Source organism: Solanum dulcamara, chromosome 12, assembly GCF_947179165.1.
Source record: "Solanum dulcamara chromosome 12, daSolDulc1.2, whole genome shotgun sequence".
Classification (NCBI taxonomy): Eukaryota; Viridiplantae; Streptophyta; class Magnoliopsida; order Solanales; family Solanaceae; genus Solanum; species Solanum dulcamara.
Window position 1 is genome coordinate 57161339 of NC_077248.1, and position 72089 is coordinate 57233427.

The 72089-nt window shown below is 35.6% G+C and overlaps 1 protein-coding gene across 1 annotated transcript; it reads right to left on the reverse strand.

The window, feature by feature from the left end:
* Positions 1 to 1166: 1166 nt before the first annotated feature.
* LOC129876079 (probable protein S-acyltransferase 14) lies at positions 1167 to 24131 on the reverse strand. The gene is made up of 7 exons (XM_055951384.1): positions 23631 to 24131; positions 22979 to 23198; positions 22801 to 22892; positions 11214 to 11337; positions 11031 to 11116; positions 10758 to 10823; positions 1167 to 1686 (listed from the first exon to the last, which is right to left on the reverse strand). The coding sequence occupies exons 1-7, from the start codon at positions 23844 to 23846 to the stop codon at positions 1564 to 1566; spliced, it is 927 nt and encodes a 308-aa protein (XP_055807359.1). The 5' UTR covers positions 23847 to 24131; the 3' UTR covers positions 1167 to 1563.
* Between the last annotated feature and the right edge of the window lie 47958 nt (positions 24132 to 72089).

The window sequence follows — 72089 nt, forward strand, 5'->3', positions numbered from 1 at the left end:
TATTCAATTATGAATTATACGAATCTTAGTGTCATGCCAAATCATGGATTAGCTTGAGGTCGCTTGTGGCTCTAAGCATTGTATTTCGACTAGTCGTGACATTATTTGAGATAAACTAAATAAACCCCACCAGAATGTAACAGAGCTAGTAACTATGAGCAATCCTGATGGCAAAGTAACTGTAAACATTAAAATTATATTGGATTTAAATCCGTAAATTAATTTGGATTATATTAAATTCAAGAAAATAGTTCAAATGATGTGGCAATCCAAGTCAAATAAATGAACCGCTAAAAGCACACCATGTGTCAAAGCTATGTGACAATCTAAGTCAAATTAAATGAGCCAATAAAATCACACCGCGTGTCAAAGTTATATGGCAATCCAAGTCAAATTAAATGAGCCATTATAATCATGCCATGTGCCAAAATTATGTGGCAATCCAAGTCAAATTAAATAAGCCACTAAAATCATGTCACGTGTCGAAGTTATGTGGCAATCTAAGTCAAATTAAATGAGTCACTAAAATAATGTCACATGTATATGTGACATGTTCTGACCAATCAAAGTAAAGCTCTTCACCAAAGAAATCTGATTGGTCAGTTCAAACCAACAAAACAAATCACACCTTCATACCACTCCCGACAACTATAAATAGGGGTTCTCATTATTCGATTTTCAAGAACAAGAAGCAAGAAGAGAACTTGTGTAGATCAAAGGCCACAAATTTTCTACAAAGCTACAAAGTTCAAATAATCAAATTCAAACTCAAGTTCAAGATCAAGAACGAAGGAAAATATCAAAAAGTTCAAGATCAAGTTACTTGTTCATATTTATTATTCGTCATAACCATACAAGTGTTCGTGACGAATAATTCAAATACAAATTTGAGGACGAAGATTCAAGATCAAACTATTCAAGCCCTTGACTGTAAATCAAATTCAAGTTCAACATATTCCATATTATTTGAAGAATCAGAGGATTATCATAGAGATTGTAACACGCACTACATTTTGAAATCAAATATTACACTTTGTTACTCCAATTTTCCGGTCTTGATTATTTATTTTTCTCGGCTCGAAAATTTGTTGTTTAGAGTAACCATTTCAAGGAAGCTAATAACAATTAAAACTCTTTTATCATACGGATGAAAAACTCATCACAGATTTGATCTAAACTTTCTTTATCAGGAAATCAATGTTTTCGGGTGGAGAATCTACAGAGATCTAATCGGCATTTCTGATCAAGTAATCAACTACAAGAACACTGTCGTTAGACGTGAAAAATCAGCATCTTTTTTATGTTACAGAATCTTAATTTCACATAGATACCTAAAAATCATGAAATGGGCATATCAACGCATTACTGAATGCCAGCCATTGCTCCAATCCACAAGTTCGCCTGCTCAGACTCTTCATATTCTTGTGTTGTTTCTCTGCATAATGCAAGTAAGATGCAAAGGTCCAGTCCAATGTAGTTAAAGCCGGTTAATCAGTTGAAATCCTGAGCCACTCTATATTTTGTTACAAAGGACGAAACTTAGGTTTGGTGTGCACATCATTATTATTCTTGGGCATCAAGGTCAGGCTTCGACGGGTATTCAAGACCATGAAGAGCAGGTATCCGTCTTAAATCTTCTTCAGAGTAAGCAGGAATGAACCAATACCGCTTGTCCATACCAAATACCTGATTCAGATAATACAACCTTAGAATAGTAAATTGAAAGGGATATAACATTTTTTATGAAAATAAAACAGATCTAACACAACTTGTAACATGACATAGGCAAGACAAACAAAGGTAATTAGCTTTCATATTCAAAACTAGTTTTTGCAGGTCCAATCCAAATGGTGCCCTGATAAGTTTTCTCAAGACAAGTAAACTTGAGAAAGTACTCCAAGTTTACTGGGTAGTCAGTCCAGTCCGACACTGGGTCTTATACAGCAGCACATTAACCACTAAAATTTAACTGAAAATTGACACTCATATGACAACTTTCTCAAGTTTATTCATTTAAATAAGCAAAATAGCAAAAGGTAACACCAAAGCTGTATTCCTTTTAAGATAAAAACTTCCACTTAATGGTAGATCAGGCACAAGGATTTCAGGACTGTCTTTTCCTTGTATTTCTGTGTGAAGTTTGATTTGATATTCTATTCCTTGATTAGGTTCTTTATAAACCTTGTATCAGTAAAGAACCAAAGATAGCATACAAGTATGCTGGCTTGGAGAATTTTTTGATGTTGCTGGTAGACATGGTGAGACCCTTTATGGATTCTGAGAATTAAGTTACAACACTCTGGGAACAAGGGCATTGAAGATGAAGTAACGTAGAAATTGGTGTTAAACAGCATGGTAAGGGTTTTGGGAACACCAGGGAGAGTAGACACTAGAGGAGCATCGGAGAATAGAAATGGTCTGCAAATATCACAGATGTGTATAGATCTAACCAGCACATCCAACTTCTTAGTAGGTTCAGTGTAATTATGAAGGATTCTACAATGTCATTGTTTCGACAGAAGTTTATTGAAGTAAATTGTACACAGAGAAAAATGAAGGACTGCATTAAGTTGTAAATGGGTGGGTATGAACTGAGGGGCCACGGCCAAGAAGACACCTAGGTGGTCTGTTGGAAGTGAAACTAAAGAGTAGAGAATCAGTGAGGTAGTAGCTGAATATCTTCAGTGTATGGTGTAGGACTTTATTTGTGTATTTATCATGTGAAGGTAATACCCAAGGTTTTGAAAACCTCATTGGTTACTATGGAAACCCCTGTTATCAGATTAAGAGCCTTGTTAAATAGAAAGATCGTTGAATACTCCGCTCTATTAGTTGCAATATCCCCTCAAAGCTGAATGAGCATTAAGAAAAAAAATAACATGTTAGTAAAATCGAAGCACCAAGATCATGTGATTTGCTAACTTTACTTTGAGTAAGACAAAACATATCACCTCAATATAATGCCTACTCAAAATGTTTCACATAATGATGAAAAATACCTACTTGAACAGTCAAAATGCTAAAACTAAGCGCCTGTTTGAATTTGCTTTTCAGTTTTGACTTATAAGACAAAAGTCATAAGTTAGAAATTCTAACTTAGAACTAAGTGCTTATAAGCACTTTTTTAACTTACCCAAACACAACAAAACTGCTCAAAAGCTATTTTAGCTTAAAAGTACTTAAAATAAGCCAATCCAAACAGGCTCTAAGTATGAAAATATGGACTAAAAATTGTTTTCCGCATTCTCCAAAAAAAACTGAACAAGAAAAAGGGTTATTACCTACCCCCTTCGCGAGGAAATGACCAAAAACATCCCTCAATTATACCCAAGCCTTAAGCTGCATCCTTGCCCTATCACAATAAACAAAAGGCATCCTAAACTACCCCAAAACTTACACGTTACGTCCCTCCGTTAGTTTTATGTTAAGAAATAATGGGTTCAACCAGAAGCCCATGACTATCCCATAAATCCAACATTTTTGTCACCTTCCCTAAGATATGCCACTTGGAACATGGAAGCTGGAGCTAACGTCTAAAAAGATTCAGCACATGCCTTAACCCTAATATCAAATCAATACATTGTTATTCAAGTTGTAGAAACAAAACACTAACACAATAATATTATTGCCAAAAATGATAAAGATATCTATATCTTTGTTATTTTCAACATGTGAATAATTGGTTTATTAGTAAACTTTTAAATTGTTTTATGAATTACAAGAGAGCAACTGTTGATAATATATAAAGGTCTTCAAGTTATAAAGGTAAAAGATGAATTATATATCTCATTTATACACGAGGTTAACTATTAATTATAAAAATCATTACAAGGTAGGGGTAAAGATACGTACACAACATCCTTCTCATACTCACTTGTGGAATTATACTAGATATATTGTTATTGTTGTAAACGACAAACTATTTTATCTCATTAACACAATATTATATTTACTTGATTCAAACATTAAAATTGAAATAATATAAATGAGAAAAGCTATATAAAAATCTTTCTATTTTAAGGAGAAGAAACTATTTTTCATGTTATTCTGCACATCTCTTAAATTAATCTCACCAAATATGTAATCATTGTAGCTATATTAGCGCTGCTGGAAAGACAGGTATGGGTGGAGTAGTGAGAAATGATCAAGGAGACTTTCTGATGGCCTTTTCTTGCTAACTATTTCAGTAATAATCATGCTGAAATATAAGGTGCTATAATTTTGGGAGTAGATGGTATTAGTAAGTATACCACAAATTACAGTAGAAAATAAAATAAACAAAATATTAATAAATAAATATTCATGCTAAGACGCGGATGTCTCGCGCTCTTTAAGGAGATTCAAGGCTACTGTGATATAATCCTCACCGATCCAATAGTACATCTCTTGATTTATCCTCTTTAGGATACAACAACCCTAGGATACAACAACCCAACAACTTTGGATAACTCAAACAACTCCGAATTAGTCGAAGAGTCAAAAGCTCCACCAAAAGAACAACTTCCTTCAACATAAAATTACTCTCTTTTATAGTCGTTTGGCCACGAAAACCAAAAACTATTTCACTTTATTTGGAATTTTGGAGTTGGAGTTGGAGTTGGCCATAAAATTTGGAAATTGTTTTAGAATTTGGATGTACTTTTTTGTAAATATGATTTTTTGGGGGGATAATTACAGTATAGGGTCGTTCGGCCAAAGTAATTACCAAAAACATAGTCATTCGGTGTATATTTGATATATATTGTGCATCATAATGTATATTCAGTGTATAACTCATGTATAATTAATCTATAATGTATAGTCAGTGTATACTTTCTATGACTTTAGGCAAGCTATAATGTATAGTCACTATATATTTCTTATGATTTGGGCTATTTTTCATGTAATAAAATATGGCTATATTTGTTGTAAACTAATTAGTTCATGATATATATTTGAAATTGTCCCTTTTTTATGACCGTGGTGTCGGGGCCAACTTTCGCGCACCTCAACTAATTCCACAAGGTACCTACCACCTCTTACCGGCAACAAGTACCAGAAAACTCTATCCACCATGACTAGGACAGATGAGAAGAATCACCTAGTTATTTTTGTTTCCCCTGAGCATTGAACCTGAGACCTCAAGGTTCTCAATCACTTCATTGACTAGGCCACACCCTTGGACGATTTTTTGTAAAAATGATATATACCCTCAATTTCTAAAAAATAGCAAAATAACCCAACTTAACTTTTACAACTTCACTATAATACAAAAAGCAAACAACATTACTATTGAACATTGAAAGCAACCACATGGAGCCATGTTTCCATCTCCCATAACGTCGTCAATAAACCACAAAGATTCATTAATGCATAAATTAAATAGCACTAGTAAGTAGTTATCCTTTCGTAAAATCCTCCCACATTACTATAATACAAAAAGTAAACAACATTACTATTGGCATTTTTTAAATTTGATAGGTGGGTAAAATAAATGGGGTAGTTTTTGTAAAAATTAAAAAGTTGGGGTAATATTTAAAACTAAAGAAATAGTATTTTCCAAAATTCCAAATACAACTTCAAGTTGTATTTGGTATTATTATGGTCAAACAAGGATTCCAGAATAAAGAGAATAAATATTCCGGAATAAAGTAAATAATATCCATGGACAAACAGTTTGGCCATGAATATTATTCACTTTTTTCCGAAATATTATTTCACTTTATTTGAAAAATAGTATTTGGCCATAAAAATTCCAAATACAACTTGAAGTTGTATTTGAAGTTTGGAAAACAGCCAAAACCTTGTTTTCACTTTTTTCATTCTTTAATTTATTTTGTTTTCAAGAAAATCCTACATTTTTTATTTTCATAAAATAACCCCATTTAAATTATATTCCATGTTCAAATAATATTTTATATTTTAAAAAAAAATACGTTTAAATTCTAAATATTAACTGCAAAAATTGTGGTCAAACATACTTTGGAAATTTCAAATTAAGTGAATTTTCATAGAATATTTTTCTCTCTTTCACTACGCTAACCTCAAAATATAAACACAATATAATACTTCTCATCTATTTCTCATCTTTTTCATATATTAAAACACAAAGAAGAAACATCATTTATACCGGTGTAGGATTTCTTCCACAAGTAAATGTCAAGAAAGTGGATAGTAATTAGTAGGATATAATGTGGTAATTAGTAGAATATAATGTGGAGAACATGTCATAGTGGTTACATGAGTTACAAAGAATAATTACACCACTTTTCCCACTTTATGCCCACTAATTATCATGCACTTCAATATTTTTATTTTAATATTAAAATGTACATATACACTAATATTCCCCCACTCATTTTAACATTCAAATAAAAATATTAACATGCATGATAATCAATGGGTATAAAGTGGAGAAAGTGGTGTCATTATTCTTTGCAACTCATGTAACCACTATGACATGTTCTCCACATTATATCTTACTAATTACCCCCCCCCCCCCTACACCTCATATAACTATCCATTTTCCATAAACACCAATAGATGGTTTATCTAGAATGGCTTTTTCTAGAAATCACGTTGAACTTGACTCTCTAGTGATAATTAATATGCTGATCAAAAAGGAGTCTTGAAACTTGAAACTCAAGCACATTGTGTGAAAACTACCTCAAACACTTTAAGAGGAGTTAAGGTTCTTTTCACTCACTGCTATAGAAGCTAATTAGGTTAATAATTTTTTTCATGGGAAAACTACACAAATTGGACCCACTAGGAAAAGTATTTACACAAATAAGACCCAACCCAATATATTTACCCTTATTGAACCCTTGGCCCAAAAATATTACCCGAGGCCCCCCTTAGTTTGCACGGACCAATCCTTTTGTTCTTTCTTTTTGTCTTTCCATTTATTGTCTTTGTACTTCAATTTATTACTTTTTTGTCCTATCATTTATTGTCTTTGTACTTCAATTTATTACTTTATCCTATTATTTATTGTCTTTATACTTCAATTTATTATTTTTATCTTTTCATTGATTACTTTTGTCCCTTTTTCATTTATTATTTGGTTCCTTTTATTTCATGCATTTTTTTTCTTTTTATGTTATTTTGTCTTTCTTTTATTTGAATATAAATATAATTATAATGGTTGATCATTTTTTGACTAAAACAATAAATAAAATAAATAATTAGCTTACAAGAAAAACAATTATAAGGAATAATAAATTTACCAATTTATTTAATAAAATCTAAAATAATAGAGATACAATTTTTTATTTTTGATTAGATTATTTTCTTTTATTACATTTCTTTTTAAAGATAGAAAAATATAAAAAAGCTATTATCTTATTATATTTAGACTGACAAAAATAAAAATAAAATAATAAACAAATCTAATAAATAACTAAGAATGACTGAGGAGTGTCTCATTAGCTAACTACTTTTAGATTAATAAAAATAAAAAAAACAATATTAATTTCACTAATTTATTTACAAAATTACTCATTCTTTAATGATACCATGTCAGTATATGATATATTGTGATGGTATCATTGAGAAATGAGTTGATTGTACATGAATGCTTGTAAGAAACCTGAATGATACCATAGTATATAAATATGTTGTTATGGTGTCATTAAGGAAAGAGTAATTTTATAAAGCAATGAAAGAAGGAAACCTTAGTGCTACCGCAACAGTATATTCATATATTGTGATGGTATATGAAATGGTCCTTAATAATACCATGTCAATATATGATATGTTACGAGGGTATCATTGAGCTATTATATGAGTTCCTCCCTAGACGAACTGCTTATTAGTCAATAATATCATGCTATTATATATATATATATATGATGTGTTGATATCATTAAGGAATGAGTTGGTTGTACATGAATGAATGTAGGAAACCTTAATGATATTATAATAGTATATACATGAATGAAGGAAGGAAATCTTATTACTACCATAACAGCAAATTCACATACTGTGATGGTATCATACATGATACGAGGAATGTTATTAATGATATGAAGTGATACCATGTCAATATATGATGGTATCATAAAGGTGTTGCTGAAGGATTGAAGTACACATCAATGATGACAATATATAGATACACTTTGGTGGTATCATTACAGACTGAATGAAATTCCAATAATACCATGTTAGTATATAGATATACTGTGATGATATCATGGAGATCTCACTAAAGTATTGAAGCATACATCAATAATACCATGAAAGTATAGATATATTGTGATAGTATCATTAAAGACTGAAGCAAGTGAAAAAAACAGAAATAAAAAATGAAAAGAAATTAAATGAAATGAGGAAAAATAAAAACAAAACATAGAATGACCAAAAGTATGAAATTAAATTGTGGTGAAAAAATAAAGAAAATTGTGATTTAAGAAAAAAATGAATTAAAAAGGAAGAAAAATAATCAAAAAAAAGAGAAGGAGAAAAAGAAAAGGAACGTAAAATAAAGAAATTAAAAAACAGAGAATAAAATAAAAAAACATAATGTTGAGAAAAAAGGAAAAATAAAAAGAAGAAAAGGAGTATATAAAATAAAAGTTTGAGTATGAATTAGATTATGGTGTAAAAAGAAAATAAAGAATAAAAGAATTTGGAAAAAATAAATGAACAAAAATGCATAAAAATAAAAAAAGAAACGAGAAAAAAAAAGTAGAGAAAAAATAAATGAATAAAGAAATAAATGAGAAAAGAGAAGCAAAAAAGTATATAAAATAAATATTGGATATAAATCAGATTATGGTGTAAAAAAATAAAGAATAAAATAATTTGAAAAAAATTAAATGAACAAAGAAACATAAGAAGAAGAAAAGTAGACAAATTAAAAACAAAATAATTAAAAAGGAGTCAAATAACTAAAGCCACAAAGAAAGGGATAGCTATTTGTAAATAGTTCCCCTTTTTGGGGTACAAGGGTTCTTTTCCCTTTTTTCGCCAAGATGGCTCTTACAAGTGGCAATAGGGGCTTGTATCTTTCTCAGCAGGATCTTCTAAAGAAAGCAAATGGTGTGCTTCAACTTGATAAATGGAAATTACCCACCTTTAAGAGGAGATTTGAAAAATATATAAAAAATTATTAGTTAATATATTTCTGTGCATGTACGGCAAGAAATTCTGTATAGGCTATTTCCTTCCTTCAATCTAACTATTGTAGACTTAAGAGGCAAGGTTTCATGTCTCCCTCTTAGTCGTGGTAAGTTCTTTGCCTATTAATATAAAACATGATGGGGTCAAGCCAAATTCCCACACCTTAAGCTCACAACCTAATGGTGATGACTTATAAAAAAACAAAAAATAATGTTGTCTTTTTCTTTTCTCAGATCATTTTATTAACGTCTAGTAAAACATGCAAAAATGCTTTTACATGACACTTCAAAAGAAAAGGAGAATATAAATCCTATATATATTATATACACAGCACATAGAGTATTTATCTTCCACTTCTTCTCGTCTATATTTTTCCAAATGATAAGAATGAAAGAAACGTCAATAACTAGCTATCTTATGTTTCCGCTACTTGCTGAAGAAGCTAGGCAGAGGAGACAATAATGGTAGATTTGTAGGGATAAGTCACGTGCAAACGCACATTTTCTGTTTGAAAGCTGTTATTTTTTTTTGACAGAAAACTAAGAGAGCTATGCAACTTCTAGGATAGTTCAAGGATGTTATTTACTCATTATTACATTATAAGAATGTAGTTTAAGTTCGGGTTATAGTTAAAGATTTTTTGGTCAATTACGCCCCCCTTCACCCTATTCTACTAGCTCAGTTACTGTTCAAGGTTTATTATTCAAGCAACCAAAAAAATTGATTACGACCTATTTCATTTCTTTTACGATTTCCATGATATTTCATACAAAAATGGTTTTATTAGTGTTGATTCCTGTAGTTCTAAAGATAAAAGATATACTTAAAAATAAGTACACTAATAATCAATGTTAAACCAAATCAAGTTAACTCAAGTAAACCGGATAAATTCATTAAAAAGTGAAAAAGATACAACAGTAAGGAGGTAAAGAGGTAGCAAACACATCATTCTGTTAGAACATATGCTCCTACCAACCATTTCTCATTTTATTTATTTCGTAAAATAACTGCAAACACTGTAACAAGAAAAGTCACATCTAATATGAAGGTTTAATGTATGCTTCTTATATCATAAAGAGGATTAAAGCATATATATCAAGACTTAAAAAAGGGTAATCTAGAAAGTAAAGATAAAGCAACAGAAACCGCAATTATTTGTTTCTATCCCTATTCTACTACTATATTTCAATCATGAAACTACATTTATCAATTTATCATTGCTATGAGATGTCGGTCATTTTTTATAAATGTGCCTAATATCAAGGTCCTATGTACATGGCACATTGTGTCCACACTGGTTTGTAACTTCTCCGCCCTCTGTAAATGACGCTTTAGGTTATTCAATATTTTTTTATTTACCATGGGAATTTAAATTAGCTTCCACGTTATCTCAGAATAAACATTGAGCGCCAGTTGCAACAGGAAGTTCTCTTTCTTATCTAACTTAAGTTTTTTGTTGTTTCACATTCAAACCATAACTTCCAAATCATCTCCATGAATCTGTCAATCTGGTACTTAATTAGAAGATTCATACCTAAAAATTTAGATTAGAGCGCAGCATTACTTAGAGAAGCATCTATCTTTTCTATCATGCTGAGAGCAACCTACCATCAGAAATAAATAATAAACAAGGCAATCTTGTGCAGTCATCTAACCTGTTCAAAGTTCCTCTTCCGACCAAGATCATAACGCCATTTAGGACTGGTCTTCTTCTCATATGCCTGAAAGTAAGACAAGCCTTTACATGTGCGCAGAAAAGAAAGATACTTTTCCAAACCCAAGACCAAGAGAGCAATGTTCTATAAACTGGTTTTGCCTCAAGACTAAAGAGCTGTTTGCACAGTATCAATGATGTTTCAGATTATTAGGCGTTTCAACAAAAGGAACACACTTTATATTCAACTTAAGGAATAAGAAAAATGGAGTACCTCAATGGTCGTGGTATTACCAGACACCAATGATATGTGCATAATCAGAAATCCCAAAACACTCAAAGCAAAAGCAAGGTTCAAGACTGTGATGCACAAGAAATGTAGAAAAATTAAGAAAACCAGTGTCTCCATAAAGAAATCACAGGTAGCAAGTTCACAAAGACAATCCCCGAACCATACCAAAAGCAAGGAAAGTAGTCGCAAGAGTGCCCGGAGTCCCAGGTATCTCTCCATCACTGAAGAATGCAATAAATTGTGGCAGTAATGATAGAGTGACAACAGTGGTCTCAAGGAACGTATAGAACTGCAGTAAGAGAAAGTTCTAATTAGTATAGGAAAAGGAGGTCATTAAAATACTGCAATGTGAAGAAAGTGCCAGGACAATTCTTGGTAAGTATCCTTACATGCATGACGATGCACACAAACATCAATTGACAGGCACCAACAAGGAGGAAGAATGTGGAAAAGGAAAAATTCTCAATATGAACTATCACTTGCAATACTCTAAGGAAACTGCATTGCACTCTCACAGAAATAGCCAGATGAATTTTGGAAAATGATAAGGTTATAGAAAACAATATTAGAATAAGTTACTCACAAACAATTATCACTATGGTCGTTCAGATACTGTATGCAGAGATAGTGCTAACATCCCAGTTGATGTTTATTATTGGTACTTGTATGACTAGCAAAGAAACTCCTACTATGAATGTACACAGTGGCGGAGCCAGAGTACTAGCTACAGTTCGGTATAACCTGTAGCTTTGACTCAAACCCTGTGTTTTGAGTTAAAAATTCATTTAGTATGTATAAATAATTTATTCAGAACTAGCAAACAAATAAAATGTGGTCTAGAACGCATAAACTAAAAATATTGGCTCTGCCTCTGATTGTACATACGATATAATGATGGTTGCTAAGGTTCCATGTGTGGATATGATTTCTAAAGCAACACAACTAAGTGTGACAGTCACCCCCAAAAGAAATCAAAAGAACTGGAAAAAAAATAATACAATAAGACAATAAGAGCAAAGATTGTGATATATATGAACATCAATATCACTCCACTTGACATATAAGCAATAACATAGGAGACTTATTTTTTTGAAGTTAATAACATAGGAGACTTTCAAGACGACAACAACAACAACAACAACATACCCCGTGAAGAGACTTGAAGTCAAAAAACATAAATATAATGCTGTACTCTCTCCATTTAAATTTATGTGTTTACATTCCTCTTTAGTATGTTATAAAAAGAATGTTATCTTTTCTACATTTACCAAGTTTTTCATTCCAACATTTTCATTTTATCCTTAACGACACTCCCTCATAACAATGACATGAGATGTTAAGGGCACTAGATACAAAGGGTACTATATTGGCATGTCATATACACCTTCACTCGTCTAAAACCACAAGATTCAAAAGTCTTGTTAACATTCTTAAACTTCATAACCAATTAAAACTATGACACATAAAATATGGAGGAGGAAATATTATTTAGATAGGACATAGGTTGCTTATGTATCCTTTGAAGAATATAAGAGAGCTAAGAGGGAAGCTAATAAGGCCATAACTTGTGGGGAAGCCCAGATGACTTGTACCAGAAGCTAGGGACACGAGAAGAGGAGAAAGAAACGTACAAATTAGCACGCACGAGAGAAGTAGAAGAACTTAAACGGTTAAACTAGGTGAAATGTACTAAAAACGATTCTCAACAAGTTTTGACGAGAGATAATGAGATCAAGAAGAGGAGAAGAGGCTATGATCAATTGTTCAACTCGAATAACGAGGATAAGCTTAAAAATCTCAATATATTTGTGCACGATAAAAACTTTAGCTACACTCTAAGAATTAACGAGTCTAAAGTAGAAATTGCCATGAAAAATATGAGGATTAAAAAAGCCTATGGTTACAATGGTATCCTCATAGAGGCTTGTAAGTATCTTGGAGAAGTTGGAGTAGTATGGCTTACCAAACTATTTAATGTCATAACTAAAAAGTGGTATAACACTTGATGAGTAGAGGAAGAGTACCCTAATTCCAATACATAAGAACAAAGAAGATTTCAAAATTTTGTGAAGTATTGTGGCATTAAACTTATCAACAATAAGATGAAACTGCTGAAAAGAGTGATAGAGCATAGATCTAGGGACACTACAAGTGTAACAGAAAACCAGGTTGTATTTAGTCCAAATAGATCTATAACGGATGCTATTTTGTTGTTAGGGGGGTTGATTAGAAAAAAATCGCGAGAAGAAAGATGTACGCATGATGTTCATTGCCTTACAGAAAGCATATGATTTAGTACTAACAAAAGTCATTTGATGGGTGTTGGGGAAGAAGGGAACTTATATTAAATATATAAATCCCATAACGAATATTTATAAAGAAGTCATCACTAGTGTGAGAGCAGTAGTAGGAGATAGAAAGGAGATTTCAATTTTCACAACCATGACTTAACATAGAGATCAGTGTTTTGAGAAGCGAGAAGCGAGAAGCGGAAAAAAGCGACGGGGGCTCGCTTCACAAAAGCGAGAAGCGTGAAGCGAAGCGCATGCTTTTTTCAGAAAAGGCGTTATTTAGTATAAAAATATAAAATATAAAATATGCATAGATAAATAATCAAGAACTCAAAAGAATTAGATTAAAAAGTAACTAGATAGTCAATAATCCTCATAAGTAACAACATATAAAGCAAATGCATAACCAAATCACAAAGAGAGCAAAATCCTATTCTTCAACAAGATCCTCAAAACTCTTGAAGTGTCATTATATGTCATATCACAAAAAACACATTTGATTTTTGTGTTACTTCCCATGGCAATTCCATATGCCCAAGCTGGATCCTTTTTTTGTGCCATTAAGAAAATACAACTTACTACAAAGAAAAAATAGAATAATAATTCAGTCACACAAGTCAAATTGTCAAAACAATAACAGAGCAGCTGCAGCAAAATTAAAAGAGCAACTGCAACAAAATTTTAAAAAAATAATAAAGCAGCCACTTTGGAAAAAAAACAGAGCATATGCTTTATCTTAAAAAAAAAAGGCCAAACTGCTGAATAAAAGTTGAAAAAAATAATTCTTCGCAGACAGCAGTTGCGCAGAAATAGAAAAAGAAGAAGAGAAAAAGAGAAGAAGAAGAGAAGAGAAGAAGATCGCAGCAGTTGAGAGAAGACCGCAGCACTGCTGAATGGAAATAAAAATAGAAATAGAAAGAGAAGAAGAGAAGAAGAGAAGAACAGAAGAAGAGAAGAAGAAAAACTAACCTGGTTGACGTTGAAATGTCGAAGTTGGACTGTCGAATTGAAGAAGAAGTCACACTGAAAGAGCAGCTTGGAACAATTAATGTAAGTTATACAGTTTTTTTAAAAAAAAAAGCGCCGTTTTTTTCTCGCTTCTAGATTAAGTGTGCTTCTCGCTTCTCCCATGAAGCGCTTGCTTTTTCGAAATCGCTTCGCTTCACGATGTTGAAGCGCTAGTGTCTCGCCTCGCTTCGCTTCACGCTTAAAGCGAGTGCTTCAGCGGTTTTTCACAACACTGATAGAGATCGACATTAAGCATGTACTTATTTACATTAGTTATAGATGAACTAACACAATACATTGTAATTTCCCATTATGTATGTTGATTGCTTATGATAGTGTGCGAATTGATGAAACCAACAATGTGTCATCAAAAGCTTGAATGGTGGAGAAGCACTCTAGAGAGTAGGATAGATAAATACCACCCTAAACTAGTCCTTGATTTCCAAAACGACACTTAAAGTTTGTGGGGTTCCTACTTCCTAGTACATGTCCCCTATCAGAAAGACTTCTAAGTGGTGTTATTACCCCCCTTTCTCGGGCAACCCAATAGCCCAATTTTAAGAAAGGAAGTGTTGTCACGAACAGTCCTTGCATGGCATGTGCAAATTTCATTAAAAAATTGTTTTTCCTTCTTAGTTATATTTTCCTTATATTTTGTCCTCGGTCGGGGCCGGGGCCGAGGGGAAGGAGTTGTACGTGGGTTAAGGGGTCTCCTAGGCTGAGAGTAGGGTCTAACATAGGATCACAGACGGAGAAATCCATTGAGCTAGTGAAGATTCTCAAGAAAAGGAAGATTGTCATAGCTTGTATCCAGGAAACCAAATGTGTAGGTACCAAGGTTTGAGAGGTGGACAGATTTAAGTTGTGGTACTCAGGTGGCTCAAGAGTTAGGAATGGAGTAGTTAGGGAGCAAGTGGTGGAGGTTAGGAGGGTTAACAATAGGATGATGACAAATAAGTTGGTCGTTGAAGGGCTCACTTTGAACTTCATTAGTGCTTTCGCACCTCAGGTGGGCTTGAACGAGGAGGTGAAGAAACACTTTTGGGAGGATTTGGACGAGGTGGTAAGGGGTATACCACACACCAAGATGGTATTCACTGGCGGAGATTTCAATGGCCACGTCGGGGCAACTTCTAATGGTTTTAACAATGTGCATGGAGGCTTTGATTTTGAGGATAGATACGGAGGTGGAGCGTCTCTTATGGACCTTGTTAAAGCTTTTGAGTTGGTGATAGGTAACTCATGCTTTCCAAAGGAGGAGGATCACTTGGTTACCTTTCATAGTGCGGTGGCCAAAACTCAAATAGAATACATAATTTTTAGGATGGGTGATCGAGGCATTTGCAAGGTTATCTCGAGTGAGATCTTACTACCCAACACAAGCTTTTGGTGATGGACTTGGAGATTAAGAGACAGAGAAAGAAAAAGACTTTACATGGACGGTTGAGGATTAAATACGGTGGCTTGACCCCCACCCTATCCAGGGAGATAGGGAGAAATTGATGACGATGGAGGCTTGGAGGAGTAGTGGGGATACGGACGACATGTGAAATAGGAAAGCTAGTTGGATTAGGGAAGAAAGTAGAGAGGTGCTAGGGGTTTTGATGGGTAACTTTGGTATTCCTCGAGGAGATTGGTGGTGGAACGGAGAAGTCCAAGAAAAAGTGGAAACAAAGAAGGTTTCTTATGCAAAGTGGGTGGAGTGCAAGGACGAGGAGGAGAAATAAAAGAATAAGGAAAAGTATAAGGCAATAAATAAGAAGGCTAAGTTAGCAGTTATGGTGGCAAAAACAAATGTTTTCAAACGTATGTATGTAGAACTAGGGGACAAAGACGAAGATAAGAAGTTGTACAGGCTCGAAGGCAAGGGAGAGAAAAGCCCGAGACCTAGATCAAGTGACGTACATTAAGGATGAGGAAGGCAAGATGTTAGTGGAAGAATCACTCATTAGACGAAGATGGCAAGCATACTTCCATAGACCCTTGAAAGAAGATAGAGGCAAACACATTATGTTAGGCTATTTGGAGCACTCTAAGAGATATTGAGATTTTGGGTATTGTAGGTGTGTTAAGGCTGAAGAGGTTAAGCATGCAATTAGTCGGATGAGCAGGAAAAGAGCAACTGAACCAGATGAGATTTTGGTGGAGTTTTGGAAGAGCATTGACCGGACAGATATGGAGTGGTTAACTAGGTTGTTTAATGTCATTTTAAGACCGCAAAAGTGCCCAAAAAATAGAGGTGGAGTACGATGGTTTCGTTCTACAAGAATAAGGATAATATTCAAAATTGTAACAATCACAGGGGTATCACGTTGCTAAGCCACACGATGAAAGTCTGGAAAAGGATGGTGAAGATGAGTATGAGGAGGGGTGTGTCCATTTTTGAGAACCAGTTCGAATTCATGTCGGGGTGTTCTACTACTAAAGACATCCATCCTGTGAGGAGACTAACAGAAAAATATAGGGAAAGGAAGAGGAACTTGCATATGGTGTTTATTGACCTTGAAAAGACCTACGACAATGTCCTGAGGGAAGTCCTCTGGAGGTGCCTAGAGGATAGAAGTATATTGGTGGCTTACATTAGGGCAATAAAGGATATTTATGATGGAGCCAAAACTCGGATTAGAATGGTGGGAAGAGACTTGGAGCACTTCCTATGGAGATAGGCTACACCAAGGAACAACACTTAGCCAGTTCTTGTTTGCCTTTGTGATGGATGAATTGACTTGGTCTATACAAGATGAAATGACATGATGTATGTTGCAGATGACATAGTACTAGTTGATGAGACATGCAACAAAGTTAATGCTAGATTGGAGTTGTGGAGACAAACTGTAAAATCTAAAGGGTTTAGATTAAGCAAGACTAGAAGAAAATATTTGGAATGAAAATTCAATGATGCAAGTCATGAGACAGACGTGGAAGTGAAGCTTGACAGTTGACATAGATTATCTCCAAGGAGCTAGTTTCAAGTATCTTCGGGCTATAATTCAAGGAAGTGGGGACATCGACAAAGATGTCACCAGTGTTTTGAGAAGCGAGAAGCGAAAAAAAGCGACGGGGGCTCGCTTCACAAAAGCGAGAAGCGTGAAGCGAAGCGCATGCTTTTTTCAGAAAAAGCGTTATTTAGTATAAAAATATAAAATATAAAATATGCATAGATAAATAATCAAGAACTCAAAAGAATTAGATTAAAAAGTAACTAGATAGTCAATAATCCTCATAAGTAACAACATATAAAGCAAATGCATAACCAAATCACAAAGAGAGCAAAATCCTATTCTTCAACAAGATCCTCAAACTCTTGAAGTGCCATCAACAAGGGTTCTACTTTTACTTGGTCCTCATCTTCTTCCTCATCGGAGGACTCATCAACAAGAGTTCTACTTCTATTTGAACATGAACTTGAACAGAGCATATGCTTTATCTTAAAAAAAAAGGCCAAACTGCTGAATAAAAGTTGAAAAAAATAATTCTTCGCAAACAGCAGTTGCGCAGAAATAGAAAAAGAAGAAGAGAAGAAGAAAAGAAGAGAAGAAGATCGCAGCAGTTGAGAGCAGTGCTGCGCTGAATGAAAATAAAAATAGAAATAGAAAGAGAAGAAGAGAAGAATAGAAGAACAGAAGAAGAGAAGAAGAAAAACTAACTTGGTTGACGTTGAAATGTTGAAGTTGGACTGTCGAATTGAAGAAGTCACACTGAAAGAGCAGCTTGGAGAAGTCACAGAAGTTATACAGTTTTTTTAAAAAAAAAAAAACTAGCGCCGCTTTTTTCCAAAAAAGCTCGCTTTTAGATGAAGCGCGCTTCTCGCTTCCCCCGTGAAGCGCTCGCTTTTTCGAAATCGCTTCGCTTCACGATGTTGAAGCGCTAGTACCTCGCCTCGCTTCGCTTCACGCTTAAAGCGAGCGCTTCAGCGCTTTTTCACAACACTAGATGTCACACATTGTATTGGTGCAGCGTGGTTGAAGTGGAGGCTTGCCTGAAGTGGAGGCTTGCCTGAAGTGGAGGCTTGCCTCCGAAGTTTTGTGTGACGAAAAGGTACAATATAAGCTTAAAAGCAAGTTCTACAAAGTGGTGGTTAGACCAACTCTGTTGTATGGAACAAAGTGTTGGCCAATCAAGGGCTCAAATATTCAGAAGGTTCACGTTGTGGAAATGAAGATGTTGAGATGGATGTGTGGGCATACTAGAAGCAATAAGATTAGGAATGTGGATATCCGAGCAAAGATGGGGGTGGCCTCAGTGGTGGACAATATGAGGAAAACGAGGCTAAGATGGCTTGAACATGTGGAAAGGAGATGTGCAGATCCTCCAATTAGGAGGTGCGAGAGGTTGCATATAGTAGGTGTGGGAAAAGGCAGAGGTAGGCTGAAAAAGTACTGGGGAGAGGTTATTAGACATGATATGACATAGCTCCAGCTTACTAAGGACATGACCTTAGATAAGAGGGTGTGAAGGTGAGGGATTAAGGTAAAAGATTAATACGTAATGGAGTGTTCTCTTGCTTCCCAAAGGGTTTAAGCTTAGTGATGTCTGTGCAGTAGTAGCTTTATTCTTGTAATGTCATGCTTTTGCTTTCTACTACCATCTATTTTTATAATGTTTCGATTATTGCATTATTTTGTTGTTATTACTGTTTCCGTAATAATTGCTATAATTTTTGTTGTCATTTTTCCTTTTCATACTTAATTTGATTGTTATACGTGAGTCAAGGGTCTTATGGAAATAGCTATGTTGCTCGAACTCGGGTGCGGGTGTCAGATACGGGTATGGATCTAGAGGTCGAACTCAGCATGATCTAAATTTTAAGATTCGTGGGTAGGAATCCGGGTACGTACCCATGAATCTTATAACAGTGATTTGACAAATTTGAATGTACTAAGCATTCCAATTCTTGGCAACTCTTATGATAATTTTTTAATTTAAAAGTTCAATTGGGTATATGCAGGTCATTAGTGGGTTTTTTTAAAAAAAATAAGGGACAAAATTTAGATGAAATAATATTGTAAATAATGTGCACGTGACTATCCACCTCTTCATTATACCAGTGTTTCAAAACAACAAACTCTCGAAAGAATAAAAAGAAACTGAGTCATCTTCCCTAATTTCTTTAAACTCTCTTATTCCCAGCAACCATGAAAATCGAAATAGGAAAAATTATGGACCTATTCAAGCCCTTCACACCTGTTGCATACCCGCAAGGCAAGTCAACCACTCTGCTAAGCAAACAATGTTGAAGACATCTGAAACAGAGATAGAGAAACTAGTTAAATTTTCTACATAATATTGAAGGCATGCCATCCCATGTCTTCAAATCTCTACTTTTTGTTATCTTGCGAAATCATAATCTCAAAATTTTTCTTTAATGTGGTCATGAATTTCGGTCAAAGTGTCCGATCTCTATTGACCGGATCTGACACGAATTCCACACCCAAACCCTTGTCGGTGTCGTGTCAACACGGGTACAGCTGCAAAAGTGTCGGGTCCGAGCAACATAGAGAAATAGTCTCTCTACCTCTAGGAGGTAGTGGTAAGATTTGCATACACTCTACCCTTCGATCGACCATTGGGCCTATTCTATCCTTACCGAATTCATTCTACTGAAGCGTAACGTAAAAAGCTCCTTCTCATCTTGCATTTCTCTGGTTTGGAAGTTCCATGACTTAATCTGTGGATTTCGATAACAATTTGTTATGAGTTGGCTGGACAAAGATAGATAGAAGGTCGGATAGATTTGAGTTCAAGTGGCACAGCACCTTCGATCAACCATAGGGCCTCCACAGATCCCACTTGTATGATTTCACTAGGTAAGTTAATGTTGTTGATGTTGTTGATTTCTCTTTCTTCCATCTTCAACAACCTCTCTATCCCACCTCTGTCATCTCTACCCAACACCACTCTCCATTTGTACATCACCTAAAATAATCAACTACAAAAACATCATTGATTCCATAAAAGTTCCCTCCAAGTTCATTATTCAATGGAGTGAAAATGAACTGCCACCTTTCCACCATATGGACACCTCTCTTTAGCAATTAAGGACAAAACACGAGCATGAACCATGATCCCTAACAACCCTGTCACCACTCTTCTGATCAAGGGAAAACAAATTTTCTTTTTTTGTTTGTTTTCAGCAACCACATAGCCCATACTATGTTCAATTTTGATTGATCCTGAACCTTCCCCCTTTAATTTTTATTTTATATTTTGCATCAAAAAAATTGAAGGGAGGGGGGATTATGAAATTGTGTTTCTGAAGGGAGAAAGAAGCTTGCGGGTGGCAATAACAGAAGATGGCTGGTGGGAAAAAAAAGGAAAGAAGCATTGATGTGGTGAAATATTTCAACGAGTCAGACATCAGTAGTAGATTTTAGTGGAAGAAAAGAAAAGAGGGGAGAAATTGATCTAGATTCAATTCAAAAGAACAGAGAAGACAGAAAATGGCAAAAGATGAGAAAAAAGCAGAAAAGAAAAGAGCTGAGTGAAAGCCATTTGGAAGAAAAGAGAAGATAAATAAAAAGAAAACAAGCATTCCTTCAGTTTCATTTTATATGTGTGTAATGAGGCAAAAAGATTAAGAAAATAAGAGAAACTTTTGAATTTGTGATTTCAAACTAAAAGTATGTGTAATATACCAAAATGTCATTTGAATCCTATACTCTTAAACATAAGATATGGGATATTGGAATTAAAGAGTTACTAAATATAGAAAATGATATTCTTTTTCAAACAAGCTGGAAAAAAAGTGAGACACAAAATTAAAATAGAGGAAGTAATAAAATACATTTAAAAGATGTTGCAAAATAAAAAATATTCAATCTTGTTTTCTTTTCTCACACTTTGTAAGAGGACTATCAGTCTATGTTAGGTGGTCGAGAAAGGGGATAATAATACCACTTAGGTGTTGTAGCCTGACCCTGGGAAAGAGACTCCTAAATGCCGCCGACAATAAACATGTCGTATCGGGTGATAGGAACCGCTGTGGTAAGCTGAACAGGCTGACATTCGGCAAAAAATGTCGAGCAAAGCTACTGGCTTGAAGTTCAGGGGTACTAGCCTACTAGGACCCCTGCATGCTTTTAAGTGTCTTTTTGGAAATCAGGGACTAGTTTAGGGAGGTTTATGTATTGTCCCTTTAGAATAAGTATAAGTATCCAAAGATGAGTGTTGCATAGATGCATAATGGATGTGTTATCATAGAAAATTAGACAAGATTAAAAGTGACCACATTCACAGATGGTGCAAGACACACATTAAGGATAAGAAGAGAAACGGTCTCTTGAAACAGTTCTTTCATGTCTTGCGTCTACCTCCACCTCCTAATAGGTATGAAAACATGGTGAGTGAAGATATTTAAGGGACAAGGTAGACATAAAATAACATAAAAAGAAGTTATCACCAAAGAACTATAATTTATTGAAATCCATGAAATATGTAACGAAAAATATGGTTCAATCGGAGAAAAAAAACCTATATAGGCTATACTAATTAGTCAGGATAAAGCTTGCATTTGGACATGTGCTATGAAACCTTGATTTCAAATCAACATTTGGACATGCGATACGAAGTCATGATTCCAATTCTATATTTGGACGTGCGATATGAAGTCATGATTTCAAATCAGCGTTTGGACATGTGATTTGGGATCATGATTTCAGATCCCAAATTCTCAAGAAAACATGATTTGGGATTCCAAATCATGATGTCAAAAAAATTATATGTAAAACTTAGACTCATGCGTTTATAGTTTGTAAAAAAAGGAAAGACCCGTCATTTTATCACTGATCTCTTGGGCTAGCTGCCAGAGATTTATAAGCAAGTAGAATATTTTGTATTATCTAGTTCACTTATAACATTAAATAGTATGTAAATGTATTCATTTCCTCTGCATTGACATAGTCCTTACTACTATCAGAGTGAAACAAGGGATCTTAGAAGAGAGGCTAGAGTATATTAATAACAAGCAAACCTTGTATATGTATCTCCAAGCATTTTGGAGATAAATACCAATTAGAAGGTCTGACACGACCAAGAAAGCACTTGATCATATCATGATCCGATGTGTAAGCCTACTCGAGTCTTGACTATTTATTTGTAAGAATGAAATTCTTTGTTTTATAATGGGTAGTTGCAACTCCGTAAATGTAGATAACGTCTAGAACATGTTATTTTATTTTTATTTTATATAATGTTGAACTGCGATGAGCATAAATGAAGCAACATCAATAGTGAGGATTTACGAAGCGATCCTAACTTGCTTGGAAATGCTGTTGTTTTTTATAGCCTGCTGATGTTTTTTGTTATTGGATAGAAATCAACAACCAAGGCAGGCAGTTATTAAACCAGAAAAGTCAAGAAAATAATGATTTTCATCCACACTAATCTTCATCTCCTAATATGTTCAGAATCTAGTAGCCAATACTACTCAAAATTCAAGAATCATGATAACATACCAGGAAGAGAAGGAAATACTTGTAGTTTAATGCTCCAACGCAGTTGACAACCCACACACAATGATGGTCCATCTTTAGTACACACCTTCCACCTAAAAGAGGGAAGCAGACACAACTCAATCTCAAATGAAAAACTTTAACCAAAAATCATCATTTAGGTGAAAAAACAAGAACTCACAAACAGAACAGTGATGGCATCGAGGAGGTTTTAACTGGTTGCACTTTCTACAAAAACGTATTCTGGGATTCCCTGAGTCAGCTGGTGAAGCCCCGAATTCTGATGTGGTTAATAGATCAGCTTCCCCTCTTTCTTCATCCAACTCTGGCCTCCAATTTGGAGGCACACTACCAGGATCAGTAAAAACAACAGAAAAGTAACACCACAGAAGCATCACCAACTGCAACCATCACAAATATGTACTTTTAGCTACTTAGTATAACTTCTTATCCATCCAGAGTCCCACTCAGCTCTGAAACAGAACTCGAACTTAATATTGAAGACAGATTTTAAGTCAGTCAAACTTTTCTTTCTACATTCTCCGGTGATCTATCTACTTAATATTGAAGACATTTTTATTTTTTTGAGAATTGGTAACACTAACATTGAAGACATTATCAGTTGGCACAAAAGTTTAATACTTCCAGTAGAATAAGACAATAACCACCAACTTTGAAAAAATTTACTTTCGATTTGGAATACCCTATGATTACGTTTGAACCGCCCATAAAAACACAAGAAGAAATTAACAAAAAATGGAAATACGTCCAACACTCATGAATCATCAAATTTTATTGACAAAATACCAGAATTTGGGAGAAAATTAAATTACCAGACAATGGAATAATACAAGTACAGCAAGAGCGATGAGGGCATCAAGGAGACCACCACTAGTGGCAAGGGAGGGACCATAGTTGGTTAAAACGACGGCGTAATAGGTAACTCCAACAACACCCAGAACCAAAAGGATCATGATTGAACCAAGCCCTCGCAAGGCAGTACAGAATCTGAACACGTTCCATGCCATTACAGCTCCCGATCTATGCATAATATCTATTTAACAAAAATACACCCAAAATTGGATTTCTCTATAACAAATATGGTGTGAATTTTCTTGAGAAATTGTTTAGGGTTTACGGATTCAAGTATGTAAAGTGGAATCCATGGGAGGAGGATAGAGTGAAATACTGAGGAAGAAGTAAAATAGGAGGGATAATATTGAGATTATTGAAACCGAGTTAAGATGACTTGCAGTGGTCAAGCTGGGAAAATTTCAACACCTAATGCTACTATTTTTTAATTTTTGGGGGTTTTCCTTCATAATCTCTATTTAGCTCAATTAAATCTGTGTTAGTATCGAAAAATTTCATATTAAAAATAAAAAAATTCTAATAAAGACAATGTCATACTTATACTTGTGGGACTCTTATCACAATCTTGATGGTCTAAAGGTATTACTAATTTAACATAGCAGTCTATTGTGGCAATTTTATTGTATCAAAAGAAAGTACATTTTCCAATTTTCATTGGTCATCAATGATAACAAAAATCATCTAGAAGGTCAAGTTATATTGGCTCTAGTAAATGCAAATAACCTACACTATTAAATATTTAATTTTTAGTCAAACTACAAGAAAAGAATGATGCAATGATTTTTAGTTTATTTTTTGATCTCCTATATTTGGTATTTGTAGTGAAGTATAATTAATTAAAAATTCGTGTTGCATAGGACCTCCTTCGTGGAAAAATGCTCCTTATCAATGTGTATTTTTTCTCCGAAGCTAATGGAAGTTAATTTGTGCTAGTGATGGAGCCACAAGTTTCAATAAGAAGATTTGAAATATAGGGTGTGTTTGGTATGAAGGAAAATCTTTTTCTAAAAAATATTTTTTTGAAAAACAAGTTGGTTTCTAACTTATTTTCTCATGTGAAAAATTTTTTCTATTGTTTGATTGTTGAACGAAAAATATTTTTCAAAAAATATATTTTATTATTGGCTAGAGAGTTAGAAATTATTTTTCAGAAAAATAGTTTTTAACATGAAAATAAACTCAATTGATCTATTCGAGACCTGATCCTGACACTCGAATCTAAATCCGGCCTCGACGACCGATTGGAGATTCAACCCCGATGATTAATCTGGAATCTGACCCCAATCTCCAACCCAAGAGCTAACCCCGACTCCTGATATGAGAATCGGCATTCGAACTAGAATTCAACCTTCGATCCTAACATTCAAATCAGAATTTGATTTTTTTTTAAAAACAATCTTTTAATTTTTTGTTTTGTGGGGGAGGGGGTGTGATAGAGTGGTCCGGACAAGAATGGAGTAAAAAAATAAAATTTTCAAAATTTGAAGTATTTTTTTAAAAAAGGGGTGAGGTGGGGGAGGGGGGATGATAAAGGGTCAAGATAGGAATGGGATAACAAAAAAAAAACTTTAAAATTTAAAATATTTTTCAAAAATAAACTTTTAAATTTTTTTGTAGGGAGGGGGAGCTGGTAGGGGGATTTAGATAAGAATGGGGTAAAAAAAGAATTTTTTAAAATTCAAAATATATTTCAAAAAAAACTTTTAAATTTTTTATCATGGGGGAGGGGGTGGGGAGGCTGGTATGGGGGTCGGGTAAGGATGGAAGAAAAAAATAAAATTTTGAAATATTTTTCAAAAATAAATTTTTAATTTTTTTATTTTGTGTGTGTGGAAGGGGGGTCGTGGTGGTAGGGGTGGTGAGGGGTAGGGTGTGGGGGAATTGAATTTTTTAAAATTTATAGTATTTTTCAAAAAAAAAATTTAAAATTTTAATTTTTTCGAGGGCGAATGGGCTAGGGGCTGATTTGGGATAGAGGTGTCAGGGTAAAGGGTAAAATAATTTGAAATTTAAAAAAAAAAGTTTTAATTTTTTTGGATGGATAGGGTCAGGGTGCGGGTGGGGTAAGAAAAAAATTAAAATTTTAGGCTGAAGGAGAGTTTTGAAAAATGTTTTCCTTAATTTTTAAAGAGAAGTCATTTAAGTCAACTTAACATGAGAAAATAGGAAAATATTTTCCTTCATACCAAACACACCCATAAAGAATTAAATGTAAGAAGGAAAAATAAGGTAAAAGGGACCTCTGAGAGTGAAATGAAGGATAGGGGATTTGTATTTTATTTTTATAAATATTTAATTAGATGTTAATTATGAAGAGATGGGGTTGAATTAGAATATTTAAAAATTTAGGGTAAAAATTAAAAGATCAAAAACTTTTAATAAAATCCTAATTTTCATTCATTTACTCCACTTTTTTAAACTTATGTTCTCTATTTCCCTTTTCTCTTCTCTTTTCTTTACTCGATTTTTTAAAACTTTTGTTCTTCATTTCCCTCCTCTCTTCTTCATTTTTTTAAACGCTCTTGTTTCTTTTTCTTTCATCTTCTTCCTCCTTAACTTCTTTACTTTTTTTCTTCTCCGTTTTTTCCTTTCTTTTTAAACCTTTTGTGTTTTCATTTTCTTCTTCTTCGAATGTTGTCATTCTCATTTTTTTCTTCACTCCAATTTGATTGTGAAAATTATATTAAAAATTGATGAAAAGAGAAGAGAACAGAAGAGAGGATATGTTGTAAATGTTTATATAAACATGAGTTGTTCAAGCAACCAAGAAGATATTTAAACAACCAAAAGTTGTTTAGTTCAAACAACCAGAAGATATTTAAACAACCCTAAATTATTTAGTTCAAACAACAGAAGTTGTTTAAACAACCAAAAATTATTTAAACAATCAAAAGTTGTTTAGTTCAAACAATCAGAACATATTTAAACAACCCTTGTGCTTTTTACAACCCTCTTATATGTTGGACCTATTTGTAAATAGCAAAACTTTGGGGTGTATAAATTTTTTTAAAAAAAAAATTAGCATAACCCATTAATACCTAATTATACTAGAGTCCCTTTTACTCAATTTTTAAAACTTGTGTCCTATATCCTCAAATAGATAACTTAAAAGTCTCTTTTAATTAAAATCCCCATGTAAGAAGAAGTAAAGGAAATCCAACATAAATTATATTATATCATCCTCGCCCTTAATTTTGAGTATTTGAATTGCGCTGCTTGATTTATGGCTTATCATATGATTCATTTGGCCATATGAGATAAACTCATTATTTAAAATTATGTTATAAAATCATATGAGATAAAGTTAAAATTTTGTTTCGACATGCAATTTAAATTTTTAAGTTATATTTTTTGCTCACAAATATAAAAAAATTCATAAATTGTGAAAACTATCAAAAATAGACTCAATTCTTTATACAATCTTACCAAATAAATAGAAGTTCATAACAAAAATATAATACACCATCACAAAGCTATACTAAAAAAATACAATATTTATTTATCAAACTTTTAAGTGTCAAAAACACACCAAAACTATCCCCTTTTTGAGTTTCACACTTAAACTATCACTTATTAGTTTGAAAAAACACATCTTAATAGTGTGTGTAATACACTCTCTGTATTTTTTTAAAACAAATATTGTCACATGACATTCCACATTAATAAAATATTCTACCTTTAACAAAAATTAAATAAACTATTAATATTAGTAAAGCCAAACACTAAAATATTTCTATCCCCCCCCCCCCAAAAAAAAAAATCTTTTAAAAAAAGAAATTATTTTTTAAAAAATAAAATTGAAAATATTTTTGTCACCACTCCACCACCTCGCCCTCCCCCCCCCCCCCCCCGACAATCCCCCGTCCTTTTATTTTTTTTACATTTCTTTTATAAAATATTTTTAAAAATTCATACTTCACCTCCTCCCCCACTCCTTCCCAAAAAAGTTTTTCTATTTTTATTTTTTTTTACATAAATAAATTATACCCACCCCATCTAACCTTTCTCTCTTAATTTTTTTTTCTCATTTTGTGTTAGATATGTACATATATTTTGAAGATTTTTTTTTCTACTTGCGTACCGAAGGAGGTAGACGGGTATAAGCATTGGTTTTCTGGTAAATTGAAGTATAGGAATGGGGTAGGCATTTTAATAGACAGTGATTTAAGGGATCAGGTGGTGGAGGTTAGGAGAGTCAATGATAGGATGATGTCGATTAAAATGGTCGTTGAACGGATCACATTGAACGTTATTAGTGCCTATGCGCCGCAAGCGGGCTTACGCGAGGAGGATAAGAGGCGCTTTTGGGAGGATTTGGACGAGTTAGTGGTAGGCATACCACCTACTGAGAAGCTTTTCGTGGGAGGGGATTTCAATGGACACATCGGGTCTATTTCAGGAGGGTATGATGATGTACATGGGGGCTTTGGCTTCGGGGACAGAAATGGAGAAGGAATCTCACTTCTGGATTACGCAAGAGCTTTCGGGTTAGTGATAGCCAACTCGAGTTTTCCAAAGAAGGAGGACCACTTGGTAACCTTCCGTAGCTCAGTGGCTAAAACTCAGATAAATTTTCTACTCCTTAGGAAGGATGATAAAGGTTTGTGCAAAGATTGTAAGGTCATCCCGATCGATAACTTTACAACCCGACATAAGCTCTTAGTGATGGATTTAGGGATTAAGACGACGAGGATGAGGAGGGCCGGAGAAGAACGACCTAGGATCAGATGGGGGAGTTTGACAATCGTTAGGGCCTTAGAGATGGGAGAGAAATTGTAGGATATGGGAGCCTGGGATAGTAGTAGGGATGCGAACGGTATGTGGGATAGGACAACTAGTTGTATTAGGGTTGTAGCAAGGGAAGTGTTAGGAGTCTCAACAGGCAGTCGTAGACGGCATCGAGGGGACTGGTGGTGGAATAAAGAAGTGCAAGGGAAAGTGGAAGCAAAGAAGCTGGCGTATGCTAAGTTGATGGAGAGCAAGGATGAGGTGGAGAAGTGGACGAATGGGGAACTGTATAAGATAGCGAGGAAGGAGGCGAAGTTGGCGGTTGCAACGACAAAAACGATAGTTTTTGAACGCCTTTATGCTAAACTAGAAGAGAAAGGCGGGGACAGGAAGTTATTCAGGCTAGCCAAGGCCCGGGAGAGAAGGGCACGCGATGTGGATCAAGTGAAGTGCATTAAAGACGAGCACGGAAAAGTACTGACAGAGGAGACCCTTATCAAACAAAGATGGCAGTCTTACTTCCATAAACTTTTGAATGACAGTGGGGACATAGAAATTGTGTTGGGAGATTTGGAACATACAGGAAGGAGTCACGATATTGGGGGTTGTAGCAGTATTACGGTCGATGAGGTTAAAAATGTTGTTCATAGGATGCGCTGGAGAAGAGCGACCGGACCTGACGAGATCCCTGGAGAATTTTGGAAGAGTGCGGGCTTGGTATGTTTGGAATGGCTCACTAGGTTATTTAATGTCATCTTTACGACTGCAATGATGCCGGTAGAATGGAGGTCGAGCATCATGATCCCTCTATACAAAAATAAGGGGGATAGCCAGAGTTGCGATAACTACAAAGGTATCAAGCTTCTAAGCCATACTATGAAAGTGTGGGAAAGAGTGGTGGAGATGAGGGTGAGGAGAGGCGTGTCTATTTCAGAGAACCAGTTTGGATTTATGTTGGGACGCTCAACTACGGAAGTCATCCATCTTATGAGGAGACTAATGGAGAAATATAGGGAGAGGAAGAGAGACTTGCATATGGTATTCATCGACTTAGAAAAGGCTTATGATAAAGTCCCTCGAGAGATACTATGGAGATGTTTGGAGGCTAAAGGTGTACCAGTAGCGTACATAAGGTTGATCAAGGACATGTACGAGGGTGCCAAAACCAGGGTAAGGACAGTAGGAGGGAACTCAGAACACTTCCCGGTGGTGATGGGGTTGCATCAAGGATCAACCTTGAGTCCGTTTCTATTTGCCTTGGTGATGGATGTATTGACGCGACAAATTCAAGGTGAGGTGCCATGGTGTATGCTTTTTGCGGATGACATAGTCCTCATCGATGAGACTCGTAGCGGAGTTAATGCTATGTTGGAAGATTGGAGACGCACCTTGGAGTCTAAAGGGTTTAAGTTGAGTAGGACCAAGACAGAGTACCTAGAGTGCCAGTTCAGTGAGACACCTCTGGAGGTTGGCGCGGAAGTTAGGCTCGGGGACCAAGCCATCCAAAAGAAAAGTAGTTTTAAGTACCTTGGTTCTATAATGCAAGGAAACGGGGAGATCGACGAGGATGTTACACATCGTATTGGGACAAGATGGAGGAAATGGAGGCTCGCCTCCGATGTGTTGTGTGACAAGAAGGTGCCACCACTACTTAAGGGCAAGTTCTACAAAGTGGTGGTTAGACCAGTTATGTTATACGGGGCGGAGTGTTGGCCAGTTAAGGTCTCCCACATGCAAAAGATGAAAGTTGCCGAGATGAGAATGTTGAGATGGATGTGTGGGCATACTAGGAGCGACAGGATTAGAAATGAGGCTATTCGAGACAAGGTAGAAGTGGCCTCGGTGGAAGACAAGATGCGGGAGACGCGACTAAGATGGTTTGGGCATGTGAAGAGGAGAGTCCCAGATGCACCAGTGCGGAGATGTGAGAGGTTGGCCATGGATGGTTTCAGAAGAGGTAGGGTTAGGCCGAAGAAATACTTGGGAGAGGTGATCAGACAGGACATGACGCATTTACGACTTACCGAGGACATGACCTTAGATAGGAGGGTGTGGAGGACACACATTAGGGTAGAAGGCTAGCACATAGTGGCATTTCTCCCCCTTAGCCGTAGGCGTATTAATGCACTATGATTCCTTGTACTTTGATTTATGGTATTTATGTTACTATCTAATAATACCTATTGCTTTTTGTGCTTTGATTATTTCGTTATCTATTTATCTACTTTTAATACTCTTGTCTGACCTTTTTTATGCTTCTAATGAGCCGAGGGTCTTCCGGAAACAGCCGTCCTACATTGGTAGGAGTCAGGTCTGCGTACACTTTACCCTCCCCAGACCCTACGATGTGGAATTGCACTGGGTTATTGTTGTTGTTGTTGTTGTACCGAATGTAACAACAATAAAAGTTTTACTGAAAGTAAAAAATATTTTCCTAAAATCATATGTATATATCTAACATAAAACGAGAAAACAAATTTAGAAGTGGAGGGTTAAGTGGGGCGGGGTAGAATGTTTTTTCAAAAAATTAAAATAATTGGGGGATAGGGAGATGAAGTAAGATTTTTTTTAAAAAAAAATTATAAAAGAAATTAAAAAAATAAAAATAAAACAAAAGAATTTGGGGGTGTGGCGTAGTGAGAGAAAGTGGCGTAGTGGGAGAAAAATATTTTATATTTTCTATTTCATTTTATAAATTTTTTTTGAAGAGGGGATTGGGGATAGTAATATTTTAATCTTTAATTTTAACTAATTCTAATAATTTATTTAATTTTTATTTTTGTCCATGTGGAATGCGATGTCACAAATTTTTTTAAATGAAAGAGAGAATGTAGTACCACACCACAATAAAAGTGAAATAAAAGAGAAATGTGTGTTTCTCAGACTAATAAGTGATAGTTTAAGTATGAAACTCACACTTTTAATAGTTTAGATATGAAACTCAAAAAAGAGGAATAGTTTAGGTGTGTTTTGGACACTTATCTCTAAAAAAAGATAAAATTAAACAGTATACTACTCTTTAATAATATCCTCTCACATAGTATGAACAATCTCCTCATGTTGAGCATGCATCTCTCGATATAAATGATTTAAAGGTTGGTAAAAATATGAATATCAACTATAAATTTGGTTGATGAGAGTAATGATTATAGCAGATATAAATAATTCAAAATTTGGTAAAAGCAATAATATCAATTGTCAATGTTGTTAACATATGAAATAAACTAGTGAACTTATCCGCATTTCACGCGATTATTCGCAAAACTAATAAATTTATGAGATTAATCTTGTAGAAATTTAGTTTAATTCTAAATATTATAGAATTTATATTTTTTGTGATTTTGGTATTATCAAAAACAAATAAAAGTAAATTCTCGCAAATAATAGACCAAGAAGCTACGCTGTAAAGCCCAATTTTTCAAAAACCCAAAAGTCTAATCAAACCATCACGTATATATTTTTAAAAATTTAATGAAAAGAAGTAAAAATAAAAAGAATAACTACGACAGCATAACAATACAAAAACTAAATAAAAATCTTTTAAAAATATTTACTCACTAACAATATATTCTTGAAAGTATAGGCAAACAACCTTGTAATCAACTTATAGTGTCGTGTGGCCATCAAATTAAGGTACTTTATGTGACATTAAATTTTGTCTACATAAAGAGAAAATTCATAGAGCTAACAAAGCCGATACTTAGACAAATAAAAGGGAAAACTAAAAAAGAATTGAAGGAAAAAATCTAAACAAATAAATTTTCTGTGCAAAATGTTGAGCACTTTTTACTTTCTTTGATTCAGACTAATTAAGTAATTAATCCATCTATAATTAATGCTTGCATAATATTCTCTCTGTTCTCTTTTACTTGTCAAAAATTTTCTAATTTTATTTTTCTTTTTACTTGTCAAATTTGACAAATTAAAAAAGTATAATTTTTTTTACCTATTATACGCTCAATTTATTGAGAGAGTTAATATCTTTGGTATCAAAATATTTTAAAATTTGGATTATGGCTGTAGTGATTAATAAGAGTAAAATGATAAACACACTATATCAATAATTAATTTCTTAATAGGTATGTCAAGTCAAAAATTGACAAGTAAAAGAGAATAGAGGGAGTAAGAGATTAAAAATTACAACTTAATGTTTCATTCACTATTATTGGTAGTTGGTAAATTTAATTATTGGACATGAAATCAACATATTTAAAAATTAAAATTAAAAGCACAAAATAAGATAAAGAGAAATACATAATGTAGCTTAGTGTCCGTTTGGATTAACTTATTTTTAAGTATTTTTTTGACTTTTAAACATTTTCTTAGTTCGAAAAAGGGCCTAAAATACCCCTTAATTATGCGAATTGGTACAAAAATACCCTTCGTCTACCTATCGGGTCTTAAATACCCCCGACGTCAATCTTTGGGGTCTGTTTTACCCTTATCTTTAACAGTAAAAAATATTTAAAATGGAAAAGGGTCAAAAATACCCCTGAACTATAGGAAAAGGTTTAAAAATACCCTTCATCCACCTTTTGGACTAAAAATAACCTTCTATTCATCTTTTAATCTAAAAATACATTTACATTCACCTTTTTTAGTTCACTATAACCCTTGAAACTAACAACCCCCTCTTTAATTTTTATTTTTTAAAAAATATTTATAATGTGTCATTTTTCTTATTTGATGAAATAAAAATTCCACCTCCACTAAAAAAAATTATAATTTATCTAAGCCAAAAACAACATACCTCTTCAACACCCCAATTTTTTTTTTAAAAATCTAATCGTTTTTTGTTGCCGTAGCTTTTTCTTCTTATTTTTTTTTAAAGTTTGTTTTTGGATCATAAAGAAGGATATTGTTTTGATTTGGATAAATTATGGAGAAAAATATATTAAAAAATAACTTTTTTATTTGCTGTAGTTTTTTCTTTTAATTTAGTTTTTTCATGGTCATCAAGCATGTATATTGTTTTGGTTTGAATAAATTATGAGAAAAAATTAAAAAACTTTTTTTAAAAAATCTTCAGTTATATGTATTATTACAAGGTAGTTTTACAATAACTATCTAAAAACTATCTTGTAAAAACTAAAAGCAAATTATTTATTTATTTTTAACCATCTTGTAATAACTAATTTAGTTTAAAATAATTTTTAACTAGCTTGTAATAACTAGAAAATAATTTAGTTATACGTATAACTAAAATCTTTTAGTTATTTTATTTATACGTATTGTAAAAATATCAGTATTATTAAACAGAAAAGAAAAATCAAGCCAATAACTAAATAGTCTTTTTTTCTGATTAATCGGATAAAAAAATTATAGTCTTATTTATCAATGTAGCTTTTTTTAAAAAAAGAAAAAAATTAGAATGCGGGGGTGGGGTGAGGGGTGGGGAGGGTGGGTTCTTGAAGAGGTATATTGTTTTTGGCTTAGATAAATTATAATTTTTTTTAGTGGAGGTGAAATTTTTATTTCATCCAATAAAAAATGAGACATTATAAATATTTTTAAAAAATAAAAAATAAAGAGAGAGTTGTTAGTTTCAAGGGTTATAGTGAGCCAAAAAGGTGAATCAAAATATATTTTTAGATTAAAAGATGAATAGAAGTATACTTTTAGACCAAAAAGTGGATGAAGGGTATTTTAAATTTTTTTTCTATAGTTCAGGGGTATTTTTGGCCCTTTTCCATTTTAAATATTTTTGACTGTTAGAGATAAGGGTAAAACAGACCCCAAAAGTTGACGTCGGAAGCATTTTAGGCCCGATAGATAGACGAAAGATATTTTTGTACCAATTCACATAGTTAAGGGGTATTTTAGGTCCTTTGCCGTTTTTAGTTTTGGAGGTGTTTGAAAAGGTTAAAAAGTGCTTTTAGAATTCACTTTCAGGACGAAAAATTAAAAAATAAGTCAAAAGTAGGATATCCTCTGCTTATGACTTTTAAATTTTGACTTATAAGTTACTTGGTATAAACCCATCCAAACATGTCCTAAATGAGTCATTTGAAAACTTTTAAAACTCAGCAAAACATGTGAGCAATGTTGATTTTAGGCGAGTTTTGCTAGGATCCGCTTAAAATAGGAATGGCAAGCAGTGTGGTGCTGTTGTAGTGTAAATCTATTTCAATCCGAAAAGAATTCAACCCCCACGTCACACCTCACATTATCATATTTGATCATTTTCATCTCGCTCGCTTAACATCTTCAATTACTAACTTCATAAATGCCATTTGTGACCATTTTAAACATGCTCGTCCATATGTAAATTAGTTTTTGCAATTGTTCGACATAATATGTATGTTTGTTTCAAATATACAATTAAAATAATTGATTTTGCTTTTGGTGACCCAAATAACATTATATTGAATTTCGTAAAAATGTGCATATTTGAACTAAAATTCATTGTTAAAGAATATATATTTCAAAGAACAACGTTCATCGGCTACAATGAGTAACTCATATTAACTTGCAGGAAATAAGAGTTTTATCTTGTAATGCTTATTCCAATTCCTAATTTCTTTTTGTTTCATGATCATATATATTTCTAAATTTGGTTTTCTTCATTATATAAAAAAAACGGTAGATCTGTTTGTTTTCATTTCACGAAGTTCAGAGTAACTGATTCAAATAAGAAATTTTTGAACTTACATTAAATCCCGCCCAAGACTCAAAACCAACATCACATCATGAATAAAAAAGACAGGACTTGACAAAAGGATAAAAAATTCATCAAATTGGAAAGACTGATGTGCCGGCATTTGACGACACATTTGATGCTTTAAACCATGAACAAATGCAAGTTTTTAAGTAAAAATAATTTTATTAAATAGTTTTTCTATTGTGTTAGACCGGAAATCAGTCAAGGAGAGAAAGAAAGCAAAATAAAACTGAGTGTGGCCAAAGGAGAGCTCTAATGGCGGGTCCGACGGATCGTCAAACGTGTGACGGCCGTCAGGCCTAGCATCACACATGCGACATAATAGAACTCTCTGAAGTTTAGCTGACGATGACGAACCGTCAAGCCTACGATGTGCCGTTAGACCTACCGTCACACATATAGTGTTGAAAACACTTTTTGAAGTTCAGTCGATTGTGGAGATGATAGACCGTCAGACCCTTGACAGGACGTCAGGCGCAACATTAGATGTGCAGAGTCATCACTACTCACTGAAGATCACGTGACGGACAGTCACACCTGTGACGGGTCATCAGGCGACCATCGGGACTCCAGCTTTCTTATTTTAAATTTTAAATTTTCTGAGACAATTAATAGTATTTTTAGGATTTAGTTTATGATCTTATTTAGCGAAAGAACACAGTACGCTTGAATGAGTTTGAATGAGAGGTTTTATCGATTTTCTTGAAATCAAGGTGTTTGATTGCTTCTACTTTTGTAAGTAATTTCTTATTGAATGAATGTAATTATCTATTTTATTTCAATTATCATGAGTGGCTAAATTCCACAACCAAAGATTGTGGAATTCATGAAGACTTGACCTAAAACAAGGGTTTTTACGGAATGAACTAAGTATCACGAATGTATATCTTTTTAACTTTTTCATATAGAGCCTGTTTGGATAAGCTTTTTTAAGATGCTTTTTTAAGTTGAAAATTCCAGTTTTTCCTTTCAGTCTTTTTAAGCTGTTTTGTCTTAAAATAATTGTTCAAAAACAATTTTTTTATTTATCCAAACACTATAAAAGAGCTTAAAAGCTATTTTAACTTAAAAAGTTAAAATAAGCCTATCCAAACAAGCTCATAATTGATTTCTAATGTTGCATATATTAGAACCTGCCCTAGGTTTGATTTGTTTGAGTAAAAAGGTGTAAAACTTGGGAAAAGATTTAATAATAAGAATTCGAGGATTAGCACTCATTTAATAATTAATGTTGTAATAAGATTTTCTACTTTGAGTAATTATCATTGATTTGAGATAAACACTTTTAGTTCGAAAGAATAAAAGTCATTTAATTTGGGTGAGAAACGATGAAGTGTAGCATGAACTTGATAAACTGGTATACAAGCAATGCAAGATGAAATTTTGTAATAACCCAAAGGCGGTCAAACAGTCTTGGTGAACACAATCATGATTAATTCTCAATTAAGCATATTGTTAATTGTTATATGTTACAAAGTGACTTTAAGTCAAAACCCCAAACTTCTCCCATATTTCTCATTTATTTTGAAAATAAGTAGGTAACAGTAAATAACTGCGTACGGCTTAGTTCTCAGCATATTCCCTTTGGGATTTGACCCTAACCTAGTTGAATTTTATATTTGTCAACGATCGCTTTATACTTCCTTAAGGAGGTGTAATTTGGACGTATCAAATTTTGGTGCCGTTGTTGGAGAATACGGTTGTCGATTAAGTAAAGTGTGTGTTATTTTACTCTTAGTCTTATTTTATAATTTTACTTTTTGTTTCTTGGTTGGCCAAGTACCCGAAGTACAGGTGAACTATTAATTACTTAGGATCCCAAGCTTGAAAAATCCATTCGCGGAAAAATAAATGCACAAGAGTGTGAAATGCAGAGGTTGACACAAATCGTTGAGTCTCTGGCCAAAGCTAATGTAAATAATGGTAACCACAACAATCGGGGAGAGGAACTTGATGATGAGGATTAGGTAGCTCCGCAACATCATTAAGCCAGCTCCAAGAGGTAGAGGAAAGCAACCCGTTGATTTTTCTCTAGATGATGCGGATACAAATATGGACTAAGTTGGAGACAATGGGTCTATAGTTCTCCCATCATTACCACCGGACGTGAAGTCCACAATTACTAGTACTATGATTCAACTTTTAAACTTGAAAGTTCGGTTCATAGGAGAAACTAGAGATAGTCCAAATCAATATTTGATGAACTTTGTTGGCACGTGCAAATCTTCTAAGATCCCTGGAGTTAGCTAGATGGAAATTCGGTTGAGGTTGTTTCCATTATCTCTAATTGGGGAGGAAACAACTTTATGATTTGCCATATGACTCAATCACCACTTGGAGAGAGTTGAGAGAAGCATTTTTGAAAAGGTTATTCCCACCTTAATATAAGTTGCAGTTGAAGGATGAAATTAACAATCATAGGCAGTTAGCTACTAAAGCATTGCAGACACTTGGTTGAGATTCAGCCAAAAGCTAAAACAGTGCCTAAACCATAAGCTGATTCATGATCATCTGATAGAGACTTTCTACAAATTGTTGAATTTGGTGACTAAGGTTGTGGTTGATGTAGTTTTTGGAGGGCCATTCATGGATAAAACGTTTCTAAAGGCTATATCTATACTTGATAAAGTCTCTAAGAACAACATGGCTTGGCATACATGAGAGTTTGAAGTTGCAGGTCTCAAATATACATTTCAGATGTTAGTAGAGTAGTATCAGAGAAAGAGGAGCATGATCAGAACATGGCTCATATGAAGTCATAAATGGATCTGCTGACCAAACACTTGTTAGCTGGTGGTGCTGAAAAGGTAAATACAGTTGGGGATATAGATCGACATGTTAAGTCGTATTTTGACTATGATAAGGAGGCAACGTATCTAAAAAACCAGGAGGGTTTCTAAACTTATAATTTGGGAAACCATCAGAAGTATAAAAGGATGGCTATTATGGCAGGGCTAGAAACCGAGATCAAGGGAACTGGCATAATAAAGATAGTTTCAAGAATGACCACAATGGTGTATATGTACCTCCTAGTAATAGAGATAGAGTAGGAAATGGATAAGGTATCTCCAGGATGAAAGATATGCTAGCTAAGGTGCTGTAGAGGGTAGAATCCACAAACTCTATGGTTAAAGAGTTAAAGAGTGATCTCTCTAACATGAGTCAGTTGGTGGATTCACACCGCACTTTTATTAAGAAGTTGGAGCATCAGATAGGGAAACTTTAGCCTTACTAAATCAGATTAAGAATGGTACACTACCTAATTATACTATTTAGAACTCGAGGAAGGATGGTAAATGTATGGCAATGACCTCTAGAAATGGTAAGTCACCTCAAGGAACAATATCTGCAAGTATTGTGAAGGAAAGAGATGATGAATCTGAAACTAATAACTGTGTTGAGAATGAAGTTAATGATGAGGTTCTTGTTGATGTTGGTGTGACAGAGGAGAAGTTAGTCATAATGTTGTTGAAATGGCTAAGAGCACAGAGAAGCCTGAAGCGGAGGGTTTTCAACCTGCCACCAGTTCCTAAACCACCTTCTTTATTTCCACAAAGATTGAAGAAGAAAGCTAAAGATGGTAAGTTCTTGCAATTCATATCTATACTTAAAGAAAATTCACTAAATATTACTTTGGTGGAGGCTTTAGAGAAAATGCCTGATTATGCCAAGTCTATGGAGGACTTTGTCATAAAGAAGAGAACAATCAGTTTTAAGCCGGCATATAACTTGCATCACTGTGGTGCTATAGTTTCAAGGTCTCTAGTTCAAAAGAAACAAGACCCAGGTGTGTTCACTATTCCATGCACATTTGGTGCTTTTATATTTGTCAGGGCTTTGTGTGGTCTGGGAGTCCTCGTATAAATCTTATGCCACTAGCCATCTACAAGCTATTGGGCTTAGGAGCCTCCAATTCGAGTATAATGAGATTGTTAATGGCGGACCGATCAATCAAGAGTCCTATGGATATCCTTTGTTACGTGTTGGTGAAAGTTGACAATTTTATCTTTTTGGCTAATTTTGTTGTTCTTGATTGTGAGGTTCTTATTATTTTGAGAAGATTCTTGATTGTGAGTTGATTTCGAGGTTCCCATAATTTTTTGCCATAGGTAGATCACGGTGGATATGGAATATAGTGAGCGTACTTTTAGGTTAAACAATAAAGAGGTCAAGTTTCAATAAAACAACCAAGAGACATGAGTGTAGTGTTCCTAATTAATGTAATTGAACCAGAAGTTATTGAGAGGTCTATTAAAATGAGGTTCGTTGTTGAGACTTTAGCTACTGTAATCATGAATTTTGATGGTGATTGCATTGAGGAGTACAAGGAGATAGTTAATTCCTTGCAGGTCATGGGATCGCATCCTTATGCTCCTAAAAGGTTGGACATGGACTTGAAGAAAAGACTAAATCCTCCATCCAAGCCAGATTGAGGAGCCATCCGTGTTGGAGTTGAAATAATTTCCTGGTCATTTGAGGTATGTATATTTAGGTAAAGGAAACACTTTATCGGTTATTGTGGCTACAGATATGAATGAGAAGTAGATACAAACACTTGTGATAGTGTTGAGGAGATTTACGAGGGAAATTAGCTAGACCATTGCTGATATCATTGGCATACCTCCTGGAATCTACACACATAAGATTTAATTGGAAAAAGAATATAGCCTGAGCATAGAGCACCAGAGGAGGTTGAACCCACCTATGCAAGATGTGGTGAAGAAAGAAATCATAAAGTGGCTGAATGTAGGTGTGGTGTACCTAATATCAAATGATAATTGGGTTAGTCTAATGTAGTGTGTCCCTAAGAAGGGAGAAATGACAGTAGTAGAGAATGCTAAGAATGAGTTGATACCTCTCAGGCGCTGGCGAGTGTGCATGGACTACCGAAAGCTAAACATGTAGATTGTTAAGGACCATTTCCAATGCCTTTCCTAGACTAGATGCTGGATAGGTTGTCAGATAGAAGTTGGCATTGTTTCTTGGATGGGTACTTTGGCTATAACCAAATCTCTATTTTTCTCCCGAGGATCAGGAGAAGACTACTTTTACATGTCCTTATGACACTTTTGTATTCAAACACATGTCTTTTGGATTGTGTAATGCTCTTGCCACATTTTAGAGGTGTATGATGTCCATCTTTTCTAGCATGGTGGAAGATACACTTGAAGTATTTATGGATGATTTTTCTCTAGTAGGTGATCCATTTGATGAGTGTTTATTAAATTTGAGTAGGGTATTACAGAGATGCGAATAGGCTAACCTGATTCTTAACTGAGAAAAGTTTCACTTCATGGTGAAAGAGGGAATAGTACCGGACCACAAGATCTCTGTAAAGGGATTGAAGGTCAATAAAGCGAAGATAAAAGTTATTGAGAAGTTGCAACCTCCTATCTCTGTGAAAGGTATTCATAGCTTTCTGGGGTATGCTGGGTTCTACCAATGATTTATCAAGGATTTTTCCAGGATTGCACACCTTTTGTGCAAACTGTTGGAAAAGGAGGTAAAGTTCACTTTTAATAAGGCTTGCTTGAAAGGTTTTGAGTGTTTGAAGGAAAAGTTGATCTCAACTCTAGTGATCATTGATCCAGATTAGTTTGAACTATTTGAGGTGATGTGTGATGCCAATGATGCTACTTTGGTGTTGTGCTAAAGAAAAGGAGCAACAAAATCTTTTATCCAATATATTATGCAAGCAAGGCATTGAATGGGGCACAAAAAATTAGTCGCCACTCTTGATCTTATTACTTAGTATGCTGACTTTGCTAATTATCTTGACAGTTACATGATGCATGAAGACTTGACATTCCATCAAAGGAAAAAGTTTTTGCATGATGTTATCAAATACTTTTGGGATGATCTGGACTTGTTCAGGTTGTGTGCTAATAACTTGATCAGACATTGTGTGCCTAAAGCTGAAATATTGAGTATATTGGAAGATTTCCACTCATCTCCTATTGGAGGACACCATGGTGGAGTTCGTACTTCATAAAAAGTGCTCCAACATGGTTACTACGGGCCCACCATTCACTAGGATGCATTTGATCTAGTAAAAGGGTATGACAAATTTCAGAGGGTATGACAAATTTCAGAGGGTATGACAAATTTCAGAGACAAGGAGCAATAACAAGGCACCATGAGTTTCCTTTGATTCCAATGTTGGAGGTGGAACTTTTGATATTTGGGGTATTGACTTTATGAGGCCATTTGTGAGTTCCTATGGGAAAAAATATATCTTGGTGGCGGTTTATTATGTCTCCAAATGGGTAGAAGTAGTGGTGGTGGCTCATAATGATGGCAAGAGTGTTACCAGGTTCTTGTAGAAGAGTATTTTCTCTAGGTTTGGCACACCTAGAATGACCATTAGTGATGAGGGGTCATATTTTTGCAACAAAATTTTCAAGACCTTTCCAACCAAATACGATGTGAAGCAGCATAGAATGGCCACCCTATATCATCCGGAGAGGAGTGTGCAAGTTGAAGTGTCCAACAGGGAGATTAAGAAAATGTTGGTTAAGTCTGTAAATGCTAATAACACTAACTGGGAAAGGAAACTTGATGATGCATTATCGGCATACTGAACAACTTTTAAGACACCCATTGGTATGTCACCATATCAGTTAGTGTTTAGAAATGTCATTTGCCTATGGAGCTAGAGCATAAAACACTATTGGGCACTTAAGAAGCTAAACTTGAGTTGGAGCGAGGTTGCAAATATGAGGTTGGAGCAGATAAATGAGATGGATTAGTTCCATCTAAGGGCATATGAGAGGTATGCTCTCTACAAAGAGAGGATGAAGATGTAACATGACCGGTGGATTGAGAAAAGATAACTCAGTCATGGGGACTTGGTGCTACTGTTCAATTCGAGGCTCTAGTTGTTTCCAGGAAAATTGAGGTCTAAATGGTCTAGTCTATTTAAAGTGGTACAAGTGTTTCAATCCAGAGCACTGGAACAAGAAAATAAGAAAAGTGAGCAATTCAAAGTAAGTGGCTAGCGAGTGAAATAATATATTAGCGTCCCAAAAGAGGTAAAGGTAATGGAGTTTTTGTACCTTGATAAAATTTGAGTAATCAAGGTACATGAGTCGTGCCGCGATGTTAAATTATGTGCTAATTAGGAGGAAATCCAAAAATTTGTATATATATACATTAAGTGCGCATGACTCAAAATTGGAAGAGCAGGTCAGACGGGCCATTGAATCCCTAATGGGTTTTTATTTATATTGTCAGATATGCAGGAATTTAGCATAGTATCTAAAGTTTTGTTATGATGAGGCTGATGGGACGTCAGACTAACCTTCACACTCACTAGCTTATCATGTTCATTAGTAGACACTTGACGAGAAGAGCTAGGAGGCTGACAAGACATTACAATGTGATGGACCATTAGAAGCATCGTCATGCAAATATAGGTTTTCTCTAGTTCTGAAATTAAATCCAAAACAACCCATTTCAATTCAAATGCAATTCACACACCCAATCCCATTTCTACACAAACCTAACACCTAAAACCCAATCCACTCCTTTTACACAAATCGTATCTGCTAACCCTAGTATCGAACAAAATACCCAAATCCAATTTCCCAAAATCAAAGTACATGATTCCCTCTACCCTCTTTCACGATTCTCCCCCCTTACCCGATTAGCCTAAATCCAATTTCCCAAAATCAAAGTACATGATTCCCTCTACCCACTTTCATAATTCTTCCCCCTTACCCGATTAGTAAAACCATCACTCCCACACTCACTACCCATGTACATCTCTAATCATCCCTGACCTTCATTCATCACCACCAAAAACAACATCGCCGACCCTATCGTTTGTAGAGAAAACCAAAATTTGGAGTAGAATTTAGGGTGAGACTGATAGATTCATCAAACTCACTTTAAAATTGTCTTAAAATCAAAGGTATGTTGATGTTATGCATAATTGAATTGATTTGGTTATGGCGTAGTCTTATTTAGATAGTGGTCTTGTATAGGGGCAAAGTGTGAGTAGCCCATATGATTAGATTGTAAATTTCATGGATTTGAGTCTATTTTTGATTGTTTGTGGTGCCTCAATATTGAGATTTAGATTCTTGAGAGGTGAAGTCTTCATTAACCCCATAAATTGATTGATGAGTTTGATGAAGTGAATGGTTGGTTAAGTTTGAATTTGTATCTATGTGTTTGTATATATATATATATATATATATATGTCATGATCCGAGCTAGGGCTAAGCCGCGACACGACAATCTGGATTACAAGGGATTCCAACCAAGCCATCTTAGCATACATTGCATTTATAAGGTAAAGACCATAGAAATTAAGCTAAAGTACCAACTCAAGGGAATGGATCTAAGGGATAAAAAACTCAATTGATGTCCAACCTTACTACATCACATAGTGTCTAAACATGTCTCTATTTTAGTCTTGGATGGGAGCTTAGGACAAGATCCTAGCTCACCCGAAATGTAAGAATAAAGTCAATGAAACAATGTGGAAAGAAAGTCATGTCCTCGATGGAATGAGGACTCACCAACTTTTTATGTCTAAAACTCTATTGATGTCCAACCGGACTACATCACATAGCGTCTAAACATATCTCTATTCTAGTCTTGGATGGGGGCTTAGGACAAGCACCTAGCTCACCCGAAACATAAGAATAAAGTCAATGAAACAATGTGAAAAGAAAGTTATGCCCTCGATGGAATGAGAACTCACTAACTCTTTGATGTCTAAAACTTTAGCCACAAATCAGATGATTGACTTCCGCCCCTACATTATGAGATAATGTAGGCAAAATATGCATTAGTACATAGAAGGTACTAAGTATGTGAGATATGCATGAACAAGTAATAAGACATGATCAATATGGAGAAAGATGGATGACTAACATAATGAACATGAGCAAAGCTTAAAAGAATTTTAAAACATATGAAAACTCATGGTCAATTCATATCATAAAACTTCATCGTGAAACTTATAGCTTAACTTTCAACTTGTGTGGGATAAGACCTTAAACCGAGATCTTAAGACCATACGAGCTATAACATAAAATTTGATGTAACCCTTATCGAAAATGAGGAGGCTAACTTGCCAGGGTATATTCTATCCATTCAACTTAACTATGATATATATGGATCCACTAGCTAGGACATGAAGGAAACCTACGTAGGCAACACAGTTTGGTACATTAGGTTGCTACTAGGATTCTCTTGGGTAACTAATGCATTATTGAACTGAACTCCACCCCTAAGCCCTCTCGGTGCTTGATAATATCCCAATAGAAACTCATAAAAACCTGATCATAACATAATAGGGAAATATAGTAACTACCTATCAATTCATCTTTATAAAATATAATAAGAGTAGCTCATTAACTTTAGTGATTCATAGGAATTCATTACTTCATGAGAATTATCCTTATCACCATCTTAAACATGATTGTGTGGTAATTGTACTTATCACACCATAATAACTTTCTTAGATCATAATTGATCATCATTATAACTTTCATCTATAAATCATAATATCAACTTTAAATGATAGAACTTTCTTTGAAAATCATTAACTCATAATCAACTCATGAAAATCATCTTTAACTTCATAATCATAGCTTGGAAACAACTTTATGCATAGTCATTCATAATTCAATTTTAAAATCATGCAAACATGCTTAGAATAATCATTTATAACAAATCAAAATGAAATTGAAATAGCCCAATGCAATTCATCAAAACTAGGGTTCATAAACATTAAAAATTTAAGAATACTTTGAGACTCCATGGTGCAAGGATTCCATGGATCAATTCCCACATATCTTGATTGAATTCACTTAGAATTGAGAAGAAACTGTGAAGGAAATCTGAAACCCTAGCTTGTAGCTTGTAGAGAAATCCTTGAGAGAATTGAGTTCTTCGCCTTAGGAGAATTTTGAAGAGTGATTTTAGAATGAAAGAATTTCAAAGGATTGGGTAGATATAGGCTTGAACTTAGCCATAATTGTATCTAGGTTTATTGATCCAAACTTGAGAAATGACATAATTACCCTTTATTAAATCCAAAACTTGACTCTACGACTTGGTTCCTACGAATCGTAGGAGGAATGATAAGTCATCGAGATGAATTATCCTGTAGGTCTAAGAAAAAGGCTTTAATTCAAGACCCTAAAGTTAGCATATGAGTAGTTTCTACGACTAGTCTTTATGACTACGAATCGTAATGCGCATTTGTCCTGCAGGTTTTTAAACCTACAGACTTGAGGTTCTCTGAACCTTCACTTACGAGTCGTGTCTACGACTCATCCAAAGGACTATGAGTTGTCATCTTGACCCATCTTACAAGCCTAAGAACCTGCAAGTTAAAGGTTCTCTAACATTTTGAAATGAGTTATTATTACGACTCATTAATAAGACGAGTTGCTCTCTTGAGGGTGACACTGGACATTTCTCAAGAGGTCACCCTACAACTCACTTTTATGAGTCGTAGAAAGTTCTAAGAGTCGTGGAGTGACTGGTAATCATGGGGTTAGTTTAAAATTTGAGAATTTCCCCTTGGTTCCAACTTTCTAACTTTTGGGGTCTTACAATATCTCCTCCTTAGGAACATTCATCCTTAAATGAGATTAACTTATCATAGGAAAGACAAGAAAAGAGGACTAGTAGCCCAACATAACATGGTGACACCTTAAAATACATAGAACATGAAAATTTCAAACTTAACATAAATCGTGACTTAAAAATCAACTTTGATGAACTTACATGCATATGAATGACATAAGAGGAACTGAATACGTAAGATTTCAATTTAACTTGAATATGAACAACTTACTGCTTTAGGCTTGAGTAGAGGGAAAGAAGTACGGGTATCATTTCATCGTATCCGCCTCCACCTCTAAAGTAGCAATTTCTACCTTTTGATTCCTCCATAATACTTTGATGGACACAACTTCTTTGTTTTTTAGCTTCTTAACTTGCCGGTCTAAGATTTCCACTAGAACTTTCTCATACTTCAAATTTTCTTCAACACTCACATCTTCAATTGGTACAATGGAATTTGGATCACCCACAAACTTCTTCAACATAGATTTATGAAACACTGGGTGAACCATGGCTAAATCAAGTGGCAAAAATAACTCATAAGCCAGCTTACTAACACCTCTCAATATCTTATACGGTCCAATGTATCTAGGGCTTAACTTTCATTTCTTACCAAAATGCATTATACCCTTCATGGGCGAAACCTTCAAATAGATCCAATCATCCACCTTAAATTCAAGCTCTCTTTTCCTAACATCCGAATAGGACTTTCAACGATTTTGAGCCATCTTCAACCTCTCCCTATGAGTCTCACCTTCTCCATAGCATCTATTACTGAATATGGACTAATAAAGTCCATCTCACCTACTTCAAATAATCCTATTGGGGACCTACATCTTCTCCCATACAGTGCTTCAAAAGGAGCTATTTGGATGCTAGAGTGATAACTATTATTATAAGCAAACTCAATTAATGGAAAATGTTCATCCTAATTTCCTTTAAAATCAATAACACATGCTCTCAACATATCCTCTAAGTTTTGGATCGTCCTTTCTGCTTGACCATTGGTTTGAGGATGGAAAGCGATACTTAGCTTAAACTTTGTACCAAGACCCTTTCAGAACGACTTCTAAAAGTGTTAAGTGAATTGAGTACCTTGGTCCGATATAATAGACAAAGGACACCATTAAGTCTTACCAATTAACATACATACAACTTAGCATAATCTTCAGCACCATAAAAAGTCTTAACCGGTAGAAAATAAGCCGACTTAGTCATCCAATCTATAACAAACCAAATGGAATCATATTGCTTCTCAGTACGAGGCAAACCCATTACAAAGTCTATATTCACATATTTCCACTTTCAAGTAGGAATTTCAATGTCTTGGGCTAAACCTCCTGGTCTTTGATGCTCAACTTTAACTTATTAATAATTTAGGTACTTAGCTACCAACTCTACTTTGTCCTTCTTCATGTCATTCCACCAATACACTTCCATCAAATCAAGATACATCTTGGTGGAATCCGGATGAATCGAATATCGAGAAGTATAAGCTTCGTCTAATCTCAACCCTTTTAAACCATCAATATTAGGCACACATAACTGACCTTGATAAGAGAGTACACCATATCCTCCTTGGGAGAAATCCTCAATGGATGTTTTGCCAACCGACTTCTTCAATTCAACCAACATCGGATCATGATCTTATATGGCCTTAACATCCGCCACAAGAGATGATTTGATCCATTATGCATCAGAATACCTCCATCATTAGAATCAACCAAACACACACCTAAACTTGCCAATCTATGAACATCTTTGATCAATTGTTTCTTACCTTCCTCAACATGTGCAACACTATCTATGGACAATCGGCTAAGGGCATCGGCAACTACATTGGCTTGCCCGGATGGTACAATACACTCATATCATGGTCCTTTAATAATTCAAACCATCTTCTTTGCCAAAGGTCTTTTTGTTTAAACACGTTGTAAAATCTTATGGTTGGTGAACACATCCATATGCACACCATAAAGATAGTGTCTCCAAATCTTCAAAGTAAGCACAACTGCCGCTAGCTCCAAGCTGTGAGTCGGGTAATTCTTTTCATGCACCTTAAGTTGCCTGGAAGCATAAGCTATTACCCTACCATGTTACCAAAACACAACCAAGACCGACTCTTGAAGCATCACAATACATAACAAAGCCATCGAACCCCTTCGGTAACGTTAAAATAGGAGTGGTAGTAAGACTATCTTTCAACTCTTGAAATCTCTTCTCACAAGCTTCTGACCATTGAAAATTCACCTTCTTTTGAGTCAACTTAGTCTAAGGTGATGAGATCGATGAGAACCCTTCTACAAATCTCCTATAATTTCTGGCTAAGCCCAAGAAACTTCTAATATCCGAAGAGGACAATGGTCTAGGCTAATTCTTAACTGCCTCGATTTTCTTAGGATCAACCATAATCCCTTCATCAGATACAATGTGACCAAGAAACGCTACCCCCTTTAACCAAAATTCACATTTGTTGAACTTGGAAATAATTGCTTGTCCCTTAAAGTTTTCAACACAATTCTCAAGTGATTAGCATGCTCCTTCTCATTCCGAGAGTAAACCAAAATGTCATCAACAAACACAATTACAAACATGTCCAAATATTGTTTGAACACCCTATTCACCAAATCCATAAATACCACGGGGGCATTGGTCAAACCAAATGACATAACTAAGAACTCATAATGACCATACCTTATTCGAAATGCCATTTTTGGAATATCACATTCTCTCACCCTTAGTTGGTGATAACCGGAACAAAGATCAATATTTAGAAAAGTAACTAGCCCCTTGCAATTGGTCAAAAAAATCATCTATCCTCAGAATTAAGTATTTATTCTTCATGGCTACGTTGTTCAATTGCCAGTAGTCAATACACATACGTAGAGAACTATCCTTCACGAATAAAATGGGAGCACCTCATGAGGATATACTTAGTCTAATAAAACCTTTGTTTAACAAGTATTTCAATTGATCCTTTAACTCCTTTAGTTCCACTGGAGACATTCGGTAAGGAGGGATAGAAATTGGTTGAGTATCCGAAAGAAGGTCTATGCAAAAGTCAATCTACCTTTCAAGAGGGACACCAAGTAAATCATTGGAAAACACATCTGAAAACTCATTAACAATAGAGACTGACTCTAGAGTAGGGGATTCAAAATTTTGATCCCTAACCCTCATAAGATGATAGATACAACCTTTGAAAATCATTTTCTAAGCTTTAAATCACGAAATAAATTGATCTTTGAACACATAATTACTACCCTTCCATTCTAGAACCGACTCATTAGGAAATTAGAACTTAACCACTTAGGTTCTATAATCAATATAAGGATAACATTCATATAGCCAATCCATACCAAGGATAACACCAAAATCGGTCATCTCAAGCTCAACTAGATCACATAGGCTGAATTTATGGAAAATCAAAATCGAACAACTTCTATAGACTCTTTTAGCCATAACCGACTCACCTACGAGAGTATAAATGGAAAAAAGGCTCTAATAATATTTTGGGGATATCATCAAATCTTATGGCCACATAAGGGGTAACAAAAGACAAATTTGCACCCAGATCAAGTAAGACATAAACATCATAGTGAAAGACCCATAACATACCAATAACAATATCGGGAGTCTCCTCCACCTCTTGCCTATCATGAATAACATAGAATCGATTATTGCGTTTACCACCTTTCGGTTGCACTTAAGCTCCTTGAGCAAATTGGCCTTGAGGAAGACCATATTTAACCTTATACTCCTTAGCATGATGACCTGACTTTCCACATCAATAGCACATATTCAAACCCGCTAAACACTTAGCCTTGTTATTCTTCCCACACTTCTTGCATGCAGGGGTCACTTGATAAATAGGAGAACCTCCTTGAGACTTAGGGTTAGGCACCCTATCTTTGTTAAACCTTTGAGTAGTGGCATTTGAAGATCCTTCGCTGGAGTACCTTTTGCAAAAATGAGGATGTTCATCACCTCTGAACTTACCATGAGAGGAATCACCACCATCGGTCCTTACCTTCTTGGACTCCCTAGTTTTATCCATTAGCTTCTCACTCTCTATTTGCTCCATATAGGTCATAAGTCTAGAGATGTCCAAATCCCGAATCAATATATCTGTATCACACTCCTTGGAAACCACATTCGACATATACGACATAAACTTACTCATACGAGCTCTTGAGTCAGAAACCATGAATAGAGAATATTTCGATAATTGGGTGAACTTGAGGGCATACTCCCTCACACTCATACCCTTGATTAAGGTTGATGAAGTTTTGTACTTTGGCCTCCCTTAACTCCAATGGGAAGAAGCGATCAAGAAACACTCTTTGAACTCCTCCTAAGTTATGAGATCTGCCTCTTACACTTTCATTAATCAAACTAAATTTGAGCAACACCCTTCAATCGATAGGTAGCCAACTCCGCCCTCTCAACCGGGACAACCCCCATAATATCCACAATCTTGTGAATGCTATCAATGAGCTCTTATGGATCCTCTTCCACCTTAGAACCCCCAAACTCCAGAGGATTTATCCTCATGAAATCATGAACTCTTGTCGCCGCCATATCTATATTCGGGTTTATGGGAGCAACCACCTCACAATTGGCTTAAGCCGTAACATCTTGAGCAAGTACTTGAAAGACCTCTCAAAACCTGGCATTGGAGACTTGATAATTTAAAGGATCATTCAGAGCTTGTTACTCCTCTTCAACGACATTCCTTCTAGCGGGGTATCTTCGTTAAGGCATTTTCTAAAAATCACAAAGAACAAGTGTTAGATGGAAAGACTTAGTGTATCACTGTACTGTACAACGTAGAATATAAAAGAAGTGAGAATTTACTATGATGTTTCATAGCCTCCTATTCATGGATGTGGCGCTCTTCACACCAATGGATAAGATTTTACTTAACACAACATGTTAGACTTTCTTGGACACTTCTAAACCTTGTGCTTTGATGCCAAGTTTGTCAAGACCTAAACTAGGGACAAGCCATAATACAGCAATCAGGATTACAAGGGATCCCAACCAAGCCATCTTAGCATACATTATATTCATAAGGTAAAGAAAATAGTAATTAAACAGAAGCAACAACTTAAGGGAATAGGTCTAAGGGATTGAAAACTCAATTGATATCCAACCGGACTACATCACATAGAGTCTAAACATGACTCTATTCTAGTATTGGATGGGGGTTAGGACAAGCTCCTAGTTCACCCTAAACATAAGAGGAAAGTCAATGAAATAATGTAGAAATAAAGTCATGTCCTCGATGGAATGATGACTCACCAACCCTTTGATGTCTAAAGCACTCTAGCCACAAATCGGATGATCGACGTTCTCCCTTAGATTATGATATAATGTAGGCAAAATAAGCGTTAGTACATAGAATGTACTAAGTACATAGAAGGTACTAAGTATGTGAGATATGCATGGACAAGTAATATGACATGATTAATATGACATAAGATGCATGTCCAACATAATGAACATGAGCAAAGATTAAAAGCATTTGAAAACACTTGAAAACTCATGGTCAATACATATCATAAAACTTCATTGTGAAACTCATAGCTTAACCTTCAACTTATGTGGGATAAGACCTTAAACCGACATCTTAAGACCATGCGAGCTATAACATGGAATCCGATGTAACCCTCATCGAGAAGGGGGAGGCTACCTTGCCAGGATATACTCCGTCATGGTACTCAACTCAACTCAACTATGCTATATGTGGATCTACTAGCTAGGCCATAAAGACAACCTACGTGGGCAACATAGTTTGGGACTTTAGGTTACTACTAGGATTCTCTTGGATAACTAATTGCGTTATCAGACCAAACTCATAAAAATATGATTATAACATAATAGGGAAAGATAGTAACTACTTATCAATCCATCTTTATAAAATATAATAAGACTAGCTCATTAACTTTAGTGATTCATAGGAATCCATAACTTCGGTGAGAATTATCCTTATCATCATCTTAAATATGATTGTGTGGGAATTATAATTATCACACCATAATAACTTTGTCATATCATAATTAATCATCATCATAATTTTTATATTTAAATCATAATCTCAATTTTAAATGATAGAACTTTCCTGGAAAATCATTAACTCATAATCAACTCATGTAAATCAGCTTTAACTTCATAATCATAACTTAAAAATAGCTTTATGCATGAGAATTCATAATTTAACTTCAAATTATTCAATTCACATCGAAACATGATTAGAATAATCATTGATAACAATTCAAAACTCAATTGAAACAACCCAATACAATTCATCAAAACTAGGGTTCATAAACCGTTGAAAATTTAAGAATACTTTGAGAAAACTTTGGGACTCCTTGGATGAAAGGAACCCATAGATCAATCCTCACATACCTTGATTGAATTCACTTCTTATTGAGACAAAATTGTGAAAGAAATATGAAACCCTACCTTGTAGCTAAGAGAGAAATTCTTGAGAGAATTGAGTTCTTTGCGTTAGGATTATTTTGAAGAGTGATTTTAGAATGAGGGAATTTCAAAGGATTGGGTAGATATAGGTTTGAACTTAGCCATAATTGTGTGTAGGTTCATTGAATTGTACTTGGAAAATAACATAATTACCCTTCATTAAATTCAAAACTTGATCCTTCAATGTGGTTCCTATGAATCATAGGAGGAATGATGAGTCATCGAGATGACTCATCCGGTAGGTCCGAGAAAAGGGATTTTATTCAAATCTTTAAAGTTTGCATACGAGTCGTTTCTACTACTCATCCAAAGTCTACGAGTCATCATCTTGACCCATATTGCATGCCTAAGAACCTGCAATTTTACGGTTCTCTAAAGTTTTGAAATGAGTCATAAGATACGACTCATCAACAGGACGACGACTCGCCTGTTGAGTCGTAGAATCTCTACTGAGGGTGACATTGAACATTTCTCAAGAGGTCACCCTATGACTTACTCTTACAAGTTGTAATAAGCTCTATGAGTTGTGGAGTGACTCGTAATCATGGGGTAATAATATATCATGAAAACCACAAAAAGATTTTGAATTTTTAGACTAAGTTATACTTCCCAATGATAAATTTATTGACAACATTCTTGAGGGGAAATCGCCACCTCTGTAATAATATAATTGTAGTGCACATGGGAAATCTGAGTACCCATTAGTGCAATTCAATTACCATTTTCAATAATAGATTGAGTGATGACGTTCTTAAGGAAAATCGCCGTGTTCGTAGTTATGTGATTGTAATGCACAAGGAAGTCTAAGTACCCATTAGTGTTGTTGAATAAGTTGCTAGGGAAAAGTATAAGTAAACCTTAATGTGCTTAATTGGCATGAACATTTCACTAAGTTATGATATTTACAGCTCATATGAGTATGTAACCTTAATAATGTAGCTAAACGTCAACAAACACTGAGACTATTAGCTAAAATTGGCTTTTGACGTTGTGTTTGATGAGCTATCGTATATGTGATGGGTTGTCAAATACACTATCACAAACCAAAATTTCAGAAAAATTGGCTGAAATAGATTTGATAGTTTTCTCGATGGACCATCATACTTGTGACGGGTTGTCATATTAACTGTCAAATCTGTAAAAAAATCCATAATCTTTGAACTTTTGTGATGGTGGAGACTGATAAACTGTCATATTTATGATGGGCCATCAAATTTTACCATCATATATGCAGAGCACACACACAATCTCTGAACTTTTGTGACGGTGAGGACTGACGAATCGTCACTCTTGTGATGGGCCGTCAGACCTAATTATCACGTGTACAGATACCTCAAAAAGTCTCTAGAATTTTATGATGGTGGTACTGACGACACCCTCAACTTATAATCATTGGTTTTTCTCAAGCAATAATAAAACCTCAAACCAAACGACGTGTAAATACAAGAAACTCATAGGAAATATATAGCTGCCCTACAATATAAAACTCATGCCCAACTATCTTTATGCAATGCACTCATGTTCTAGCCACTCGCTAGGATTACTTCATGAAATTATACTATCCATAACTTAAACAAATCAATATAAATAGTCATAGACTAGTCAATATAGCAACCAAATAACACAGTCATAGTAACCTCACTACAAAGAAGTCTCTCACACATTGTATATAAGCAAAACAAAGACTGAAACAAAGATTACTCGCACTATCAAATGAACTTCAAAATAATGCAAAAGTAAATACCATAAGCTTTCCCTTATTTTCAACACCTCAACTCTCGAATAACCTTTTTAAGATCAAAATAGGACTTTCTAGGCTTGTAATGCAGGCTCGGGTTTAGGTAGAATACATTTAGGATAAAAGTGACTACTTTACTCCAAATGCTACTTTGGCTTAGCTACTTAGTTTTTCAGTCCCCCAAACTCTTGTCGTTCCCTTATATCCTCATCCACTCTTCTCAGGAGTGATTTTTGTTTTTGTTCAATCTTATTTTTTTTCTTTATGGCTCATTTTTGCACTTGTTTTCTTTTTATACTTGAGGCCACACCCATGTTTTTCTTTTCTTCTCATTCCACCATTCTTTTGATACATAACTTCTCTACTTACCGTATGGTAGCCACCCTCAACTCAGGCTTTTGGATTGAGTTGAAGTAAATAATCACCTAGGAGGGACTAGGGCCAAGATAAAGGTTCACAAAATTGATTCTTATTATAGTAGCCATCCTCAACTTAGGCTCTTGGCTTGAGTAGAGGTATACATTATTCTTAGAGGGACCATAACTAAAATTTAGATTCATAGATAGCAAGGGAAGATGAATTTTGGTTAATCAAAGAAAAGGTTCATTAAAGCTCAAACATTTTGTTCACAGGGTACACTTTCATTTGGTTGGTTAAATATAGGCTAAGTGATTCATTATCAACAAAGGCCTATGATCCTGTCCTAATCTAACTATCCAATTGTTTCAGTGAGACTAACTAGGCAAGTTCTAGCTTACAAATGCATCTATCAAACTATGCAAATTTTTCTCTCATACACATGGAACTAATCTTATGCTATTTAGCACTAATCAACATAGTCATAAATAGCAAATCACCATGTATAGTGTTACAAAGATCCTAGCAAATCAGCTATTACATTTGAGATGCAATCACATAGTTTTTCAGAAAATTTTAAAATGGGCCATTTTTGTTTACTTTCACGGGCTACTACAAACTTCTATAGGTATTCATATTGACAAAAACAACCTAAACATGCCAGTTCTACTAGATAATATACCTTTAGAGAAAAGAAACATGGCAAGAAAAACTCTAAAGGGTTTTAGGATGCCCCACTCCCCACTAAAATTTGTGCATTGTCCCCAATGCACTCAAAAATTCCAAAATTAAAAATAAGGAAAGTGATCATACCTGCGATACCCTAGGCATCAGTAGTAGGTTACCTGACTACTCAGACTTCGTCAAGTATCCACATGGGTTTCCTCCCATGAAGCGCTTGATTTAATGTCGTGGCACGACGTAATGTACTTGATTACTCTAACTTCATCCAGTTCCCTCATGGTTTTTGTACTAACCTGAGCCCCGTAGTAACCAAAAATAAAAAAAAACAAAGTCAAACAGTAAAACTAGGAAATAGAACTACAACCTAAAGTGCTCACTAGAAAACTATTTCAAAATCGTATTCCCCAGCAATGACACTATTTTGATAATGCTCAATTACACCTCTCGAAAGAGATATAGATGATAGTTAGCAGTACATTTTACCCAACTAAGAGTCGGGGTCAAACCCACAGAGAGTAGGTTGAAAGAAGTTCTATTAGCTATCACTATTCAGTCATAGTTGCTACTTCCCAAAAATAAACTTGCATAAAGTAAAAGTGGGGGTTTTGGTTTTAGTTTAGAACAAGTAACAATGAAAACAAAAGTAAAGAAGATTTAAGTTGTAAACTATATGAATACTAGACTAGGATTGTATGCCACATGACTTGTAAGTTAATAGGCTAATGGTATTCATGATATCGTTCAATATATTGCATGCAAAATCTAGCGAGTTAGGTAACATCTAATTTACCTCCTCGTCCTTCTTAGACGTTTATCATTCATCTTCTCCTAGTCTCAGAATGTATACTATACTATCCCTCGCCCTGGATCTCAGAGTACTATCTTCTACCAGTCTTAAGTAACTTAGATGGAGTTTATCCCTTCTTTCTAAGCCAGACTCTCCAAATTTCTGTTGTGAAGTCTTTTCCTAATCACTACCTCCCTCCCAGGAAAGCAATGAATACAGGCAAGTTCTTAATGTGTGCACTCACTAAGAAATACTTTTTAATGTAGAAATAACAATACATGCAAAAACAATCACGAATATCAATCCTACTTTTGCCTATTCTAGTTAAGTCGTCATGGTTCCCACAACTCTAGTTGTGGGTTTAGCCTTTCATAATTTCAATGGATAAGTCAATAAAAAATGAAATAAACATGTATTAGAAGTCTTATAGATAACAATGAATCAAACTCATAATTGTATAAGAAGATTTAGATTCAAATCACAAAACTAGAACTCAAAGAATCCGGGTTGTGTGTTCTTTCTCCCAAATCTATCCAATTTTGCATGGTGGATGAAAAATCCTTAACAATGGAGTTTAGTTCATGGAATTTAATCTATAAAAAGTAGGAAAAATGTGTAAAATATTTAGAAAAAGTTGCCCTAAAAATACAACACAAGAGGGTATTTATAGAAACCTAAAACTAATCCTCAACGAACTAGGAAACTAACTTGGTTTTGGACTTGGATTACTTTGGACGGGATCCACCACAGGTAGTGGTGGGAACAAAGGTTAGTGGTGGCCTTACTTGGTAATTGACTTAGCCTTTTATGTCTATCCATCCCACCACGGCACCCACAATGGCAGTGGTGAGGACCACAGCTCGTGGTGAGTCCCATGGTGGTTGACTTGGCCATGTTGCTCCTTGCTTTGGATCTTGGTGATTTCCTTGTCCTTGACACTTCTTGTATGTGCATTTTTATGGCTGGATACACCACCACAGTGCCCACCACGGCCAGTGGTGTGGACCGTAGCTCGTGGTGAGGCTTCCTTGGTGTGAGCCTTAGCCAATTTCTTGGCAGCTTACTAGAGAGCCTTCTTCACAAATTGGAGGTGCTTTTCATGGCCAATATTGCCTACCACGGCCAGTGGTCTCTGTATTGGTGGGCATACTTGGTCATAACATGTTGATTTAATCTCCAACACCCATTCCAAGGTCCTTCAAGTCCCGAACAAGATCATTCTTTGACTTCTCCTTTCAAGTTGTACGAAACCTTGCCAAACTCAAGTGTTTGAACACGTTTTGTGAAATTTTTCTTTCCTTTTGGCATCACCACAACACCAAGGCACCAACACCCTTCAAGATCAATCAAATTTTCATGTGAACCATGCCAAATACCATTAACCCAAATGTGCTTCAATTCTTTCCTAAAAACTAACTAAAAACACATATCAAACTAACAAAATACACTTAAAAATTACAATAAATCCTTTTTTTGAGGGTCATAAATGTTGTATTTTTACGACACATCAACGGCCCATCAGACCTCTGATGGCCCTGTCAACCTGCCTCATCAACTATGTCTGTAACTAAAATTTTTTATTTTTAAATTGTGTTTTTATTTACCCTCGTGTACTAATATTTTCTCTCTCCAAATACTAATTCCTACCAAGCTAAAACTATCCTATGGGTGCGCATAAAAATTTTTACCTGACAATTGTAAGATGACTTCACTGACTTAGAGGACGATGTCTAGGCAGTCACACCTGGGAGTAATTCTTTTATATGCTAAACTAGAGCCATAACACAACAATAATATAAATCTCCCCAATCTGATGAGGGAGAAAAATTAGACACCGACTTTAGTTTGGATCTAACGTTTGATGAGTTAGATGAGAAAAGGTCACCAACTAAGGTTGCGACTGTAATTGATATCCCCATACCTTTTCGGGGTAAGACTATTAAAACAAAGAACCTTGGATCTCATGCTACCATTTGTTGGCTTGTTGAGGGTCCAGAGGCCTATTATAATGAGGGACTTACTATGAAAGGTCAGGGGTAGCCTAAAGAGGAGCATAGGGGAGGAGGCCGCGGTGTTATCTTATGATTTACTTTAATACACAAAGGTTGAGCGAAGATTCAAGGAGTAAAAGCTTGAGTGGACGTCAGAGGAGCCCAACATGTACTACCCAACCATAGTTCGTGAATTCTATATGAACTATGTTGCACTGGTAGACAAAGGGCGCCAAGTAAATAAATGGGCAATTGGTATGGCTATCAAAGGTGACAGTTCGAGGGGTACCGGTTAAAATTAAACCGACTATGATTAACTGATTTCTGTTTAGGCCTAAGTATATTTCTCTATTCTAGATGATAGAGGTTGATTATAGGATGCGTGAGAGACTCGAGAAGCATCTATTATTTGCATAGGTTATGACTGAAGGTCAACCTTTGTGGTTGACACACACACTAAAGAGCGAATACATAGAGAATCACTAACATTCCCTGTGAAGTTCTTGTGGGGTGTGGTACGACATAGATTATTGCCTATCGAAGGCAACAATACATTGGCTTAGGACAAGGCCTTGTTGGTGGATACCTTACTGTTAGGATTCCCAATACACTTTGGGAGAGATATTTATGAGGAGATACAAAACTGGGTGACTAGGTCGGCCACTTCACTATCGTTTCCATCTCTGATTACTCACATATGCAAAGCTACAATAATGCCTTTTTTAGTATATATTGATAAAAAGATTGTGTTTGTAAAGAAGTTTTATATTGAGAACATAAAAGATGAGTCACGTCTTGAGATGCGGGTGGACAATCTAGACACATAAGTATTCAAATAAGTTGAGTAACCTAGGGCTGAGATGGGGGAGCATCCCATGACATCCATAAGCAAACCCGCACCTGGTTACTCACAGTCTGCTGTAGAGATTCCAGCTACTCACTCCTAGACTACTGATATGGATTTATCCATGCCACAAACATTACTCTATGCATTCAAATCGGTAGACTTCATCAAATTATTTAAGAAAGCTAACTGCCATGAGAAGTAGATGAAGTTATTTGTCGAGCAGCTTCGCCATTTGTTGATAGAGCAATTGCTGCGGCTTTGGTATCCTATAGAGATATAAATTCCTGGCTGGATGCCACGAAGGCCTGGATGATTGACCAGCTGCAAGAGCTCACAGCTCCAAACTTGGTCAGGTTTATGATCGAGCTTGCATAGGCTCAGGCTGATATTCAAGCACTATGTGAAGGCCACTTAAGGTATTCCCAACTCTAGAGGTTGAGGGATCGGAGGAAGATAAGCCATTTATTAATTTATTGAGAACGACCCCTAGAGCATCAAGCAAGGTTCCAGTAGTCAAGTATGAGGAGGAAAAAATAAGATCCAAGAAGAAGCATCGCTGTGAGAGGGACCTTAAGAGGGCTGAGAGGGAGAAGACATCTGAGGCTATTAAGATATTGTGATATGAGGAGGAGTTGAGACTTAAGGAGCTGCCTACCCATGTATCTAGTATGTACTTTAGTGCATTTCCAACTGAGTCGACTCTGAGTCGCGAAGTTGATATTTCTCTGGAATCACAGACTCCTATAATTCCACCAGCGACTTCTAATATCTCTCCCGATGCATCATTGAGTTTGATGGATACCACTAGCACCACTACTATAGCGTCATGATCTAAGATTGTCCCTAGTCATAACATGATGCTTAGAGACATAAGTACCCCTAGGTTAACCTCATGGCATGTCATGACACTAATATTTACAATCAACAATTGAAAAATGGAAGTAAAGCATGAATAGTCTAAAGGGTATCATATCATAATAGACAAAATCTGAAGACACATATGCGAAATCTAACTCCTTAGTCTGAATGCCTCTAATAACATAGGTGAGTTGCTAGGACATGTCCTTAGCTAACTCTTAAGTCTAAGAAATTAAATAAACATGAGGACTCACCAACTCTCGAACCAAGAATATCGGATCTATACTAACCGTGAGCATGATATGGAGTGCCAGAACCTATATGATAAAACAATACAGGCAAAAAGTATGCAGTCAGTACTATGGAATGTACTAAAAATAAGGAAATGCATGAACATGACATAATAACATGATAAGTCTGAAAATGTAATAATGCAATGTCCAAATAATCATAACATGAAACTGTTGATCTAATTCTAAAAACATAGTATAAGGTTAATGCAATGTTCTTAAAAGTCATGCTTGTGGGAGGTACCGTTAATCGAAATGTAACCATGTGGGCTATAATATGGAGTATGGTATATTCCCCCATCAAAATGGCCCATTATGCATACCAAAACATAAAGGCATTAGTCATGAGCTAATATGGATCCACTAAGATAATGTCCAATCAGGATAATTCTATGGTGGCATGTAGTTATGGGACCTTGGTAATCTCTACTAGTCCAACTCGGTGCTAAGTAATGTCCAATAGAAAACATGCATAATCATAACCATATTCTTTGAAATAGTAAGAATCTAGTGGTACTAAGTCATTCATGAAAAATTATCTAAAAATCATAAGAATATCTCCTTCAAATCATGATATAGGAATTTCCTTGCACTAGCTATCCTTTTTGTCATCATATAACCTTTATTCGAAACTTTCCTTACAAAATTGATAAATATTCCTTATTTGTTCCCTAGCTTTCTTTTTCGTTTCACACCTATATTTACATTCCATTCACATGGACCACATCATACCTTTACTTAGCGTCGTTTGATAATTTCAAAGCTTATACGGCTCACATGATAATGTATAAGGAACTTAAGAGACATTCTGAGCTCGAGAGTGTGGGGTGTAACATCCTTCCCCCTTTTAGAACATTCGTCCCCGATGTTATACCCACACTCTCTAGCTCGGAATATCTCTTAAGTTCTTTAGACATTATCATGTGAGCTAGATAAGCTACGACACAATCAAATTACTCTAAGAAGAGGAGAATGTGTTACCTCATTAGAAAAGGTTGAAAATAGAGTCATAAGAATCGGGAAGGAATTGGAGGCCAAATAATGAGTCGTACAATGAAATTTACCTACATAAGCTACCAACTTAGAGGTCTTACATACTTGAGCTACTTGAGGACATACTAAGCTTACATAGCATGGATTACATAGGCACCTAAAATAAGATGAGATTACGAACCCACGAGGAAGGGGAAAAGACGATACGTGGAAGCCAATGAAGGAGAAACACGTGGCATAACCTCAAGGAGGCAGGTGACCCACCTAATTAGGGTCAAGTAGGTGACCCACCTACTTGGGAGGTAGGGCCCACAAGGACACGTGGCATCCTAGGGGTAAGGCATGGATCCGTGGCCCAATAGGGGATGGACATATGTCACCCTATGGGGATGACATGTGTCACCTCCTAGGACCACATATATACATGTATATGTGTCTTATACTTTAGTTCTGGTCCATTAAACTGCAGCAAAAAAAGCAGAAAACAAACCCTAGAACAAGAGAGAAAATCACAACAGCTAGGAGGAAACAAAATAGGTATATTCCGATTTTGTTCCGTAAATTAATTATCCAGTGTATACCACGATGATATGGAGGTATTATAAGTATAAAATCACGGCTTGGTGCAGCCAAAACGGACAGAAACCAGTCCACACAGTTTCAGCGCGCTAAAGAGGTTTCCGAGGCGTGATTTTGGCTAGTTTTGGCCAATTTCGGGTAAGGTAAGGTTAATACTTTAAATTTAGACTTTAGGGGGTTTTTATGGGTGGTATTATGTACCTTTTATACTGCTTTAAGTATGAAAAAAATCATGGGGATGTTCATCGAAAGAAACTATCTAAATTGAAGTCGTCGTAGTTAAATTGTAGTCGAAGTGAGGCATGGTGTGTTTGGAGGCTGATGCTGGTTGTGTGGTGTGTGTTGCAGGGTCTAAATGTGTTCTAAAATAGGTGTGGGATCTTCTGTTTGCATCCACACAATTCCACACTTCGTACGATTAAAGGTTTTGCAAAATAGAAACTAGAAACCCTTTTTGGATATCATAATTTTGAGCGAGTCATTCGGAGGTTGTAATGTATAATGTTGCAAAGTTTTCTATATACATGAGCTGCTAGTTATGTTTTTGGTTGTCTTTATGTATTAGGGACGTGATTGGGAATTCATATAGGGCACATTATAGGGGAGGTGCTGTCCGATTTTTGTTAATGCCTTAACTAGTTAAGGAACTAGTCGAGAAGGCGAGCGAGGGAATGAGGTTTATGAATAATCTTAAGTAATGTAAGACTCTGAAAGGTCTAAAGATGTTAATGTTCGTATTGATTTCATATTACCTAGGTTCACAGGACGACAAGGCGACCGGGATAAAGACTAACTCATAACAGTTATGTAGAGCTATTCTTCTTTTCTTTTGGGCATGTCTTAGGTATAAGCTATGAATGGTTTGTATATGAAATTTGGGGATAATTCCACTCGTGAAACTCCAAGTGTAATTCTTAAACTGTATTCACTTTGTAATGTTAAGACTCCTGTAATAGTTGAGTTATTGCCTTTCCAGGCTACTAGATCATAAATAGTAGTTTATGTAAAGCATGTCTATTCTTCCATTTGGAAGGTCTTAAGTATAAATGTAATAGCATATGATATGAGGTGGAGGTAGTTCCAGTTATAAGCTCCAAGTATAACTTGTGACCTTTATTTACTACTTGGTATTAGAATTCTTAAAATAGTTGAGCTACTACCCTCGAGTCTCCTATCTGCTGAATAATACTTGAATGTGTCAGCTCCTATTCCTAAAGTCTCTGTGATGAAAAATGTCTCTACTTTCATAAGCTGTTTAATCTTGTCTCAATACACGTCTATGATTCTTGAAACTCCAGTTGATATGCTCCTTAACGATGCTTAGAAGGTACTTAAGATGATTACTACTCTGGTCTTCAGGTGACGACTCACCTGACTATTTCATTGAGTCTCAAATAATGACTTAGTTGCATATAGTTTGTCACTATTCTATTCGAGCACACTATAACCCATATTTCTCCGAGTCCCATAAGGGGGATGGGAATGCAGTCGTGCCTAGTTTTACTATTTGTTCACCGAGTCCCAGGCCGGCTATATATATGTAGAAGTATACGAGGATGAGGTGTCCTATATGATGAAGTGAAGAATACGATGACTCCATATGTGATAATGCTCTTCACCGCATCTCGGGCTGGATATATATATGATGATATGATGGAAAATGTGGATCGAGCCGTATGTTGCTCGGCATTATTTAAATTATGGATCGGGCCGAACGTTCCTCGACGTATTTTACTATATGATGATGGTACGCTATAGACGTACCCTTCTCTTTCACCGAATCCCTCACTAAAGGGCTGGATACTTTATGTAGGCATGTATATGAAAATATAGGGATACATTTGTGACCTCGAGCCCAGAGTGGACCAGATATGTTGTGACGACATATGAGATTATACCGTATATGATGATATGATGCCATATATGACGATATGATAAAATGATACATATAATGATAGGACGACACGTCATTATGATGAGATAATTATGATATCGAGTTCACTACAAGGCCAGGTACAGGGTATGATAAAGTATATGACTTTATGTCCTAAGCTGCAGGTACAGTAATCTGTTAACTGTTATACATGTTGTCTGTATCCCCATTTTAGTTGTTGTTTCAGTTATGATATGTTATGCTTTATACACTTAGTACATATGTCGTACTGACCCCCTGTTCTCCGGGGGGATGCATTTCATGCTCGCAGGTACAAATGTTTATTTTGGAGATCGGTTAGCTTAGAAGTTCCTATCAGCTATGTCAGAAGTGATTCACTGTCTTGGAGCCTAAATTTCGATACTGGTAATTTAATGTATATATTTATTTATTCAGGGGTACGATAGGGGCCTTGTCCCACCATATGAAACAATTATTACTCTTAGAGGTCTATAGACATGTGTATGTGGGTTATTTGTAAGTTTGTTTTAGTTGCGCTCATACGACGTATTGTAAATGTTTTCGTGGTGTGGCAGCCTCGTCGGCTCGCATGCCCTTTCCTATTATGATACAGGTGAATGAGGCTACAGGTTTATGAAAATAAGTTTTTGACCCATTGGGGTTTGTGTATGGTATCACATTACACACAGTTCAACTTAAGGGTAGCTTATAGATACATATAAGAGGGGTCCAGGTCGGACCCCAGTCACGTCCTACGAGGTTGGGTCGTGACAGAAGTGGTATCAGAGCAGTTCATCCTTGGAATATCTACAGACCGTGTCTAGTAAAGTCTTATTTATCGGTGTATTGTGCACCACATCTATAAACAGGAGGCTACAAGACATTTAGGATGTTGCTTTCTTTCATATTTAAGATTGTGCGATAAAGCCGAGTCATAGGAAATGAAATTCCTCATACTAATTTGTGATTTTAGCAAGACGACTACATCGATAGAAGCAAGCAACTGATGATATCGGAAGTTACACAACACACAGGTAAGCAAAGGCAAAAAGGATATATCAGGTAAGGTATTAAAATGCGATTGACATATACAATTGAAAAGTGAAAGGAAAGGTAAATAGAAAAGTGTAACAGGTGCAGCTCGAGTGGACATAATAGGTAAGTCCATTTCCATACTGTTAATTATGGGTGCCCTGTGTGGCTGCGAGATGAGATGATATGACTATATATGTATGCCCCGTGTGGCTGTAATTTGATATGATCTGAATATATACATGTGTGCCCTGTGGGGCACTGTTGGCATTTTCTGCGTGCAGGTGTTGAGATAGTAAGAAATACAGAGGAAACTCTGCCTAATTTTTCCTAGAAATAAGATAAGAAGGAGATATTGTACTTTAGTATGTCTTGGAAGCTCATGCCCACAATAATAAAGATATTTGATTAAACTACAAGTATGGCTGACCGCAAGAAATGAGTAATTACTGAATTGACGGCAATAGAAACTAGGAGGTCAATATTGGTATGGTAAAATGAATTTTGAAAAGATTTGTGACCCTAAGAAAATGAATTAGGAAAACTAATAGATCTGAATAGAAAATATATTAAGGCACCGACTGAATTGGCACATATGGATAAACTATGACAACTTATAGATAAAAGAAGTAACAATATGATGAAGACGAGAGTACAAGGGACAACGGATGGTGACTGATGTGAAGTATTAATAAGAAAGCTTGTGAGACGTTAGGGATAAGACTAACTAAGAAGGGTAAGTAACCCATAGTAAGAATCGTGAAGAAGGTTAAACAGTGTTATACTATGGGATTAAATGCGAACAAGATACTATGTGAATATAACGAAGATCATTATGAGAGTAAGGAAAGCCTAGTAAAGAAGTAATTGAAGGATACGAGGTGATTTAGGGAGAATAGAAGGGAAAATAGTGAATGAATAAGAAGGACTTGCACAATTTTGTAGGGAGAGTTCAGAATAAAAGGTCAAAGGGTAGCGAAAGTGAAAAGGAGCGACAAGAAAGGATGAATGCCAGAAATGACTGGTATACTAAGAGCAGATATAGATAAACAAGAGTTGTTTTGAAAATGAGAAAGGAAGGTCCTGTAAAACTAATATTTTTCGGAGGATATAGGAGTAACATGGAACTCCTTGTACACAAAAACAAATGGACATAGGCAATAAGAGTGAGAGGATTAGCAAGGGAGGCACTTAAGATAGATGTGATTAATTAAGTATGAGTATCGAACGAGAAGGAAAATAGACAGTTACGAACTGAAGGTATAGTACAATAAAAAGGTGATAAGATAAGGCCACTACTACAACGAAGTTGATATGGTTGTAAGCAGGATTAGAAGTGAGCCTTAAGCAAACGACAAAGATGAAAGCCCATGAGGTATAAAGAAGTATTGGGTATACGTGACTCCATTTTGGAGATTAGTGAGATCCTGCAAGGAGAGAGAATGTCGATTTACAGAACAACTACTGTATTATGAGGTTATTAGAAGAATAAGTGGTATCCACTGGAATCAGTCTAGTTGTATGATAAAGCTCGAAACACGGATCATCAGAGTAGAAGTGCTCCCGAGTGGAGAATTTGAACCGATCATGGGCACGAGCCAATTACTGATTAGGATGAATGTAATATGGCTTTGAATACACTACTATATTACGGATATTACTCGAGTACCAACCGTCAAATTAGATTTTATATGATATATTGCGAATACCAAAGCACCCTATGGTTGTGCTAGGGGTTCTTATAAGAGCAATCAAACGTATGGACGATCTAACAGAAGATGTGGACATGGTGCAACATATTAAAAATGTTGGAGTAGAATCATTCGCATGTGAATAGCTGAAAATAAATGGAGGATGACATGGGTGCACCCTAAAAGAGGGGAAGTGGACAAGAGAAGTACAAGCGTAAGAGAAAATCAACCAACGCTATCATATGTAAATGGGAACGCTTAAACTTTAAACAAGACCCCATAAGGGATGGACACGATTATACCCTCACTAATGCATCGGATTTTGTCAAAACTCCGAAGTTAAGTGTGCTTGGGTGAGAGTAGCACTGGGATGGGTGACCCCCTAGGAAATAAAAAAGAAAACGAAACAAGTATGACAAAAGAGACTGTAAGTGCGCGGTAGTACAATGACACATGTAGAACAGAGTAAGCCAAGAGCAGGAAAGATTAAAACTAAAATGGAACGCACTTCATGCAAATAGCACAAGAATAGTTGTGCGGCCTACAAACATTAGCATATTAAGAGTAAGATCAAGGGATTAATCGATAAAACAAAGTCGGTAATAGTAATGTGATAGTCATATTTAGAATCGATTAAGGAAAAGTGTAAGATGGTTCGAGGCAGAACTAGTAAGATATAATCGATATTAAGGACAAAAGCCATAGTAGAGCCTTGACCTTGACTGAAAGAGGTAAGACGCTAGTATAGCGACGCTAAGGTATTTTATGAATTTCTCTAAGTACCTACACACATTTGTGTAAGAATTACAACATAATGTTTGGTAATAAAACTGGAAAGAAGATCTGAGTGAAAAAGTAAGATAGCATACCTAAGGTGTTACAAGTTGAATTAAGAGGAATTGTATAATAGCTTAAATGAAGTGGAGCATCAGAGGCTTGATAGCTTGTTACGGGGGATGGAAATCCCGACTCGGAAATGGAAGGCAATTAAGATAGGTTATAGTCCAAGCTGACCTCACAATCTATAGAAGTATAAGTTTATATGGGTTATGATGGATAAAGCTGCCTATGAGTGGGACCTATTGTCCGATTTGAAGCAATACATTCAGTTTTCGCAGATCAATGCTCCGCAAGTATATAAATGACCCTCCCAGAATATTTATCGGGGAGGAGGTCTATGTAATAGGGATTTATCCTATGAGGGGAAACTTATTACCATCTTGGATCAGCAGATTAAAATGGGTGCGAACTAAGGACGTAGCTTTTGTCAAGGTGCCGTGGCGGAATAAGAATCATGAAGAAATAACTTGGGAAGCTGAAGAGGACATGAAACACAAGTATCCGTACCTATTCCCAAATGTCTATAGGTAAACCCCCACTCCTGGAACTCATATATTAATTACTTGGATGAAAATGTATGTTATTGCAATAGAAAGGAATCTCCCTACAGTTTGTATAAAGTTTTAAGGGAAGTTTTATTCAACATTCGGGGACGAATGTTCTAAAGGGGGGAAGGATATTACACCCCACACTCTCGAGATTGTAATGTCTCTTAAGTTCTTTAGACATTATCATTTAAGCCAGATAAGCTACGACACTATCAAATGACTCTAAGGAGAGGAGAATGTGTTACCCCATAGTAGAAAAGGTTGAAAATAGAGTCATAAGAATCCGGAAGGAATTGGAGGCCAAATAATGAGTCATAGGATGCAATTTACCTATGTAAGCTACCAACTTAGAGGTCTTACATACTTGAGCTACTTGAGGACATACTAATCTTACGTAGCATGGATTACATCCCTAAAATAAGATGAGATTACGAACCCACGAGGAAGGGGAAAAGACGATATGTGGAAGACAATGAAGGAGCAACACGTGGAAGCACCTCAAGCAAGCAGGTAACCCACCTACTTAGGGTCAAGTAGGTGACCCACCTACTTGGGAGGTAGGGCCCACAAGGACACGTGGCATCCTAGGGGTAAGGCATGGATCCGTGGCCCAATAGGGGATGGACATGTGTCACCCTCTGGGGATGACATGTTTCACCTCCTAGGAACACATATATACATGTATATGTGTCTTATACTTCAGTTCTGGTCCATTAAACTGCAGCAAAAAAAGCAGAAAACAAACCCTAGAACAAGAGAGAAAATCGCGACGGATAGGAGGAAACAAAATAGGTGCGTTCTGATTTTGTTCTGTAAATTAATTATCCAGCGTATACCATGATGATATGGAGGTATTATAAGTATAAAATCACGGCTTGGTGCAGCCAAAACGGACAGCAACCAGTCCACACAGTTTCAGTGCGCTAAAGAGGTTTCCGAGGCGTGATTTTGGCTAGTTTTGGCCAATTTCGGGTAAGGTAAGGTTTATCCTTTAAATTTGGACTTTACGGGGGTTGTTATGGGTGGTATTATGTAATTTTTATACTGCTGTAAGTATGAAAAAAATTGTGGGGATGCTCAGCGAAAGAAACTATCTGAATTGAAGTCGTCGTAGTTAAATTGTAGTCGAAGTGAGGCGTGGTGTGTTTGGAGGCTGATGCTGGTTGTGTGGTGTGTGTTGCAGGGTCTAAATGTGTTATAAAATAGGTGTGTGATCTGCTGTTTGCATCCACACAATTCCACACTTCGTACAATTAAAGGTTTTGCAAAATAGAAACTAGAAACCCATTTTGGATATCGTAATTTTGAGTGAGTCATTCGGAGGTTGTAATGTATAATGTTGCAAAGTTTTCTATATACATGAGCTGCTGGTTATGTTGTTGGTTGTATTTATGTATTAGGGACGTGATTGGTAATTCGGATAGGGTACATTATAGGGGAGGTGCTGTCCGATTTTCATTAATGCCTTAAGTAGTTAAGGAACTAGTCGAGAAGGGGAGCGAGGGAATGGGGTTTATGAATACTCTTAAGTAATGTAAGACTCTGAAAGTTCAAAGATGTTAATGTTCGTATTGATTTCATATTACCTAGGTTCACAAGACGACAAGGCGACCAGGATAAAGACTAACCTATAACAGGTATGTAGAGCTATTCTTCTTTTCTTTTGGGCATGTCTTAGGTATAAGCTATGAATGGTTTGTATATGAAATTTGGGGATAATTCCACTCGTGAAACTCCAAGTGTAATTCATAAACTGTATTCACTTTGTAATGTTAAGACTCCTGTAATAGTTGAGTTATTGCCTTTCCAGGCTACTAGATCATAAATAGTAGTTTATGTAAAGCCTGTCTATTCTTCCATTTGGAAGGTCTTAAGTATAAATGTAATAGCATATGATATGAGGTGGAGGTAGTTCCAGTTATAAGCTCCAAGTATAACTTGTGACTTTTATTTACTATTTGGTATTAGAATTCTTAAAATAGTTGAGCTACTATCCTCGAGTCTCCTATCTCCTGAATAATACTTGAATGTGTCAGCTCCTATTCCTAAAGTCTCTGCGATGAAAAATGTCTCTACTTCCATAAGCTGTTTAACCTTGTCTCGATACATGTCTACGATTCCTGAAACTCCAGTGGATATGCTCCTTAACGACGCTTAGAAGGTACTTAAGACGATTACTACTCTAGTCTTCAGGTGACGACTCACCTGACTGTTTCATTGAGTCTCAAATAATGAATTAGTTGCATATAGTTTTTCATTGCTCTATTCGAGTACACTGTAACCCATCGTTTTCCGAGTCCCATAAGGGGCCGAGAATGTGGTCGTGCCTAGTTTACTATTTGTTCACCGAGTCCCAGGCCGGCTATATATATGTAGAAGTATACGAGGAGGAGGTGTCGTATATGATGAAGTGAAGCATACGATGACACCATATGTGATGATGCTCTTCACCGCGTCCCTAGCCGGATATATATATATATGATGATATGATGGAAAATATGGATTGATCCATATGTTCCTCAGCATTATTTTAAATTATGGATCGGGCCAAACGTTCCTCGGCGTATTTTACTGTATGATGATGGTACGCTATAGACGTACTCTACTCTTTCACTAAGTCCCTCACTAAAGGGCTGGATACTTTATGTAGGAATGCATATGAAAATATAAAGATACATTTGTGACCCCAAGACCAGAGTGGACCGGATATGCTATGATGACATATGAGATTATACCGTATACGATGATATGATGCCATATACGACAACATGATGAAATAATGTACATGATGATAGGATGACACGTGATTATGATGAAATGATTATGATATAGAGTTCACTAGAGGGCCGGGTATAGGGTATGATAAGGTATATGACTGCATGTCCTAAGCTGCAGGTACAATAATCTGTTAACTGTTATACATGTTGTCTGTATCCCCATTTTAGTTGTTGTTTCAGTTATGATATGTTATGCTTTATACACTTAGTACATATGTCGTACTGACCCCCCGTTCTCCGGGGGGATGTATTTTATGCCCACAGATACAGATGTTCTTTTTGGAGATTGGTCATCTTAGGAGTTCCTTTCAGCTATGTCGGAAGTGCTTCACTGTCCTGGAGCCTAAATTTTGATACTAGTCATTTAATGTATATATTTATTTATTCAGGGGTACGGCGGGGGCCCTTCCCGCCATATGATACAATTATTACTCTTAGAGGTCTGTAGACATGTGCATATGGGTTATTTGTAAGTTTGTTTCAGTTGTGCTCATTTGACGTATTGTAAATGTTTTCGTAGTGTGGCAGCCTCATCGGTTCGCATGCCCTTTTCTATTATGATACAGGTGAATGAGGCTACAGGTTTATAAAAAAAAGTTTTTGACCCATTGGAGTTTGTATATGGTATCACATCACACACGGTTCAACTTAATGGTAGCTGATAGATACGCATAAGGGGGGTCCAGGTCGGACCCCAGTCACGGCCTACGAGGTTGGGTCGTGACAATAATATAGTCTTGAGAGACACTTTAATTGAAAGCATCTAAATTATAATAGTTTTTCTTAGTGATAGATACTTCAATCAGAAGCATCATATTTTCATATAAACTTGTTGATACTTTATTTGAAAGTATCTTTTTCATAATATAATGCACGCATAGTAACATAGCTTAAGTCATTATCATAAACTACTTACATAGCATATGTTCATGAAAATATTATTAAAAATATTGAATTATGATCAAATCATTCAAAATAAGATCAATCATGAAAAATAAGATGAATTTCAATAGAACCCATAAAGAAACCATAAATCCCTAGGATTGGTTAGAATCATAAATGAGAAATACAGGTTTCTTTGGGACTCAATGTGTAAGACACCAAAAATTTGAAAGTTGGAAAATAGAGTTTAAAATGAAATTTAATAAGTTGCAGCTTTTTGGGTCCTTCATAGAGCTCTTCACGTGCCGTAGAGAGGACAACGAGCCATAGAAGGCTACCGTGGTGGAGTCCTGGAAATTTGAGGAAAAAAGGGAAAAGTCCAAGATAGAGTTTACAGGTCGTGGTGGACTCCATGGACCGTAGACCCATTTAGAACTTGACTCCCCAAGACCCCACAAATTTTATTGATGGCCACCACTGGGTCTATAACCCATGGAGCACATCATGGACCGTAGTGTTCCCCGTGGAAGCTACACCCCAAAACCAAGTATGGGATACTCTTCACAACCCGTGGATCCCTTCATGATCCATGAAGGAGCTCATGAAAGTTAACCCTTCAAAGTCAATTGGCCCTTCACGGACGGTGAACAACTACACGGTCCATGAAAACCCTCCGTAAGTGACTCTTCCAATTTTAATAAAGGGTATTTTGATATTTTCTCCATTCTTTCATTAATATATTTGAATGATTTTTGGGTAAAAATCCTATTATGTTAACTACCCTAAACTCTCTTAACTCCCTCATTCACTCCCATTCACCCTAAATATAAATCTTCTCTCTAGAATTTTCCTCCCAAGGTCTTCTTCTTCCTCAAGCCAGGTTTCAAGGGAATTCAAGTTCAAGTCTCCAATTCAAGTGCATTTAGGGATAAAATTGTCTAAGGTATGTGGGAATTCACCCATGGATCTTTCCATCCATGGAGTCCAAAAGGCTTTTCTCTCAAATTCTTCTTCTATGATTACCGTCTAGCTCTAAATCTTATGAAATTGCATTGGGTAAATTCAATTATGGTTTATGTCATTATCATCTATTTAATTACACATGATTCAAGTTAAATTGCATTTTCCCAAATAATTTTACATGGATACATACATGATATTATTTTCAA

Bases quoted from the DNA above. Each gene is read 5' to 3' on its own strand.
- LOC129876079 (XM_055951384.1), bottom strand. From the start codon at position 23,846: ATGCATAGATCGGGAGCTGTAATGGCATGGAACGTGTTCAGATTCTGT. The intron at 11,117-11,213 runs GTATGGTTCGGG...TGTGCATCACAG, and splicing joins GACTACTTTCCTTGCTTTTG to TCTTGAACCTTGCTTTTGCT. The intron at 1,687-10,757 runs GTTAGATGACTG...TATCTGAATCAG, and splicing joins GGAAGAGGAACTTTGAACAG to GTATTTGGTATGGACAAGCG.